This window comes from Symphodus melops (genome assembly GCF_947650265.1).
Source record: "Symphodus melops genome assembly, chromosome: 9".
Taxonomy (NCBI): domain Eukaryota; kingdom Metazoa; phylum Chordata; class Actinopteri; order Labriformes; family Labridae; genus Symphodus; species Symphodus melops.
Window position 1 is genome coordinate 2,029,032 of NC_136699.1, and position 67,348 is coordinate 2,096,379.

Consider the following 67,348-nt stretch of genomic DNA (forward strand, 5'->3'; position numbering starts at 1 on the left):
CCTACATCAGTTGTAGAAGAGCCTACATCGGTTGTAGAAGAGCCTACATCTGTCGCATAAGAGCCTACATCGGTTGTCGAAGAGTCTGCATCGGATGTCGAAGAGCCTACATCAGTTGTAGAAGTGCCTACATCAGCTGTAGAAGAGCCTACATCGGTTGTCGAAGAGCCTACATCGGTTGTAGAAGTGCCTACATCGGTTTTAGACGAGCTTACATCGGTTGTGGATGAGCCTACATCGGTTGTGGAAGAGCCTACATCGGTTGTAGAAGTGCCTACATCAGTTGTAGAAGAGCCTACATCGGTTGTCGAAGAGCCTACATCAGTTGTAGAAGTGCTTACATCGGTTGTAGAAGAGCTTACTTCGGTTGTAGAAGTGCCTACATCGGTTGTAGAAGAGCCTACATCGGTTGTGGAAGAGCCTACATCAGTTGTAGAAGTGCCTACATCAGTTGTAGAAGAGCCTACATCGGTTGTAGAAGAGCCTACATCTGTCGCATAAGAGCCTACATCGGTTGTCGAAGAGTCTACATCGGATGTCGAAGAGCCTACATCGGTTGTAGAAGAGCCTACATCGGTTGTAGAAGAGCCTACATCGGTTGTAGAAGTGCCTACATCAGTTGTAGAAGAGCCTACATCAGTTGTAGAAGTGCCTACATCGGTTGTAGAAGTGCCTACATTGGTTGTAGAAGAGCCTACATCGGTTGTAGAAGTGCCTACATCGGTTTTAGACGAGCTTACATCGGTTGTGGATAAGCCTACATCGGTTGTGGAAGAGCCTACATCGGTTGTAGAAGTGCCTACATCAGTTGTAGAAGTGCTTACATCGGTTGTAGAAGAGCTTACTTCGGTTGTAGAAGTGCCTACATCGGTTGTAGAAGAGCCTACATCGGTTGTGGAAGAGCCTACATCAGTTGTAGAAGTGCCTACATCAGTTGTAGAAGAGCCTACATCGGTTGTAGAAGAGCCTACATCTGTCGCATAAGAGCCTACATCGGTTGTCGAAGAGTCTACATCGGATGTAGAAGTGCCTACATCAGTTGTAGAAGAGCCTACATCTGTCACAGAAGAGCCTACTTCGGTTGTCGAAGAGCCTACATCGGTTGTAGAAGATCCTACATCGGTTGTAGAAGTGCCTACATCGGTTGTAGAAGAGCCTACATCGGTTGTAGAAGAGCCGACATCGGTCGTCGAAGAGCCGACATCTGTCGTAGAAGAGCCTACATCGGTTGTAGAAGAGCCTACATCAGTTGTAGAAGTGCCTACATCGGTTGTAGAAGTGCCTACATTGGTTGTAGAAGAGCCTACATCGGTTGTAGAAGTGCCTACATCGGTTTTAGACGAGCTTACATCGGTTGTGGATAAGCCTACATCGGTTGTGGAAGAGCCTACATCGGTTGTAGAAGTGCCTACATCAGTTGTAGAAGTGCTTACATCGGTTGTAGAAGAGCTTACTTCGGTTGTAGAAGTGCCTACATCGGTTGTAGAAGAGCCTACATCGGTTGTGGAAGAGCCTACATCAGTTGTAGAAGTGCCTACATCAGTTGTAGAAGAGCCTACATCGGTTGTAGAAGAGCCTACATCTGTCGCATAAGAGCCTACATCGGTTGTCGAAGAGTCTACATCGGATGTAGAAGTGCCTACATCAGTTGTAGAAGAGCCTACATCTGTCACAGAAGAGCCTACTTCGGTTGTCGAAGAGCCTACATCGGTTGTAGAAGATCCTACATCGGTTGTAGAAGTGCCTACATCGGTTGTAGAAGAGCCTACATCGGTTGTAGAAGAGCCGACATCGGTCGTCGAAGAGCCGACATCTGTCGTAGAAGAGCCTACATCGGTTGTTGAAGAGTTTACATCGGATGTCGAAGAGCCTACATCGGTTGTAGAAGTGCCTACATCAGTTGTCGAAGACTTTACATCAGATGTCGAAGAGCTTACATCGGTTGTAGAAGTGCCTACATCAGTTGTAGAAGAGCCTACATCGGTTGTGGAAGAGCCTACATCGGTTGTAGAAGTGCCTACATCAGTTGTAGAAGAGCCTACATCGGTTGTCGAAGAGCCTACATCAGTTGTAGAAGTGCTTACATCGGTTGTAGAAGAGCTTACTTCGGTTGTAGAAGTGCCTACATCGGTTGTAGAAGAGCCTACATCGGTTGTGGAAGAGCCTACATCAGTTGTAGAAGTGCCTACATCAGTTGTAGAAGAGCCTACATCGGTTGTAGAAGAGCCTACATCTGTCGCATAAGAGCCTACATCGGTTGTCGAAGAGTCTACATCGGATGTCGAAGAGCCTACATCGGTTGTAGAAGAGCCTACATCGGTTGTAGAAGTGCCTACATCAGTTGTAGAAGAGCCTAAATCAGTTGTAGAAGTGCCTACATCAGTTGTAGAAGAGCCTACATCTGTCGCAGAAGAGCCTACATCGGTTGTCGAAGAGTTTACATCGGATGTCGAAGAGCCTACATCGGTTGTAGAAGTGCCTACATCAGTTGTAGAAGAGCCTACATCGGTTGTGGAAGAGCCTACATCGGTTGTAGAAGTGCCTACATCAGTTGTAGAAGAGCCTACATCGGTTGTGGAAGAGCCTACATCAGTTGTAGAAGTGCCTACATCAGTTGTAGAAGAGCCTACATCGGTTGTAGAAGAGCCTACATCTGTCGCATAAGAGGCTACATCGGTTGTCGAAGAGTCTACGTCGGATGTCGAAGAGCCTACATCGGTTGTAGAAGAGCCTACATCGGTTGTAGAAGTGCCTACATCAGTTGTAGAAGAGCCTACATCAGTTGTAGAAGTGCCTACATCAGTTGTAGAAGAGCCTACATCTGTCGCAGAAGAGCCTACATCGGTTGTCGAAGAGTTTACATCGGTTGTAGAAGTGCCTACATCAGTTGTCGAAGACTTTACATCAGATGTCGAAGAGCTTACATCGGTTGTAGAAGTGCCTACATCAGTTGTAGAAGAGCCTACATCGGTTGTGGAAGAGCCTACATCGGTTGTAGAAGTGCCTACATCAGTTGTAGAAGAGCCTACATCGGTTGTCGAAGAGCCTACATCAGTTGTAGAAGTGCCTACATCGGTTGTAGAAGAGCTTACTTCGGTTGTAGAAGTGCCTAAATCGGTTGTAGAAGAGCCTACATCGGTTGTGGAAGAGCCTACATCGGTTGTAGAAGAGCCTACATCGGTTGTGGAAGAGCCTACATCAGTTGTAGAAGTGCCTACATCAGTTGTAGAAGAGCCTACATCGGTTGTAGAAGAGCCTACATCTGTCGCATAAGAGCCTACATCGGTTGTCGAAGAGTCTGCATCGGATGTCGAAGAGCCTACATCAGTTGTAGAAGTGCCTACATCAGCTGTAGAAGAGCCTACATCGGTTGTCGAAGAGCCTACATCGGTTGTAGAAGTGCCTACATTGGTTGTAGAAGAGCCTACATCGGTTGTAGAAGTGCCTACATCGGTTTTAGACGAGCTTACATCGGTTGTGGATAAGCCTACATCGGTTGTGGAAGAGCCTACATCGGTTGTAGAAGTGCCTACATCAGTTGTAGAAGAGCCTACATCGGTTGTCGAAGAGCCTACATCAGTTGTAGAAGTGCTTACATCGGTTGTAGAAGAGCTTACTTCGGTTGTAGAAGTGCCTACATCGGTTGTAGAAGAGCCTACATCAGTTGTAGAAGTGCTTACATCGGTTGTAGAAGAGCTTACTTCGGTTGTAGAAGTGCCTACATCGGTTGTAGAAGAGCCTACATCGGTTGTGGAAGAGCCTACATCAGTTGTAGAAGTGCCTACATCAGTTGTAGAAGAGCCTACATCGGTTGTAGAAGAGCCTACATCTGTCGCATAAGAGCCTACATCGGTTGTCGAAGAGTCTACATCGGATGTCGAAGAGCCTACATCGGTTGTAGAAGAGCCTACATCGGTTGTAGAAGTGCCTACATCAGTTGTAGAAGAGCCTACATCAGTTGTAGAAGTGCCTACATCAGTTGTAGAAGAGCCTACATCTGTCGCAGAAGAGCCTACATCGGTTGTCGAAGAGTCTACATCGGATGTCGAAGAGCCTACATCGGTTGTAGAAGTGCCTACATCAGCTGTAGAAGAGCCTACATCGGTTGTCGAAGAGCCTACATCGGTTGTAGAAGTGCCTACATTGGTTGTAGAAGAGCCTACATCGGTTGTAGAAGTGCCTACATCGGTTTTAGACGAGCTTACATCGGTTGTGGATAAGCCTACATCGGTTGTGGAAGAGCCTACATCGGTTGTAGAAGTGCCTACATCAGTTGTAGAAGAGCCTACATCGGTTGTCGAAGAGCCTACATCAGTTGTAGAAGTGCTTACATCGGTTGTAGAAGAGCTTACTTCGGTTGTAGAAGTGCCTACATCGGTTGTAGAAGAGCCTACATCGGTTGTGGAAGAGCCTACATCAGTTGTAGAAGTGCCTACATCAGTTGTAGAAGAGCCTACATCGGTTGTAGAAGAGCCTACATCTGTCGCATAAGAGCCTACATCGGTTGTCGAAGAGTCTACATCGGATGTAGAAGTGCCTACATCAGTTGTAGAAGAGCCTACATCTGTCACAGAAGAGCCTACTTCGGTTGTCGAAGAGCCTACATCGGTTGTAGAAGATCCTACATCGGTTGTAGAAGTGCCTACATCGGTTGTAGAAGAGCCTACATCGGTTGTAGAAGAGCCGACATCGGTCGTCGAAGAGCCGACATCTGTCGTAGAAGAGCCTACATCGGTTGTTGAAGAGTTTACATCGGATGTCGAAGAGCCTACATCGGTTGTAGAAGTGCCTACATCAGTTGTCGAAGACTTTACATCAGATGTCGAAGAGCTTACATCGGTTGTAGAAGTGCCTACATCAGTTGTAGAAGAGCCTACATCGGTTGTGGAAGAGCCTACATCGGTTGTAGAAGTGCCTACATCAGTTGTAGAAGAGTCTACATCGGATGTCGAAGAGCCTACATCGGTTGTAGAAGTGCCTACATCAGTTGTAGAAGAGCCTACATCGGTTGTGGAAGAGCCTACATCGGTTGTAGAAGTGCCTACATCAGTTGTAGAAGAGCCTACATCGGTTGTGGAAGAGCCTACATCAGTTGTAGAAGTGCCCACATCAGTTGTAGAAGAGCCTACATCGGTTGTAGAAGAGCCTACATCTGTCGCATAAGAGCCTACATCGGTTGTCGAAGAGTCTACGTCGGATGTCGAAGAGCCTACATCGGTTGTAGAAGAGCCTACATCGGTTGTAGAAGTGCCTACATCAGTTGTAGAAGAGCCTACATCAGTTGTAGAAGTGCCTACATCAGTTGTAGAAGAGCCTACATCTGTCGCAGAAGAGCCTACATCGGTTGTCGAAGAGTTTACATCGGTTGTAGAAGTGCCTACATCAGTTGTCGAAGACTTTACATCAGATGTCGAAGAGCTTACATCGGTTGTAGAAGTGCCTACATCAGTTGTAGAAGAGCCTACATCGGTTGTGGAAGAGCCTACATCGGTTGTAGAAGTGCCTACATCAGTTGTAGAAGAGCCTACATCGGTTGTCGAAGAGCCTACATCAGTTGTAGAAGTGCCTACATCGGTTGTAGAAGAGCCTACATCGGTTGTAGAAGAGCCTACATCTGTCGCATAAGAGCCTACATCGGTTGTCGAAGAGTCTACATCGGATGTAGAAGTGCCTACATCAGTTGTAGAAGAGCCTACATCTGTCACAGAAGAGCCTACTTCGGTTGTCGAAGAGCCTACATCGGTTGTAGAAGATCCTACATCGGTTGTAGAAGTGCCTACATCGGTTGTAGAAGAGCCTACATCGGTTGTAGAAGAGCCGACATCGGTCGTCGAAGAGCCGACATCTGTCGTAGAAGAGCCTACATCGGTTGTTGAAGAGTTTACATCGGATGTCGAAGAGCCTACATCAGTTGTCGAAGACTTTACATCAGATGTCGAAGAGCTTACATCGGTTGTAGAAGTGCCTACATCAGTTGTAGAAGAGCCTACATCGGTTGTGGAAGAGCCTACATCGGTTGTAGAAGAGTCTACATCGGATGTCGAAGAGCCTACATCGGTTGTAGAAGAGCCTACATCGGTTGTAGAAGTGCCTACATCATTTGTAGAAGAGCCTACATCAGTTGTAGAAGTGCCTACATCTGTCGCAGAAGAGCCTACATCGGTTGTGGAAGAGCCTACATCAGTTGTAGAAGTGCCTACATCAGTTGTAGAAGAGCCTACATCGGTTGTAGAAGAGCCTACATCTGTCGCATAAGAGCCTACATCGGTTGTCGAAGAGTCTACATCGGATGTCGAAGAGCCTACATCGGTTGTAGAAGAGCCTACATCGGTTGTAGAAGTGCCTACATCAGTTGTAGAAGAGCCTACATCAGTTGTAGAAGTGCCTACATCAGTTGTAGAAGAGCCTACATCTGTCGCAGAAGAGCCTACATCGGTTGTCGAAGAGTTTACATCGGATGTCGAAGAGCCTACATCGGTTGTAGAAGTGCCTACATCAGTTGTCGAAGACTTTACATCAGATGTCGAAGACTTTACATCAGATGTCGAAGAGCTTACATCGGTTGTAGAAGTGCCTACATCAGTTGTAGAAGAGCCTACATCGGTTGTGGAAGAGCCTACATCAGTTGTAGAAGAGCCTACATCTGTCGCAGAAGAGCCTACATCGGTTGTCGAAGAGTTTACATCGGTTGTCGAAGACTTTACATCAGATGTCGAAGAGCTTACATCGGTTGTAGAAGTGCCTACATCAGTTGTAGAAGAGCCTACATCGGTTGTGGAAGAGCCTACATCGGTTGTAGAAGTGCCTACATCAGTTGTAGAAGAGCCTACATCGGTTGTCGAAGAGCCTACATCAGTTGTAGAAGTGCCTACATCGGTTGTAGAAGAGCTTACTTCGGTTGTAGAAGTGCCTACATCGGTTGTAGAAGAGCCTACATCGGTTGTGGAAGAGCCTACATCAGTTGTAGAAGTGCCTACATCAGTTGTAGAAGAGCCTACATCGGTTGTAGAAGAGCCTACATCTGTCGCATAAGAGCCTACATCGGTTGTCGAAGAGTCTGCATCGGATGTCGAAGAGCCTACATCAGTTGTAGAAGTGCCTACATCAGCTGTAGAAGAGCCTACATCGGTTGTCGAAGAGCCTACATCAGTTGTAGAAGTGCTTACATCGGTTGTAGAAGAGCTTACTTCGGTTGTAGAAGTGCCTACATCGGTTGTAGAAGAGCCTACATCAGTTGTAGAAGTGCTTACATCGGTTGTAGAAGAGCTTACTTCGGTTGTAGAAGTGCCTACATCGGTTGTAGAAGAGCCTACATCGGTTGTGGAAGAGCCTACATCAGTTGTAGAAGTGCCTACATCAGTTGTAGAAGAGCCTACATCGGTTGTAGAAGAGCCTACATCTGTCGCATAAGAGCCTACATCGGTTGTCGAAGAGTCAACATCGGATGTCGAAGAGCCTACATCGGTTGTAGAAGAGCCTACATCGGTTGTAGAAGTGCCTACATCAGTTGTAGAAGAGCCTACATCAGTTGTAGAAGTGCCTACATCAGTTGTAGAAGAGCCTACATCTGTCGCAGAAGAGCCTACATCGGTTGTCGAAGAGTCTACATCGGATGTCGAAGAGCCTACATCGGTTGTAGAAGTGCCTACATCAGCTGTAGAAGAGCCTACATCGGTTGTCGAAGAGCCTACATCGGTTGTAGAAGTGCCTACATTGGTTGTAGAAGAGCCTACATCGGTTGTAGAAGTGCCTACATCGGTTTTAGACGAGCTTACATCGGTTGTGGATAAGCCTACATCGGTTGTGGAAGAGCCTACATCGGTTGTAGAAGTGCCTACATCAGTTGTAGAAGAGCCTACATCGGTTGTCGAAGAGCCTACATCAGTTGTAGAAGTGCTTACATCGGTTGTAGAAGAGCTTACTTCGGTTGTAGAAGTGCCTACATCGGTTGTAGAAGAGCCTACATCGGTTGTGGAAGAGCCTACATCAGTTGTAGAAGTGCCTACATCAGTTGTAGAAGAGCCTACATCGGTTGTAGAAGAGCCTACATCTGTCGCATAAGAGCCTACATCGGTTGTCGAAGAGTCTACATCGGATGTAGAAGTGCCTACATCAGTTGTAGAAGAGCCTACATCTGTCACAGAAGAGCCTACTTCGGTTGTCGAAGAGCCTACATCGGTTGTAGAAGATCCTACATCGGTTGTAGAAGTGCCTACATCGGTTGTAGAAGAGCCTACATCGGTTGTAGAAGAGCCGACATCGGTCGTCGAAGAGCCGACATCTGTCGTAGAAGAGCCTACATCGGTTGTTGAAGAGTTTACATCGGATGTCGAAGAGCCTACATCGGTTGTAGAAGTGCCTACATCAGTTGTCGAAGACTTTACATCAGATGTCGAAGAGCTTACATCGGTTGTAGAAGTGCCTACATCAGTTGTAGAAGAGCCTACATCGGTTGTGGAAGAGCCTACATCGGTTGTAGAAGTGCCTACATCAGTTGTAGAAGAGCCTACATCGGTTGTCGAAGAGCCTACATCAGTTGTAGAAGTGCTTACATCGGTTGTAGAAGAGCTTACTTCGGTTGTAGAAGTGCCTACATCGGCTGTAGAAGAGCCTACATCGGTTGTGGAAGAGCCTACATCAGTTGTAGAAGTGCCTACATCAGTTGTAGAAGAGCCTACATCGGTTGTAGAAGAGCCTACATCTGTCGCATAAGAGCCTACATCGGTTGTCGAAGAGTCTACATCGGATGTCGAAGAGCCTACATCGGTTGTAGAAGAGCCTACATCGGTTGTAGAAGTGCCTACATCAGTTGTAGAAGAGCCTACATCAGTTGTAGAAGTGCCTACATCAGTTGTAGAAGAGCCTACATCTGTCGCAGAAGAGCCTACATCGGTTGTCGAAGAGTTTACATCGGATGTCGAAGAGCCTACATCGGTTGTAGAAGTGCCTACATCAGTTGTAGAAGAGCCTACATCGGTTGTGGAAGAGCCTACATCGGTTGTAGAAGTGCCTACATCAGTTGTAGAAGAGCCTACATCGGTTGTGGAAGAGCCTACATCAGTTGTAGAAGTGCCCACATCAGTTGTAGAAGAGCCTACATCGGTTGTAGAAGAGCCTACATCTGTCGCATAAGAGCCTACATCGGTTGTCGAAGAGTCTACGTCGGATGTCGAAGAGCCTACATCGGTTGTAGAAGAGCCTACATCGGTTGTAGAAGTGCCTACATCAGTTGTAGAAGAGCCTACATCAGTTGTAGAAGTGCCTACATCAGTTGTAGAAGAGCCTACATCTGTCGCAGAAGAGCCTACATCGGTTGTCGAAGAGTTTACATCGGTTGTAGAAGTGCCTACATCAGTTGTCGAAGACTTTACATCAGATGTCGAAGAGCTTACATCGGTTGTAGAAGTGCCTACATCAGTTGTAGAAGAGCCTACATCGGTTGTGGAAGAGCCTACATCGGTTGTAGAAGTGCCTACATCAGTTGTAGAAGAGCCTACATCGGTTGTCGAAGAGCCTACATCAGTTGTAGAAGTGCCTACATCGGTTGTAGAAGAGCCTACATCGGTTGTAGAAGAGCCTACATCTGTCGCATAAGAGCCTACATCGGTTGTCGAAGAGTCTACATCGGATGTAGAAGTGCCTACATCAGTTGTAGAAGAGCCTACATCTGTCACAGAAGAGCCTACTTCGGTTGTCGAAGAGCCTACATCGGTTGTAGAAGATCCTACATCGGTTGTAGAAGTGCCTACATCGGTTGTAGAAGAGCCTACATCGGTTGTAGAAGAGCCGACATCGGTCGTCGAAGAGCCGACATCTGTCGTAGAAGAGCCTACATCGGTTGTTGAAGAGTTTACATCGGATGTCGAAGAGCCTACATCAGTTGTCGAAGACTTTACATCAGATGTCGAAGAGCTTACATCGGTTGTAGAAGTGCCTACATCAGTTGTAGAAGAGCCTACATCGGTTGTGGAAGAGCCTACATCGGTTGTAGAAGAGTCTACATCGGATGTCGAAGAGCCTACATCGGTTGTAGAAGAGCCTACATCGGTTGTAGAAGTGCCTACATCATTTGTAGAAGAGCCTACATCAGTTGTAGAAGTGCCTACATCTGTCGCAGAAGAGCCTACATCGGTTGTGGAAGAGCCTACATCAGTTGTAGAAGTGCCTACATCAGTTGTAGAAGAGCCTACATCGGTTGTAGAAGAGCCTACATCTGTCGCATAAGAGCCTACATCGGTTGTCGAAGAGTCTACATCGGATGTCGAAGAGCCTACATCGGTTGTAGAAGAGCCTACATCGGTTGTAGAAGTGCCTACATCAGTTGTAGAAGAGCCTACATCAGTTGTAGAAGTGCCTACATCAGTTGTAGAAGAGCCTACATCTGTCGCAGAAGAGCCTACATCGGTTGTCGAAGAGTTTACATCGGATGTCGAAGAGCCTACATCGGTTGTAGAAGTGCCTACATCAGTTGTCGAAGACTTTACATCAGATGTCGAAGACTTTACATCAGATGTCGAAGAGCTTACATCGGTTGTAGAAGTGCCTACATCAGTTGTAGAAGAGCCTACATCGGTTGTGGAAGAGCCTACATCAGTTGTAGAAGAGCCTACATCTGTCGCAGAAGAGCCTACATCGGTTGTCGAAGAGTTTACATCGGTTGTCGAAGACTTTACATCAGATGTCGAAGAGCTTACATCGGTTGTAGAAGTGCCTACATCAGTTGTAGAAGAGCCTACATCGGTTGTGGAAGAGCCTACATCGGTTGTAGAAGTGCCTACATCAGTTGTAGAAGAGCCTACATCGGTTGTCGAAGAGCCTACATCAGTTGTAGAAGTGCCTACATCGGTTGTAGAAGAGCTTACTTCGGTTGTAGAAGTGCCTACATCGGTTGTAGAAGAGCCTACATCGGTTGTGGAAGAGCCTACATCAGTTGTAGAAGTGCCTACATCAGTTGTAGAAGAGCCTACATCGGTTGTAGAAGAGCCTACATCTGTCGCATAAGAGCCTACATCGGTTGTCGAAGAGTCTGCATCGGATGTCGAAGAGCCTACATCAGTTGTAGAAGTGCCTACATCAGCTGTAGAAGAGCCTACATCGGTTGTCGAAGAGCCTACATCGGTTGTAGAAGTGCCTACATTGGTTGTAGAAGAGCCTACATCGGTTGTAGAAGTGCCTACATCGGTTTTAGACGAGCTTACATCGGTTGTGGATGAGCCTACATCGGTTGTGGAAGAGCCTACATCGGTTGTAGAAGTGCCTACATCAGTTGTAGAAGAGCCTACATCGGTTGTCGAAGAGCCTACATCAGTTGTAGAAGTGCTTACATCGGTTGTAGAAGAGCTTACTTCGGTTGTAGAAGTGCCTACATCGGTTGTAGAAGAGCCTACATCAGTTGTAGAAGAGCCTACATCGGTTGTAGAAGAGCCTACATCTGTCGCATAAGAGCCTACATCGGTTGTCGAAGAGTCTACATCGGATGTCGAAGAGCCTACATCGGTTGTAGAAGAGCCTACATCGGTTGTAGAAGAGCCTACATCGGTTGTAGAAGTGCCTACATCAGTTGTAGAAGAGCCTACATCAGTTGTAGAAGTGCCTACATCGGTTGTAGAAGTGCCTACATTGGTTGTAGAAGAGCCTACATCGGTTGTAGAAGTGCCTACATCGGTTTTAGACGAGCTTACATCGGTTGTGGATAAGCCTACATCGGTTGTGGAAGAGCCTACATCGGTTGTAGAAGTGCCTACATCAGTTGTAGAAGTGCTTACATCGGTTGTAGAAGAGCTTACTTCGGTTGTAGAAGTGCCTACATCGGTTGTAGAAGAGCCTACATCGGTTGTGGAAGAGCCTACATCAGTTGTAGAAGTGCCTACATCAGTTGTAGAAGAGCCTACATCGGTTGTAGAAGAGCCTACATCTGTCGCATAAGAGCCTACATCGGTTGTCGAAGAGTCTACATCGGATGTAGAAGTGCCTACATCAGTTGTAGAAGAGCCTACATCTGTCACAGAAGAGCCTACTTCGGTTGTCGAAGAGCCTACATCGGTTGTAGAAGATCCTACATCGGTTGTAGAAGTGCCTACATCGGTTGTAGAAGAGCCTACATCGGTTGTAGAAGAGCCGACATCGGTCGTCGAAGAGCCGACATCTGTCGTAGAAGAGCCTACATCGGTTGTTGAAGAGTTTACATCGGATGTCGAAGAGCCTACATCGGTTGTAGAAGTGCCTACATCAGTTGTCGAAGACTTTACATCAGATGTCGAAGAGCTTACATCGGTTGTAGAAGTGCCTACATCAGTTGTAGAAGAGCCTACATCGGTTGTGGAAGAGCCTACATCGGTTGTAGAAGAGCTTACTTCGGTTGTAGAAGTGCCTACATCGGTTGTAGAAGAGCCTACATCGGTTGTGGAAGAGCCTACATCAGTTGTAGAAGTGCCTACATCAGTTGTAGAAGAGCCTACATCGGTTGTAGAAGAGCCTACATCTGTCGCATAAGAGCCTACATCGGTTGTCGAAGAGTCTACATCGGATGTAGAAGTGCCTACATCAGTTGTAGAAGAGCCTACATCTGTCACAGAAGAGCCTACTTCGGTTGTCGAAGAGCCTACATCGGTTGTAGAAGATCCTACATCGGTTGTAGAAGTGCCTACATCGGTTGTAGAAGAGCCTACATCGGTTGTAGAAGAGCCGACATCGGTCGTCGAAGAGCCGACATCTGTCGTAGAAGAGCCTACATCGGTTGTTGAAGAGTTTACATCGGATGTCGAAGAGCCTACATCGGTTGTAGAAGTGCCTACATCAGTTGTCGAAGACTTTACATCAGATGTCGAAGAGCTTACATCGGTTGTAGAAGTGCCTACATCAGTTGTAGATGAGCCTACATCGGTTGTGGAAGAGCCTACATCGGTTGTAGAAGTGCCTACATCAGTTGTAGAAGAGCCTACATCGGTTGTCGAAGAGCCTACATCAGTTGTAGAAGTGCTTACATCGGTTGTAGAAGAGCTTACTTCGGTTGTAGAAGTGCCTACATCGGCTGTAGAAGAGCCTACATCGGTTGTGGAAGAGCCTACATCAGTTGTAGAAGTGCCTACATCAGTTGTAGAAGAGCCTACATCGGTTGTAGAAGAGCCTACATCTGTCGCATAAGAGCCTACATCGGTTGTCGAAGAGTCTACATCGGATGTCGAAGAGCCTACATCGGTTGTAGAAGAGCCTACATCGGTTGTAGAAGTGCCTACATCAGTTGTAGAAGAGCCTACATCAGTTGTAGAAGTGCCTACATCAGTTGTAGAAGAGCCTACATCTGTCGCAGAAGAGCCTACATCGGTTGTCGAAGAGTTTACATCGGATGTCGAAGAGCCTACATCGGTTGTAGAAGTGCCTACATCAGTTGTAGAAGAGCCTACATCGGTTGTGGAAGAGCCTACATCGGTTGTAGAAGTGCCTACATCAGTTGTAGAAGAGCCTACATCGGTTGTGGAAGAGCCTACATCAGTTGTAGAAGTGCCCACATCAGTTGTAGAAGAGCCTACATCGGTTGTAGAAGAGCCTACATCTGTCGCATAAGAGCCTACATCGGTTGTCGAAGAGTCTACGTCGGATGTCGAAGAGCCTACATCGGTTGTAGAAGAGCCTACATCGGTTGTAGAAGTGCCTACATCAGTTGTAGAAGAGCCTACATCAGTTGTAGAAGTGCCTACATCAGTTGTAGAAGAGCCTACATCTGTCGCAGAAGAGCCTACATCGGTTGTCGAAGAGTTTACATCGGTTGTAGAAGTGCCTACATCAGTTGTCGAAGACTTTACATCAGATGTCGAAGAGCTTACATCGGTTGTAGAAGTGCCTACATCAGTTGTAGAAGAGCCTACATCGGTTGTGGAAGAGCCTACATCGGTTGTAGAAGTGCCTACATCAGTTGTAGAAGAGCCTACATCGGTTGTCGAAGAGCCTACATCAGTTGTAGAAGTGCCTACATCGGTTGTAGAAGAGCCTACATCGGTTGTAGAAGAGCCTACATCTGTCGCATAAGAGCCTACATCGGTTGTCGAAGAGTCTACATCGGATGTAGAAGTGCCTACATCAGTTGTAGAAGAGCCTACATCTGTCACAGAAGAGCCTACTTCGGTTGTCGAAGAGCCTACATCGGTTGTAGAAGATCCTACATCGGTTGTAGAAGTGCCTACATCGGTTGTAGAAGAGCCTACATCGGTTGTAGAAGAGCCGACATCGGTCGTCGAAGAGCCGACATCTGTCGTAGAAGAGCCTACATCGGTTGTTGAAGAGTTTACATCGGATGTCGAAGAGCCTACATCAGTTGTCGAAGACTTTACATCAGATGTCGAAGAGCTTACATCGGTTGTAGAAGTGCCTACATCAGTTGTAGAAGAGCCTACATCGGTTGTGGAAGAGCCTACATCGGTTGTAGAAGAGTCTACATCGGATGTCGAAGAGCCTACATCGGTTGTAGAAGAGCCTACATCGGTTGTAGAAGTGCCTACATCATTTGTAGAAGAGCCTACATCAGTTGTAGAAGTGCCTACATCTGTCGCAGAAGAGCCTACATCGGTTGTGGAAGAGCCTACATCAGTTGTAGAAGTGCCTACATCAGTTGTAGAAGAGCCTACATCGGTTGTAGAAGAGCCTACATCTGTCGCATAAGAGCCTACATCGGTTGTCGAAGAGTCTACATCGGATGTCGAAGAGCCTACATCGGTTGTAGAAGAGCCTACATCGGTTGTAGAAGTGCCTACATCAGTTGTAGAAGAGCCTACATCAGTTGTAGAAGTGCCTACATCAGTTGTAGAAGAGCCTACATCTGTCGCAGAAGAGCCTACATCGGTTGTCGAAGAGTTTACATCGGATGTCGAAGAGCCTACATCGGTTGTAGAAGTGCCTACATCAGTTGTCGAAGACTTTACATCAGATGTCGAAGACTTTACATCAGATGTCGAAGAGCTTACATCGGTTGTAGAAGTGCCTACATCAGTTGTAGAAGAGCCTACATCGGTTGTGGAAGAGCCTACATCAGTTGTAGAAGAGCCTACATCTGTCGCAGAAGAGCCTACATCGGTTGTCGAAGAGTTTACATCGGTTGTCGAAGACTTTACATCAGATGTCGAAGAGCTTACATCGGTTGTAGAAGTGCCTACATCAGTTGTAGAAGAGCCTACATCGGTTGTGGAAGAGCCTACATCGGTTGTAGAAGTGCCTACATCAGTTGTAGAAGAGCCTACATCGGTTGTCGAAGAGCCTACATCAGTTGTAGAAGTGCCTACATCGGTTGTAGAAGAGCTTACTTCGGTTGTAGAAGTGCCTACATCGGTTGTAGAAGAGCCTACATCGGTTGTGGAAGAGCCTACATCAGTTGTAGAAGTGCCTACATCAGTTGTAGAAGAGCCTACATCGGTTGTAGAAGAGCCTACATCTGTCGCATAAGAGCCTACATCGGTTGTCGAAGAGTCTGCATCGGATGTCGAAGAGCCTACATCAGTTGTAGAAGTGCCTACATCAGCTGTAGAAGAGCCTACATCGGTTGTCGAAGAGCCTACATCGGTTGTAGAAGTGCCTACATTGGTTGTAGAAGAGCCTACATCGGTTGTAGAAGTGCCTACATCGGTTTTAGACGAGCTTACATCGGTTGTGGATGAGCCTACATCGGTTGTGGAAGAGCCTACATCGGTTGTAGAAGTGCCTACATCAGTTGTAGAAGAGCCTACATCGGTTGTCGAAGAGCCTACATCAGTTGTAGAAGTGCTTACATCGGTTGTAGAAGAGCTTACTTCGGTTGTAGAAGTGCCTACATCGGTTGTAGAAGAGCCTACATCAGTTGTAGAAGAGCCTACATCGGTTGTAGAAGAGCCTACATCTGTCGCATAAGAGCCTACATCGGTTGTCGAAGAGTCTACATCGGATGTAGAAGTGCCTACATCAGTTGTAGAAGAGCCTACATCGGTTGTCGAAGAGCCTACATCAGTTGTAGAAGTGCTTACATCGGTTGTAGAAGAGCTTACTTCGGTTGTAGAAGTGCCTACATCGGTTGTAGAAGAGCCTACATCAGTTGTAGAAGTGCCTACATCGGTTGTAGAAGAGCCTACATCGGTTGTAGAAGAGCCTACATCGGTTGTAGAAGAGCCTACATCGGTTGTAGAAGTGCCTACATCAGTTGTAGAAGAGCCTACATCAGTTGTAGAAGTGCCTACATCGGTTGTAGAAGTGCCTACATTGGTTGTAGAAGAGCCTACATCGGTTGTAGAAGTGCCTACATCGGTTTTAGACGAGCTTACATCGGTTGTGGATAAGCCTACATCGGTTGTGGAAGAGCCTACATCGGTTGTAGAAGTGCCTACATCAGTTGTAGAAGTGCTTACATCGGTTGTAGAAGAGCTTACTTCGGTTGTAGAAGTGCCTACATCGGTTGTAGAAGAGCCTACATCGGTTGTGGAAGAGCCTACATCAGTTGTAGAAGTGCCTACATCAGTTGTAGAAGAGCCTACATCGGTTGTAGAAGAGCCTACATCTGTCGCATAAGAGCCTACATCGGTTGTCGAAGAGTCTACATCGGATGTAGAAGTGCCTACATCAGTTGTAGAAGAGCCTACATCTGTCACAGAAGAGCCTACTTCGGTTGTCGAAGAGCCTACATCGGTTGTAGAAGATCCTACATCGGTTGTAGAAGTGCCTACATCGGTTGTAGAAGAGCCTACATCGGTTGTAGAAGAGCCGACATCGGTCGTCGAAGAGCCGACATCTGTCGTAGAAGAGCCTACATCGGTTGTTGAAGAGTTTACATCGGATGTCGAAGAGCCTACATCGGTTGTAGAAGTGCCTACATCAGTTGTCGAAGACTTTACATCAGATGTCGAAGAGCTTACATCGGTTGTAGAAGTGCCTACATCAGTTGTAGAAGAGCCTACATCGGTTGTGGAAGAGCCTACATCGGTTGTAGAAGTGCCTACATCAGTTGTAGAAGAGCCTACATCGGTTGTCGAAGAGCCTACATCGGTTGTAGAAGTGCCTACATCAGTTGTAGAAGAGCCTACATCGGTTGTCGAAGAGTCTACATCGGATGTCGAAGAGCCTACATCGGTTGTAGAAGAGCCTACATCGGTTGTAGAAGTGCCTACATCAGTTGTAGAAGAGCCTACATCAGTTGTAGAAGTGCCTACATCAGTTGTAGAAGAGCCTACATCTGTCGCAGAAGAGCCTACATCGGTTGTCGAAGAGTTTACATCGGTTGTAGAAGTGCCTACATCGGTTGTAGAAGTGCCTACATCAGTTGTAGAAGTGCCTACATCAGTTGTAGAAGAGCCTACATCGGTTGTGGAAGAGCCTACATCGGTTGTAGAAGAGTCTACATCGGATGTCGAAGAGCCTACATCGGTTGTAGAAGAGCCTACATCGGTTGTAGAAGTGCCTACATCATTTGTAGAAGAGCCTACATCAGTTGTAGAAGTGCCTACATCTGTCGCAGAAGAGCCTACATCGGTTGTGGAAGAGCCTACATCAGTTGTAGAAGTGCCTACATCAGTTGTAGAAGAGCCTACATCGGTTGTAGAAGAGCCTACATCTGTCGCATAAGAGCCTACATCGGTTGTCGAAGAGTCTACATCGGATGTCGAAGAGCCTACATCGGTTGTAGAAGAGCCTACATCGGTTGTAGAAGTGCCTACATCAGTTGTAGAAGAGCCTACATCAGTTGTAGAAGTGCCTACATCAGTTGTAGAAGAGCCTACATCTGTCGCAGAAGAGCCTACATCGGTTGTCGAAGAGTTTACATCGGATGTCGAAGAGCCTACATCGGTTGTAGAAGTGCCTACATCAGTTGTCGAAGACTTTACATCAGATGTCGAAGACTTTACATCAGATGTCGAAGAGCTTACATCGGTTGTAGAAGTGCCTACATCAGTTGTAGAAGAGCCTACATCGGTTGTGGAAGAGCCTACATCAGTTGTAGAAGAGCCTACATCTGTCGCAGAAGAGCCTACATCGGTTGTCGAAGAGTTTACATCGGTTGTCGAAGACTTTACATCAGATGTCGAAGAGCTTACATCGGTTGTAGAAGTGCCTACATCAGTTGTAGAAGAGCCTACATCGGTTGTGGAAGAGCCTACATCGGTTGTAGAAGTGCCTACATCAGTTGTAGAAGAGCCTACATCGGTTGTCGAAGAGCCTACATCAGTTGTAGAAGTGCCTACATCGGTTGTAGAAGAGCTTACTTCGGTTGTAGAAGTGCCTACATCGGTTGTAGAAGAGCCTACATCGGTTGTGGAAGAGCCTACATCAGTTGTAGAAGTGCCTACATCAGTTGTAGAAGAGCCTACATCGGTTGTAGAAGAGCCTACATCTGTCGCATAAGAGCCTACATCGGTTGTCGAAGAGTCTGCATCGGATGTCGAAGAGCCTACATCAGTTGTAGAAGTGCCTACATCAGCTGTAGAAGAGCCTACATCGGTTGTCGAAGAGCCTACATCGGTTGTAGAAGTGCCTACATTGGTTGTAGAAGAGCCTACATCGGTTGTAGAAGTGCCTACATCGGTTTTAGACGAGCTTACATCGGTTGTGGATGAGCCTACATCGGTTGTGGAAGAGCCTACATCGGTTGTAGAAGTGCCTACATCAGTTGTAGAAGAGCCTACATCGGTTGTCGAAGAGCCTACATCAGTTGTAGAAGTGCTTACATCGGTTGTAGAAGAGCTTACTTCGGTTGTAGAAGTGCCTACATCGGTTGTAGAAGAGCCTACATCAGTTGTAGAAGAGCCTACATCGGTTGTAGAAGAGCCTACATCTGTCGCATAAGAGCCTACATCGGTTGTCGAAGAGTCTACATCGGATGTCGAAGAGCCTACATCGGTTGTAGAAGAGCCTACATCGGTTGTAGAAGAGCCTACATCGGTTGTAGAAGTGCCTACATCAGTTGTAGAAGAGCCTACATCAGTTGTAGAAGTGCCTACATCGGTTGTAGAAGTGCCTACATTGGTTGTAGAAGAGCCTACATCGGTTGTAGAAGTGCCTACATCGGTTTTAGACGAGCTTACATCGGTTGTGGATAAGCCTACATCGGTTGTGGAAGAGCCTACATCGGTTGTAGAAGTGCCTACATCAGTTGTAGAAGTGCTTACATCGGTTGTAGAAGAGCTTACTTCGGTTGTAGAAGTGCCTACATCGGTTGTAGAAGAGCCTACATCGGTTGTGGAAGAGCCTACATCAGTTGTAGAAGTGCCTACATCAGTTGTAGAAGAGCCTACATCGGTTGTAGAAGAGCCTACATCTGTCGCATAAGAGCCTACATCGGTTGTCGAAGAGTCTACATCGGATGTAGAAGTGCCTACATCAGTTGTAGAAGAGCCTACATCTGTCACAGAAGAGCCTACTTCGGTTGTCGAAGAGCCTACATCGGTTGTAGAAGATCCTACATCGGTTGTAGAAGTGCCTACATCGGTTGTAGAAGAGCCTACATCGGTTGTAGAAGAGCCGACATCGGTCGTCGAAGAGCCGACATCTGTCGTAGAAGAGCCTACATCGGTTGTTGAAGAGTTTACATCGGATGTCGAAGAGCCTACATCGGTTGTAGAAGTGCCTACATCAGTTGTCGAAGACTTTACATCAGATGTCGAAGAGCTTACATCGGTTGTAGAAGTGCCTACATCAGTTGTAGAAGAGCCTACATCGGTTGTGGAAGAGCCTACATCGGTTGTAGAAGTGCCTACATCAGTTGTAGAAGAGCCTACATCGGTTGTCGAAGAGCCTACATCGGTTGTAGAAGTGCCTACATCAGTTGTAGAAGAGCCTACATCGGTTGTCGAAGAGTCTACATCGGATGTCGAAGAGCCTACATCGGTTGTAGAAGAGCCTACATCGGTTGTAGAAGTGCCTACATCAGTTGTAGAAGAGCCTACATCAGTTGTAGAAGTGCCTACATCAGTTGTAGAAGAGCCTACATCTGTCGCAGAAGAGCCTACATCGGTTGTCGAAGAGTTTACATCGGATGTCGAAGAGCCTACATCGGTTGTAGAAGTGCCTACATCAGTTGTAGAAGAGCCTACATCGGTTGTGGAAGAGCCTACATCGGTTGTAGAAGTGCCTACATCAGTTGTAGAAGAGCCTACATCGGTTGTGGAAGAGCCTACATCAGTTGTAGAAGTGCCTACATCAGTTGTAGAAGAGCCTACATCGGTTGTAGAAGAGCCTACATCTGTCGCATAAGAGGCTACATCGGTTGTCGAAGAGTCTACGTCGGATGTCGAAGAGCCTACATCGGTTGTAGAAGAGCCTACATCGGTTGTAGAAGTGCCTACATCAGTTGTAGAAGAGCCTACATCAGTTGTAGAAGTGCCTACATCAGTTGTAGAAGAGCCTACATCTGTCGCAGAAGAGCCTACATCGGTTGTCGAAGAGTTTACATCGGTTGTAGAAGTGCCTACATCAGTTGTCGAAGACTTTACATCAGATGTCGAAGAGCTTACATCGGTTGTAGAAGTGCCTACATCAGTTGTAGAAGAGCCTACATCGGTTGTGGAAGAGCCTACATCGGTTGTAGAAGTGCCTACATCAGTTGTAGAAGAGCCTACATCGGTTGTCGAAGAGCCTACATCAGTTGTAGAAGTGCCTACATCGGTTGTAGAAGAGCTTACTTCGGTTGTAGAAGTGCCTACATCGGTTGTAGAAGAGCCTACATCGGTTGTGGAAGAGCCTACATCGGTTGTAGAAGTGCCTACATCAGTTGTAGAAGAGCTTACATCGGTTGTAGAAGTGCCTACATCAGTTGTAGAAGAGCCTACATCGGTTGTCGAAGAGCCTACATCAGTTGTAGAAGTGCCTACATCGGTTGTAGAAGAGCTTACTTCGGTTGTAGAAGTGCCTACATCGGTTGTAGAAGAGCCTACATCGGTTGTGGAAGAGCCTACATCAGTTGTAGAAGTGCCTACATCAGTTGTAGAAGAGCCTACATCGGTTGTAGAAGAGCCTACATCTGTCGCATAAGAGCCTACATCGGTTGTCGAAGAGTCTGCATCGGATGTCGAAGAGCCTACATCAGTTGTAGAAGTGCCTACATCAGCTGTAGAAGAGCCTACATCGGTTGTCGAAGAGCCTACATCGGTTGTAGAAGTGCCTACATTGGTTGTAGAAGAGCCTACATCGGTTGTAGAAGTGCCTACATCGGTTTTAGACGAGCTTACATCGGTTGTGGATAAGCCTACATCGGTTGTGGAAGAGCCTACATCGGTTGTAGAAGTGCCTACATCGGTTGTAGAAGAGCCTACATCGGTTGTGGAAGAGCCTACATCAGTTGTAGAAGTGCCTACATCAGTTGTAGAAGAGCCTACATCGGTTGTAGAAGAGCCTACATCTGTCGCATAAGAGCCTACATCGGTTGTCGAAGAGTCTACATCGGATGTAGAAGTGCCTACATCAGTTGTAGAAGAGCCTACATCTGTCACAGAAGAGCCTACTTCGGTTGTCGAAGAGCCTACATCGGTTGTAGAAGATCCTACATCGGTTGTAGAAGTGCCTACATCGGTTGTAGAAGAGCCTACATCGGTTGTAGAAGAGCCGACATCGGTCGTCGAAGAGCCGACATCTGTCGTAGAAGAGCCTACATCGGTTGTTGAAGAGTTTACATCGGATGTCGAAGAGCCTACATCGGTTGTAGAAGTGCCTACATCAGTTGTCGAAGACTTTACATCAGATGTCGAAGAGCTTACATCGGTTGTAGAAGTGCCTACATCAGTTGTAGAAGAGCCTACATCGGTTGTGGAAGAGCCTACATCGGTTGTAGAAGTGCCTACATCAGTTGTAGAAGAGCCTACATCGGTTGTCGAAGAGCCTACATCGGTTGTAGAAGTGCCTACATCAGTTGTAGAAGAGCCTACATCGGTTGTCGAAGAGTCTACATCGGATGTCGAAGAGCCTACATCGGTTGTAGAAGAGCCTACATCGGTTGTAGAAGTGCCTACATCAGTTGTAGAAGAGCCTACATCAGTTGTAGAAGTGCCTACATCAGTTGTAGAAGAGCCTACATCTGTCGCAGAAGAGCCTACATCGGTTGTCGAAGAGTTTACATCGGATGTCGAAGAGCCTACATCGGTTGTAGAAGTGCCTACATCAGTTGTAGAAGAGCCTACATCGGTTGTGGAAGAGCCTACATCGGTTGTAGAAGTGCCTACATCAGTTGTAGAAGAGCCTACATCGGTTGTGGAAGAGCCTACATCAGTTGTAGAAGTGCCTACATCAGTTGTAGAAGAGCCTACATCGGTTGTAGAAGAGCCTACATCTGTCGCATAAGAGGCTACATCGGTTGTCGAAGAGTCTACGTCGGATGTCGAAGAGCCTACATCGGTTGTAGAAGAGCCTACATCGGTTGTAGAAGTGCCTACATCAGTTGTAGAAGAGCCTACATCAGTTGTAGAAGTGCCTACATCAGTTGTAGAAGAGCCTACATCTGTCGCAGAAGAGCCTACATCGGTTGTCGAAGAGTTTACATCGGTTGTAGAAGTGCCTACATCAGTTGTCGAAGACTTTACATCAGATGTCGAAGAGCTTACATCGGTTGTAGAAGTGCCTACATCAGTTGTAGAAGAGCCTACATCGGTTGTGGAAGAGCCTACATCGGTTGTAGAAGTGCCTACATCAGTTGTAGAAGAGCCTACATCGGTTGTCGAAGAGCCTACATCAGTTGTAGAAGTGCCTACATCGGTTGTAGAAGAGCTTACTTCGGTTGTAGAAGTGCCTACATCGGTTGTAGAAGAGCCTACATCGGTTGTGGAAGAGCCTACATCGGTTGTAGAAGTGCCTACATCAGTTGTAGAAGAGCTTACATCGGTTGTAGAAGTGCCTACATCAGTTGTAGAAGAGCCTACATCGGTTGTCGAAGAGCCTACATCAGTTGTAGAAGTGCCTACATCGGTTGTAGAAGAGCTTACTTCGGTTGTAGAAGTGCCTACATCGGTTGTAGAAGAGCCTACATCGGTTGTGGAAGAGCCTACATCAGTTGTAGAAGTGCCTACATCAGTTGTAGAAGAGCCTACATCGGTTGTAGAAGAGCCTACATCTGTCGCATAAGAGCCTACATCGGTTGTCGAAGAGTCTGCATCGGATGTCGAAGAGCCTACATCAGTTGTAGAAGTGCCTACATCAGCTGTAGAAGAGCCTACATCGGTTGTCGAAGAGCCTACATCGGTTGTAGAAGTGCCTACATTGGTTGTAGAAGAGCCTACATCGGTTGTAGAAGTGCCTACATCGGTTTTAGACGAGCTTACATCGGTTGTGGATAAGCCTACATCGGTTGTGGAAGAGCCTACATCGGTTGTAGAAGTGCCTACATCAGTTGTAGAAGAGCCTACATCGGTTGTCGAAGAGCCTACATCAGTTGTAGAAGTGCCTACATCGGTTGTAGAAGAGCTTACTTCGGTTGTAGAAGTGCCTACATCGGTTGTAGAAGAGCTTACTTCGGTTGTAGAAGTGCCTACATCGGTTGTAGAAGTGCTTACATCGGTTGTAGAAGAGCTTACTTCGGTTGTAGAAGTGCCTACATCGGTTGTAGAAGAGCCTACATCGGTTGTGGAAGAGCCTACATCAGTTGTAGAAGTGCCTACATCAGTTGTAGAAGAGCCTACATCGGTTGTAGAAGAGCCTACATCTGTCGCATAAGAGCCTACATCGGTTGTCGAAGAGTCTACATCGGATGTCGAAGAGCCTACATCGGTTGTAGAAGAGCCTACATCGGTTGTAGAAGTGCCTACATCAGTTGTAGAAGAGCCTACATCAGTTGTAGAAGTGCCTACATCAGTTGTAGAAGAGCCTACATCTGTCGCAGAAGAGCCTACATCGGTTGTCGAAGAGTTTACATCGGATGTCGAAGAGCCTACATCGGTTGTAGAAGTGCCTACATCAGCTGTAGAAGAGCCTACATCGGTTGTCGAAGAGCCTACATCGGTTGTAGAAGTGCCTACATTGGTTGTAGAAGAGCCTACATCGGTTGTAGAAGTGCCTACATCGGTTTTAGACGAGCTTACATCGGTTGTGGATAAGCCTACATCGGTTGTGGAAGAGCCTACATCGGTTGTAGAAGTGCCTACATCAGTTGTAGAAGAGCCTACATCGGTTGTCGAAGAGCCTACATCAGTTGTAGAAGTGCTTACATCGGTTGTAGAAGAGCCTACATCTGTCGCATAAGAGCCTACATCGGGTGTCGAAGAGTCTACATCGGATGTCGAAGAGCCTACATCGGTTGTAAAAGAGCCTACATCAGTTGTAGAAGTGCCTACATCGGTTGTAGAAGAGCCTACATCGGTTGTGGAAGAGCCTACATCAGTTGTAGAAGTGCCTACATCAGTTGTAGAAGTGCCTACATCAGTTGTAGAAGTGCCTACATCAGTTGTAGAAGTGCCTACATCAGTTGTAGAAGAGCCTACATCGGTTGTAGAAGAGCCTACATCTGTCGCATAAGAGCCTACATCGGTTGTCGAAGAGTCTGCATCGGATGTCGAAGAGCCTACATCAGTTGTAGAAGTGCCTACATCAGCTGTAGAAGAGCCTACATCGGTTGTCGAAGAGCCTACATCGGTTGTAGAAGTGCCTACATTGGTTGTAGAAGAGCCTACATCGGTTGTAGAAGTGCCTACATCGGTTTTAGACGAGCTTACATCGGTTGTGGATGAGCCTACATCGGTTGTGGAAGAGCCTACATCGGTTGTAGAAGTGCCTACATCAGTTGTAGAAGAGCCTACATCGGTTGTAGAAGAGCCTACATCTGTCGCATAAGAGCCTACATCGGTTGTAGAAGTGCCTACATCAGTTGTAGAAGAGCCTACATCAGTTGTAGAAGTGCCTACATCAGTTGTAGAAGAGCCTACATCTGTCGCAGAAGAGCCTACATCGGTTGTCGAAGAGTTTACATCGGATGTCGAAGAGCCTACATCGGTTGTAGAAGTGCCTACATCAGTTGTAGAAGAGCCTACATCGGTTGTGGAAGAGCCTACATCGGTTGTAGAAGTGCCTACATCAGTTGTAGAAGAGCCTACATCGGTTGTGGAAGAGCCTACATCAGTTGTAGAAGTGCCTACATCAGTTGTAGAAGAGCCTACATCGGTTGTAGAAGAGCCTACATCTGTCGCATAAGAGGCTACATCGGTTGTCGAAGAGTCTACGTCGGATGTCGAAGAGCCTACATCGGTTGTAGAAGAGCCTACATCGGTTGTAGAAGTGCCTACATCAGTTGTAGAAGAGCCTACATCAGTTGTAGAAGTGCCTACATCAGTTGTAGAAGAGCCTACATCTGTCGCAGAAGAGCCTACATCGGTTGTCGAAGAGTTTACATCGGTTGTAGAAGTGCCTACATCAGTTGTCGAAGACTTTACATCAGATGTCGAAGAGCTTACATCGGTTGTAGAAGTGCCTACATCAGTTGTAGAAGAGCCTACATCGGTTGTGGAAGAGCCTACATCGGTTGTAGAAGTGCCTACATCAGTTGTAGAAGAGCCTACATCGGTTGTCGAAGAGCCTACATCAGTTGTAGAAGTGCCTACATCGGTTGTAGAAGAGCTTACTTCGGTTGTAGAAGTGCCTACATCGGTTGTAGAAGAGCCTACATCGGTTGTGGAAGAGCCTACATCGGTTGTAGAAGTGCCTACATCAGTTGTAGAAGAGCTTACATCGGTTGTAGAAGTGCCTACATCAGTTGTAGAAGAGCCTACATCGGTTGTCGAAGAGCCTACATCAGTTGTAGAAGTGCCTACATCGGTTGTAGAAGAGCTTACTTCGGTTGTAGAAGTGCCTACATCGGTTGTAGAAGAGCCTACATCGGTTGTGGAAGAGCCTACATCAGTTGTAGAAGTGCCTACATCAGTTGTAGAAGAGCCTACATCGGTTGTAGAAGAGCCTACATCTGTCGCATAAGAGCCTACATCGGTTGTCGAAGAGTCTGCATCGGATGTCGAAGAGCCTACATCAGTTGTAGAAGTGCCTACATCAGCTGTAGAAGAGCCTACATCGGTTGTCGAAGAGCCTACATCGGTTGTAGAAGTGCCTACATTGGTTGTAGAAGAGCCTACATCGGTTGTAGAAGTGCCTACATCGGTTTTAGACGAGCTTACATCGGTTGTGGATAAGCCTACATCGGTTGTGGAAGAGCCTACATCGGTTGTAGAAGTGCCTACATCGGTTGTAGAAGAGCCTACATCGGTTGTGGAAGAGCCTACATCAGTTGTAGAAGTGCCTACATCAGTTGTAGAAGAGCCTACATCGGTTGTAGAAGAGCCTACATCTGTCGCATAAGAGCCTACATCGGTTGTCGAAGAGTCTACATCGGATGTAGAAGTGCCTACATCAGTTGTAGAAGAGCCTACATCTGTCACAGAAGAGCCTACTTCGGTTGTCGAAGAGCCTACATCGGTTGTAGAAGATCCTACATCGGTTGTAGAAGTGCCTACATCGGTTGTAGAAGAGCCTACATCGGTTGTAGAAGAGCCGACATCGGTCGTCGAAGAGCCGACATCTGTCGTAGAAGAGCCTACATCGGTTGTTGAAGAGTTTACATCGGATGTCGAAGAGCCTACATCGGTTGTAGAAGTGCCTACATCAGTTGTCGAAGACTTTACATCAGATGTCGAAGAGCTTACATCGGTTGTAGAAGTGCCTACATCAGTTGTAGAAGAGCCTACATCGGTTGTGGAAGAGCCTACATCGGTTGTAGAAGTGCCTACATCAGTTGTAGAAGAGCCTACATCGGTTGTCGAAGAGCCTACATCGGTTGTAGAAGTGCCTACATCAGTTGTAGAAGAGCCTACATCGGTTGTCGAAGAGTCTACATCGGATGTCGAAGAGCCTACATCGGTTGTAGAAGAGCCTACATCGGTTGTAGAAGTGCCTACATCAGTTGTAGAAGAGCCTACATCAGTTGTAGAAGTGCCTACATCAGTTGTAGAAGAGCCTACATCTGTCGCAGAAGAGCCTACATCGGTTGTCGAAGAGTTTACATCGGATGTCGAAGAGCCTACATCGGTTGTAGAAGTGCCTACATCAGTTGTAGAAGAGCCTACATCGGTTGTGGAAGAGCCTACATCGGTTGTAGAAGTGCCTACATCAGTTGTAGAAGAGCCTACATCGGTTGTGGAAGAGCCTACATCAGTTGTAGAAGTGCCTACATCAGTTGTAGAAGAGCCTACATCGGTTGTAGAAGAGCCTACATCTGTCGCATAAGAGGCTACATCGGTTGTCGAAGAGTCTACGTCGGATGTCGAAGAGCCTACATCGGTTGTAGAAGAGCCTACATCGGTTGTAGAAGTGCCTACATCAGTTGTAGAAGAGCCTACATCAGTTGTAGAAGTGCCTACATCAGTTGTAGAAGAGCCTACATCTGTCGCAGAAGAGCCTACATCGGTTGTCGAAGAGTTTACATCGGTTGTAGAAGTGCCTACATCAGTTGTCGAAGACTTTACATCAGATGTCGAAGAGCTTACATCGGTTGTAGAAGTGCCTACATCAGTTGTAGAAGAGCCTACATCGGTTGTGGAAGAGCCTACATCGGTTGTAGAAGTGCCTACATCAGTTGTAGAAGAGCCTACATCGGTTGTCGAAGAGCCTACATCAGTTGTAGAAGTGCCTACATCGGTTGTAGAAGAGCTTACTTCGGTTGTAGAAGTGCCTACATCGGTTGTAGAAGAGCCTACATCGGTTGTGGAAGAGCCTACATCGGTTGTAGAAGTGCCTACATCAGTTGTAGAAGAGCTTACATCGGTTGTAGAAGTGCCTACATCAGTTGTAGAAGAGCCTACATCGGTTGTCGAAGAGCCTACATCAGTTGTAGAAGTGCCTACATCGGTTGTAGAAGAGCTTACTTCGGTTGTAGAAGTGCCTACATCGGTTGTAGAAGAGCCTACATCGGTTGTGGAAGAGCCTACATCAGTTGTAGAAGTGCCTACATCAGTTGTAGAAGAGCCTACATCGGTTGTAGAAGAGCCTACATCTGTCGCATAAGAGCCTACATCGGTTGTCGAAGAGTCTGCATCGGATGTCGAAGAGCCTACATCAGTTGTAGAAGTGCCTACATCAGCTGTAGAAGAGCCTACATCGGTTGTCGAAGAGCCTACATCGGTTGTAGAAGTGCCTACATCAGTTGTAGAAGAGCCTACATCAGTTGTAGAAGTGCCTACATCAGTTGTAGAAGAGCCTACATCTGTCGCAGAAGAGCCTACATCGGTTGTCGAAGAGTTTACATCGGATGTCGAAGAGCCTACATCGGTTGTAGAAGTGCCTACATTGGTTGTAGAAGAGCCTACATCGGTTGTAGAAGTGCCTACATCGGTTTTAGACGAGCTTACATCGGTTGTGGATAAGCCTACATCGGTTGTGGAAGAGCCTACATCGGTTGTAGAAGTGCCTACATCAGTTGTAGAAGAGCCTACATCGGTTGTCGAAGAGCCTACATCAGTTGTAGAAGTGCTTACATCGGTTGTAGAAGAGCCTACATCTGTCGCATAAGAGCCTACATCGGGTGTCGAAGAGTCTACATCGGATGTCGAAGAGCCTACATCGGTTGTAAAAGAGCCTACATCAGTTGTAGAAGTGCCTACATCGGTTGTAGAAGAGCCTACATCGGTTGTGGAAGAGCCTACATCAGTTGTAGAAGTGCCTACATCAGTTGTAGAAGTGCCTACATCAGTTGTAGAAGTGCCTACATCAGTTGTAGAAGTGCCTACATCAGTTGTAGAAGAGCCTACATTGGTCATAGAAGAGCCTACATCAGTCGTAGAAGAGCCTACATCGGTTGTAGAAGAGCCTACATCGGTTGTAGAAGTGCCTACATCAGTTGTAGAAGAGCCTACATTGGTCATAGAAGAGCCTACATCAGTTGTAGAAGAGCCTACATCGGTTGTAGAAGTGCCTACATCAGTTGTAGAAGAGCCTACATTGGTCATAGAAGAGCCTACATCAGTTGTAGAAGAGCCTACATCGGTTGTAGAAAAGCTTACTTCGGTTTTAGAAGAGCCTACATCGGTTGTGGAAGAGCCTACATCGGTTGTAGAAGTGCCTACATCAGTTGTAGAAGAGCCTACATCGGTTGTCGAAGAGCCTACATCAGTTGTAGAAGTGCCTACATCGGTTTTGGAAGAGCCTACATCAGTTGTAGAAGTGCCTACATCGGTTGTCGAAGAGTCCGCATCGGATGTCGAAGAGCCTACATCGGTTGTAGAAGTGCCTACATCGGTTGTAGAAGAGCCTACATCGGTTGTAGAAGAGCCTACATCGGTTTTAGAAGAGCTTACATCGGTTGTGGAAGAGCCTACATCAGTTGTAGAAGTGCCTACATCGGTTGTGGAACAGCCTACATCAGCTGTAGAAGAGCCTACATTGGTTGTAGAAGAGCCGACATTGGTCGTAGAAGAGCCGACATCTGTCGTAGAAGAGCCTACATCGGTTGTAGAAGAGCCTACATAGGTTGTGGAAGAGCCTACATTAGTTTTAGAAGTGCCTACATCAGTTGGAGAAGAGCCTACATCGGTTGTGGAAGAGCCTACATCAGCTGTAGAAGAGCCTACATCGGTTGTAGAAGAGCCTACATCAGTCGTAGAAGAGCCTACATCGGTTGTAGAAGAGCCTACATCAGTCGTAGAAGAGCCTACATCGGTTGTAGAAGAGCCTACATCAGTCGTAGAAGAGCCTACATCGGTTGTAGAAGAGCCTACATTGGTTGTAGAAGAGCCTACATCAGTCGTAGAAGAGTCAACATCGGTTGTAGAAGTGCCTACATCGGTTGTAGAAGTGCCTACATCAGTCATAGAAGAGCCTACATCGATCATAGAAGGGCCTACATCAGTCGTAGAAGAGCCTACATCGGTTGTAGAAGAGCCTACATTGGTCGTAGAAGAGCCTACATCTGTTGTAGACGGTTGCATGGTCTCTTGCAACTGTCCTGCACCAGTGAAAGCTCATTCAACAGAACCTTTGAACTGTGAAGCCACCTTAGCATATATGAACTTCTCACCCCGTGAATATCTTTTGACCCTGCATATTGTCAGAATTCTGAGAAGGACGTACCGGAAAGCCCCACGGAAAGGCTGGTCCGAGTCAATGCTCATCATCAGGCTTCTGACTGAAAGGGTGCTTGCTGAGTGTGACGTTTCTGATATCTGCAAAATCACTGACGTCGAGGGATTCTGCAAGTCTGTTTGTAAAGACATCAACGCGGAGTTTGCCTCCAAAGAAATGACGTTGAGTGCCCTTGATGATGCTATCTTTAAGCATTTGGAAATACATCTAAAGGCCCTCAGGAATCCAAGGAAACCAAGGCTGGGAAGGGCTTTTTCCAGACCCTTTTCATGCTGCTTTGGTAGCCCAACTGAGGACTAAATAACCCTCTTCCCAATCAGGATTCCCAGCCTTGATCTCTGCAGCATGGCTTTTCCCTTCTACCCATCCGGGCACCAAAAAAATCAGTGCACACATGCAGAAAATAAGGATGCATGCTATTTGTTTAGAGTTCTTAGAGAGGAGACATTTTGACTGCTGATGCCCTCCATTTAGGTGTGTCAGTAAAAGCCTCATGTAAATTGAAAGCACACAAGTCTGCTGTCAGGAACATCCTCAGTGTTTACCATTGTGCACAGCTGCTCAGGGGTTAACACTGTGGCTTCACAGCAATGGTGACAGCGTCCATCAGTTTTCATCATTGTACTTGAGGGTTTTACTCTGGGTACTCCAGTTACCCCAATCACTTTAAAAAATAAATTAAAATTGGAAAATCTAAATAATACAATTTCAGGCTTTTATTTTACAGCTGTTTTTTTTTTATCTTATGAAATGAGTTAGCAAAGGTGAAAATGCCAAACACAAGTGCTGACAAAAAGGTTCAGGATGTCTCCACTAATGAAAACCTTACCGTGTGTGTGTGAGGTTGTGTTGATTCGTGACGTGAAGGGCGTGGACCTGAAGGGTGTGACTCTGTATCACACCGTTCAGGTGAGACGGTGTTCATAAAGCAGCTGCCAGACAGCCACACACACACAGTTACTCAGATAACAGAGCTGATAGGATCACACACTTCCAGGTGAGTCACCCGGCTCGGATTGTACCCGACTCTTTTTCTGATTGTCTATTTTTTTTCTGATCTTTTCAGCAGAGGAACACAACATGAGAATACTTTTACTCCTTGCTGGTGAAGATTCACTTCTTTATCTTTTACTCGTGCTCTAAACGGAGCCATAGACAAACTTCCCACACCCTAAATCATACAGAGTGTAAAGTATGCAGCTTTATGATCACTGCTGAGAAGAGAAACTAAGCACTCTGGGCTTTTGTGGTCGTACACGTTTTGACAACCTTGAAAGGAGTTACTCATTTCACAACATTCCTACCCTGCGTGGTTTGCTTCTGTGTGGATTAACGGTGAACGCTATAATTTTTTAAACAAAAGAAACCAAGAAGTGCAAAGCAGCCGAGCTTTTAAGTGTCAGTCTTTTCACTACCAAATGATCCCTCCATCACTGCTCCTCTCTGTGGAGCCTAATATATCCTCACCACGCGTTTAGATACCTCGACCACGCGCCTGTAGCGTCGCTTCACGCCACAGCTACGTCAGCTGAACGTCATCATCTGTAGTGTGAGGATGAAGTGATCCTCTTCAGGACGAGCTGCTTCAGAATCACTCTGCCTTTATTAACAGAACTGAGCAGGATATGAGTCCATTTTAAAAAGGTGCTCTGCTGCCCTCTGCTGGATGAATGAGGGAAATGATACTGATAGAAGTATAAAACACTGATATAGATAATTACAACAGTCGTATTTCCTTTATATTTTTCTATATATATTCTTAAAATCTTTCTACTGTTAGTTTACACCCTGGCTCAGAGAGAAACATTTTTTTGTGTGTCCAGCAAAAGTTGAAAAATTGACAATAAAGATGATTTTGACTTTAAATGTGACACGTGGTGAACAGGAAACGCCCTTTGAGCGGTCAGAAGACAATGCTAACAACAGATAAATGCTAAAGCTTCATGTTTTCAACCATCATATTATTGTGACGTGCGCTAGCATGATCGTCACATTGACATAATAAAGTCTACAAATAATAACAATAAATGTTTTTTTGGAGGCCAGACTCACACGATGCAAATTCAGACTGTTTCCACCTCAAATTTTGGAGGCACATGCACACTAGAGTTAGACAGCAGAGAGAAAGAGAGAGAGAGGGATCAATCAAACACTCCTTTTCCTGTCAGTGGCAGCCGAGGACGCTTCTGCATCTGTCAGTCTTTCTCAGATCAGATGAAACTGGTCTGAAACATTTCACTTCCCTCTGTTCACGCGGTAGCCGTTCAACAGACCATGACAACACACACGTTTCAGTACTTAAAACTACTTTTCTATTTTCTTCTAAAGTCTTTGCACGTGTCGTCTCCACTTTCAGAAATTTTTTCTCGTGAAAAACATCTAAAATCTTTGAGACACAAAATCTCAAGCGACACAAAAAAGCGTTTTCAGAATAGTTGAAATAGCTTTTTTTTTTACGTGTATTTGTACAAACTGAAATTTGTGTAAAAAGACTTTAAGGTTTTAAACGACTGAAATCCTTTTTAGAAAACGTTTAAAATATTAAAAGACTAATCGTCAGATCAGCTCATTAACTGACTGAAACTTCTAATTTCCATAGAGAGCCACTTTGCATGAGCGGCAGCACGCTCCAGTGCTCGTGGAGAGTTTAAAGTCCTGAGAGTTGAACACTGGAGGACTGACAGCTGTCCTTCATCACAACAGAAGACACAGAAATCCTCCTCGTCCTCCTCGTCAAAAACATGGCTCAGCTCTGCGTCCTCATCTGGACTCTCCTCCTCTGCTGCTGCTGCTTCACAGGTAAAGTCCAGAGAATCAAACTCCTCTCCTCTATGAACCTCCGTCTCTCTCTGAAATGAAGCCCACTAAACCCTGACGCTGCTTCATGTTTTTGTCTCTGTCTCCTCAGAGTCCAGAGGACAGGTCACAGTGACTCAGCCTGCAGCAGTGAGCTCTGCTCCGGGAGCCTCCGTCTCTATCTCATGTACAACCAATCAGAATGTAGATACTACGAACAGCAAACCCTACTTAGCCTGGTACCAACAGAGAGATGGAGGAACTCCTAAACTCCTCATTTACTATGCTAGCACTCGAGCATCAGGGACTCAAGGTCGTTTTACAGGCAGTGGATCACACCGGGCTTTCACTCTGACCATCAGTGGAGTCCAGACTGGAGATGCAGCAGTTTACTACTGTCAGAGTTATCACAGCGGAGGTGTGTTCACACAGTGAAAAAGCATCGTACAAAAACCTCCCTCAGTCAGACTGAACAGAAACCAGACTGACACACTTCACTGAGGACACACCAACACTACACTGTGACTGGTTTCCATCACCTCTATGTGCTGTATTACAAACAGCTGCACACAATAACTTATTCAATTTTAATAACGTCTTTTGTCATTATACATATCAAAAATGAACATTTGGCAGATATTTATTCATTTTAGTGTCAGATATTTTTGTTATTTTACTTTTATCTTACGGTATATATATTTTGATATTAGGTTTGTATTTATATCAAATTTGTTTTCCCCTCTAAATTAATTTGAATGAACCGTTGACCCTCTGGTTCCCAAGATAAGTCCCTTATAGACTGAGCTACTTCCACCACAAATATATATATAATAAAGCAGCTGCAAGGGATCTAAATCTGCGTCCTGCAGAGGAAAAGAACGACGTGTTGCATCAGGCTCTTTCACTCTTCTTAAAGCCAACTTAAGTCTTTGATCGTTTTGGGTTTTTTTTAAACATCCCAACAGAACATGCAGAACAGGTTTGTTCTCACCAAGAGAGCTTTGCATGAACTTTCCATCATGTGTGTTTTTAATGAACCACAGAGCAGGCGCTGAACAAACGGTCAGATTCAACGTTTTAACATCAGTTATCAGATTCAACTTCTAACTTCTTCAACAACAGATTGTGATGATTTGTGATTACTTGGAGGTTTTTCCATTGCTGTACTTTTTTTTCTCATATTTTAGATGTTCTTACCAAAGTCCTTTCAAAGACGGTCAACATGAGAAGACTGTGAACACTCTTACCCACTTATGACAGTATTAAGGAATGAAAGATATGCACACACAAAAAACACAGTTTGATTAAATGTTTATTCTTTTGCTCATTTTAAGAAAAAAATACGACAAAACAAAAGACGAGAAAGGTTCATGTTGAAACATAAAATTGGAGAGGGGGGAAAGAAACGGAGGGCAGTTTTAGAAGTGAAACAACGGCAAGGGGAAAACCAGCAGCAGAGTCCTGGTGAGACAGCTCAGGAACACTGGTCCCTCCTCAGCGTCTCTGAGACCAGCGTCTGGGAGCCCCCGGTGGCCTCACAGGTCACAGAGTCCAGCTTCCTCCACTGGTCTGCAGAGAGGCTCAGGGTGCTGCTCCAGCTGTAGAGAGCGTCCTGCTCCAGCACCGCAGGGCTCCTGCTCTGCTCCCAGCTGCTGCTGCTGCTGCTGCTGCCGTCCACCTTCCAGGCCAGACTCCAGTCCGAGGGGAAGCCCTTGTTGGCCAGGCACATGAGCGTGGCCTTCCCCTGCTGCAGCTCCTCACTGGAAGGGGGCAGAACCTTCAAGGTGGGAGGGGCTTCAACTGGGAGACACCAATCAGAACAGAGGACAGGAACCACACAGGTGTCAGTCAGACATGTCACACTTGGACACCTTTGCTGTTCAAAGTAGAGTTTCTCCTGCGAGGAGTTTCTGTCAGGTTTTTGTTTTTCATGCTTCAGCAGTCAGTCACACAGAGTTTCACTTCCCTCGGAAAAATCTGTCATGCAAATCAAACACTGAGACAATCATCATCGCAATGAGAGAGACCAGAAGATCATCAAATATATTCGCTGAAAAATCATCAAATCATTCCGACCTTCGAAATACACGTTTTTCTGACTCTCGTGTGGAAACAGAAACCGACTCTTCAGTGACGTCATCATCGGCCGAAGGAGATTTTCTACATTTTCATTCGACATTCTCACAACTTCATTTTGATCAATTTATTCAACGCGACAAAAATGAAATTACAGCCTTTTTCAGAGTGATCGTTGTGATGTATTATTTAAAATCAGAGAATCGTCTTGAACACACGTGAAGCTGGTGAACTGAATGTAAACGACCTGTTGAGTAAACCGGTCCTGAGATGGTTCAACGAGGACAAACACAAACAGGAAAACAAATATATAGTTTAAAAGGAATAAATGCTTCTTTGGATTGATCATAAAAAATAAATGATTACATTACACAGTTTAGAATTGAACAGAAACTTACCTCCAACATCCAGTCTGGTTCCTCCACCAAAAGTCCACCACAGTGATACAAACAGACTGAGCCGCCGTACAAAAACCTCTCACTGTTTCAGACACGCTCTCTGACTTCAACAGACTCAAACTACCCGCCCTCATGATGCAACTTCACCTTTATAATCACAACACTCATTTATTCTCTAACAAATAATTACTCTGGCTTCATTTATTGAAGATGCAGTTTTGTGTTTCTTTGAAAAACGTCAATCTTTTAAATTCATTTTAGTCTAAACACACAGAAAAAACATGAAAAAAAAAAGTAAGGGTCATTTTTTAGTGTTGCATGAAAAAAGTAAAGACACTCCTGACATGCAGGCGATTCATATTTGACTGACCTACAACATGCAGTCTGCATCCGACACCAATAATCCACCACAGTGAAACAAACAGGCTCACTGTAGAGACACGCTCTCTGACTTCAACACAAAGAATAAAGAAACAAAATCTGTTGTCTGCAAAACCTTTAAACTGTGGTTCAATATGCTTTTTTTCAATATGATCACTGTAAACAAATAAAATATAATAAATAACTAACTAGATAACTCTATACTGCCACCAAAGTCTGAACACACCAAATCTACAGGAATTAAACAACAAGGCCATCACACATATCGCACATGCAATATCCCTGGACATTAACCACCCATGAAAAAAATTTAAAAAATAAATAAATAAATCCAGAAGGAGACAACAAATAAACTAAACTAACTGAAAACTATACAAAGATTTAAAGACCATTCATTTTCAAAATGCCAGATTCTTCTTGAATATCTTCAATAATGATAAAAAATTAAGACATTTCGTTCTCCAGCAGCGTGAACCTGAGTTCATCTTCAAACAGTCATATTGAAAAACGTTGAAAATATTAAAAGACTAATCGTCAGATCAGCTCATTAACTGATTGAAACTTCTAATTTCCATAGAGAGCCTCTTTGCATGAGCGGCAGCACGCTCCAGTGCTCGTGGAGAGTTTAAAGTCCTGAGAGTTGAACACTGGAGGACTGACAGCTGTCCTTCATCACAACAGAAGACACAGAAATCCTCCTCGTCCTCCTCGTCAAAAACATGGCTCAGCTCTGCGTCCTCATCTGGACTCTCCTCCTCTGCTGCTGCTGCTTCACAGGTAAAGTCCAGAGAATCAAACTCCTCTCCTCTATGAACCTCCGTCTCTCTCTGAAATGAAGCCCACTAAACCCTGACGCTGCTTCATGTTTTTGTCTCTGTCTCCTCAGAGTCCAGAGGACAGGTCACAGTGACTCAGCCTGCAGCAGTGAGCTCTGCTCCGGGAGCCTCCGTCTCTATCTCATGTACAACCAATCAGAATGTAGATACTACGAACAGCAAACCTGACTTAGCCTGGTACCAACAGAGAGATGGAGGAACTCCTAAACTCCTCATTTACTATGCTAGCACTCGAGCATCAGGGACTCAAGGTCGTTTTACAGGCAGTGGATCACACCGGGCTTTCACTCTGACCATCAGTGGAGTCCAGACTGGAGATGCAGCAGTTTACTACTGTCAGAGTTATCACAGCGGAGGTGTGTTCACACAGTGAAAAAGCATCGTACAAAAACCTCCCTCAGTCAGACTGAACAGAAACCAGACTGACACACTTCACTGAGGACACACCAACACTACACTGTGACTGGTTTCCATCACCTCTATGTGCTGTATTACAAACAGCTGCACACAATAACTTATTCAATTTTAATAACGTCTTTTGTCATTATACATATCAAAAATGAACATTTGGCAGATATTTATTCATTTTAGTGTCAGATATTTTTGTTATTTTACTTTTATCTTACGGTATATATATTTTAATATTAGGTTTGTATTTATATCAAATTTGTTTTCCCCTCTAAATTAATTTGAATGAACCGTTGACCCTCTGGTTCCCAAGATAAGTCCCTTATAGACTGAGCTACTTCCACCACAAATATATATATAATAAAGCAGCTGCAAGGGATCTAAATCTGCGTCCTGCAGAGGAAAAGAACGACGTGTTGCATCAGGCTCTTTCACTCTTCTTAAAGCCAACTTAAGTCTTTGATCGTTTTTTGTTTTTTTTTAAACATCCCAACAGAACATGCAGAACAGGTTTGTTCTCACCAAGAGAGCTTTGCATGAACTTTCCATCATGTGTGTTTTAATGAACCACAGAGCAGGCGCTGAACAAACGGTCAGATTCAACGTTTTAACATCAGTTATCAGATTCAACTTCTAACTTCTTCAACAACAGATTGTGATGATTTGTGATTACTTGGAGGTTTTTCCATTGCTGTACTTTTTTTCTCATATTTTAGATGTTCTTACCAAAGTCCTTTCAAAGACGGTCAACATGAGAAGACTGTGAACACTCTTACCCACTTATGACAGTATTAAGGAATGAAAGATATGCACACACAAAAAACACAGTTTGATTAAATGTTTATTCTTTTGCTCATTTTAAGAAAAAAAAACGACAAAACGAAAGACGAGAAAGGTTCACGTTGAAACATAAAATTGGAGAGGAGGGAAAGAAACGGAGGGCAGTTTTAGAAGTGAAACAACGGCAAGGGGAAAACCAGCAGCAGAGTCCTGGTGAGACAGCTCAGGAACACTGGTCCCTCCTCAGCGTCTCTGAGACCAGCGTCTGGGAGCCCCCGGTGGCCTCACAGGTCACAGAGTCCAGCTTCCTCCACTGGTCTGCAGAGAGGCTCAGGGTGCTGCTCCAGCTGTAGAGAGCGTCCTGCTCCAGCACCGCAGGGCTCCTGCTCTGCTCCCAGCTGCTGCTGCTGCTGCTGCTGCCGTCCACCTTCCAGGCCAGACTCCAGTCCGAGGGGAAGCCCTTGTTGGCCAGGCACATGAGCGTGGCCTTCCCCTGCTGCAGCTCCTCACTGGAAGGGGGCAGAACCTTCAAGGTGGGAGGGGCTTCAACTGGGAGACACCAATCAGAACAGAGGACAGGAACCACACAGGTGTCAGTCAGACATATCACACTTGGACACCTTTGCTGTTCAAAGTAGAGTTTCTCCTGCGAGGAGTTTCTGTCAGGTTTTTGTTTTTCATGCTTCAGCAGTCAGTCACACAGAGTTTCACTTCCCTCGGAAAAATCTGTCATGCAAATCAACACTGAGACAATCATCATCGCAATGAGAGAGACCAGAAGATCATCAAATATATTCGCTGAAAAATCATCAAATCATTCCGACCTTCGAAATACACGTTTTTCTGACTCTCGTGTGGAAACAGAAACCGACTCTTCAGTGACGTCATCATCGGTCGAAGGAGATTTTCTACATTTTCATTCGACATTCTCACAACTTCATTTTGATCAATTTATTCAACGCGACAAAAATGAAATTACAGCCTTTTTCAGAGTTATCGTTGTGATGTGTTATTTAAAATCAGAGAATCGTCTTGAACACACGTGAAGCTGGTGAACTGAATGTAAACGACCTGTTGAGTAAACCGGTCCTGAGATGGTTCAACGAGGACAAACACAAACAGGAAAACAAATATATAGTTTAAAATGAATAAATGTTTCTTTGGATTGAGCATAAAAATGAAAAAAAAAAAAACATCATGATTACATTACACAGTTTAGAATTGAACAGAAACTTACCTCCAACATCCAGTCTGGTTCCTCCACCAAAAGTCCACCACAGTGATACAAACAGACTGAGCCGCCGTACAAAAACCTCTCACTGTTTCAGACACGCTCTCTGACTTCAACAGACTCAAACTACCCGCCCTCATGATGCAGCTTCACCTTTATAATCACAACACTCATTTATTCTCCAACAAATAATTACTCTGGCTTCATTTATTGAAGATGCAGTTTTGTGTTTCTTTGAAAAACGTCAATCTTTTAAATTCATTTTAGTCTAAACAAAAAAAAAAAAAGTAAGGGTCATTTTTTAGTGTTGCATGAAAAAAGAAAAGACACTCCTGACATGCAGGCGATTCATATTTGACTGACCTACAACATGCAGTCTGCATCCGACACCAATAATCCACCACAGTGAAACAAACAGGCTCACTGTAGAGACACGCTCTCTGACTTCAACACAAAGAATAAAGAAACAAAATCTGTTGTCTGCAAAACCTTTAAACTGTGGTTCAATATGCTTTTTTCAATATGATCACTGTAAACAAATAAAATATAATAAATAACTAACTAGATAACTCTATACTGCCACCAAAGTCTGAACACACCAAATCTACAGGAATTAAACAACAAGGCCATCACACATATCGCACATGCAATATCCCTGGACATTAACCACCCATGAAAAAAATTTAAAAAATAAATAAATAAATCCAGAAGGAGACAACAAATAAACTAAACTAACTGAAAACTATACAAAGATTTAAAGACCATTCATTTTCAAAATGCCAGATTCTTCTTGAATATCTTCAATAATGATAAAAAATTAAGACATTTCGTTCTCCAGCAGCGTGAACCTGAGTTCATCTTCAAACAGTCATATTGAAAAACGTTGAAAATATTAAAAGACTAATCGTCAGATCAGCTCATTAACTGATTGAAACTTCTAATTTCCATAGAGAGCCACTTTGCATGAGCGGCAGCACGCTCCAGTGCTCGTGGAGAGTTTAAAGTCCTGAGAGTTGAACACTGGAGGACTGACAGCTGTCCTTCATCACAACAGAAGACACAGAAGTCCTCCTCGTCCTCCTCCTCGTCAAAAACATGGCTCTGATCTGCGTCCTCATCTGGACTCTCCTCCTCTGCTGCTGCTGCTTCACAGGTAAAGTCCAGAGAATCAAACTCCTCTCCTCTATGAACCTCCGTCTCTCTCTGAAATGAAGCCCACTAAACCCTGACGCTGCTTCATGTTTTTGTCTCTGTCTCCTCAGAGTCCAGAGGACAGGTCACAGTGACTCAGCCTGCAGCAGTGAGCTCTGCTCCGGGAGCCTCCGTCTCCATCTCATGTACAACCAATCAGAATGTAGATACTACGAACAGCAAACCTGACTTAGCCTGGTACCAACAGAGAGATGGAGGAACTCCTAAACTGCTGATTTACTCTGGTAGCACTCGAGCATCAGGGACTCCAGGTCGTTTTACAGGCAGTGGATCACACCGGGCTTTCACTCTGACCATCAGTGGAGTCCAGACTGGAGATGCAGCAGTTTACTACTGTCAGAGTTATCACAGCGGAGGTGTGTTCACACAGTGAAAAAGCATCGTACAAAAACCTCCCTCAGTCAGACTGAACAGAAACCAGACTGACACACTTCACTGAGGACACACGCTCACAGATGTTAACAGCCACTGTTTAAAGAAGGATGAAATCCAAACATAGTAATACTAACTGTATATAAGGCAGGATGCAAAAAGTATACAAGAGCCACCCTGCACTTCCTGTGTTTTTATTTGCTTCTATAAAGAGTTCACAACAGGGCCCAAAAGTCCCGGTCTGGTTTGGTTCAGTCCAGCTTGTTAGGGTTTGATGCAGTAAACCCTGATGGCGTTTGCATTTCAACAGCCAATCGTACATCACTAAATCACAGCCAACACATGTGAGACAGTAAAGATAAAATAACATCTGTGAAGGTCTGCATCGTCGAGGTCGTCCAAAAAAACCCCAAAACAACCCTTTCCAAGTTTTGTGTTGTGTCCTTTATTACAGCTGTTGGACAGGAAGTGAAGATGTTTCTTTCCACCAATCAACAGCCTGCAGTGTTGTGGCGTCACAACAAAAGTAGGACGGTCCAGATTAGTTATTTTGTTACCGTTCAGAACTTTTGACAGTAGAAACACCATTAAATTCGCTTGGTGGTCGCCCCCCTCTCTTACTCTCTTACTCCTCTGTCGCCCCCCAGTGGTGAAAAATAAATCCAAACTCCATTCGATCCACAGAGCCCATTTGCACCTTTAAGAAAAAGCGAAAGACCCAGATCCTTCTGAACACCACCAACCTTAAAAAGTAGACAGACTCCTTTCTGGATCCCTAAAAGATGACAGTCTGTGGCGTCTGTGGTGTTATAAAAGGTGCTTTGCTGCCCTCCGCTGGCCGAATGAGGGAAATGATACTGATAGAATTACAAAACACTGATTGCCAATTATAATTTCTATTCATCAAATGTAAGATCAAACGCTTTAAAGCAAGATGAATGAAACATACAGGAAGACGTATCGTTTGAAAGATCGTAAGAACTCATTCAAGACAGGATCCTGCTTCATGTTTAATCTGTGCTGCTTAAAGGGAAACAGTCAGGGGGATGCAGACTAGATCATAGCTCCCTCTCTCTCTGAATATGAGGTGTAGTACAGGTGTTCTCCACGCTTGACTTGAATCATGAGAAGGAGTCAGGACGTAAGAAAAGACTGCAGGTTTATTTAATCTTAGAACAGTACAGTTTCTTTGTTAGGACCTTCCTTTGGTAGTTAATAACGGCGCATGAAGGAGAAGCAGTGTTCGGGATAGCCATCCAACAAACGAACACGTAGACGAGGACAAGACGGTCTTCGGACTTCCTGTTGCAATCACGCCACAAAAAAGTACCTGCAGATCAATCACTTCCATTTCACAAGCATTAGCAATGATTCATCATCGGGATATTCAATCAATAAATCAAGACCCACAGTACAGTTTCAGATAATTCAGTCTTGGTCCATAAAAAGGAAAAAACACTGCGCACAAAGAAGGTCACTAAATGAGATCAAAATGGAAGTTTGTAGATTCAGAAAGCGAGTGGAGTCAAGCTGGAGCGGAGGAGCGGCCGCGTCCCCGTGCGCTGCTCTGCTGCCCGTGTGTGAAGAAGAAGAAGAAGCAGGGGGGAGCGTGTTCGGCTCGGGTTAGCGCATGGTCACAAACTCCTCAGACGAGGTGGGGTGGATGGCGACAGTCTTGTCAAAGTCCGCTTTGGTGGCGCCCATTTTGATGGCCACGGAGAAGCCCTGCAGCATCTCGTCGCAGCCCAAGCCCTGCATGTGGAGGCCGACCACCTGAAGAGAAGAGCTCACGTTTAGAAAAAACCACATCAGGCGTTTGTGAGCGTCCTCGGCGGGAGCGCTCGTACGAATAACGGCGAGCAGCACGTGAGAGACGACTCCTACCTTCTCCTCTTTGCCCACACACACCAGCTTCATGACGCACTGACTCTTCCTGCTGGTGATGGCGTGGTACATGGGAGTGAAAGAAGTCCTGTAGACCTTCACGTTCTCCTTCCCTCGAGATTTGATGGCCTCCTCTGTGACGAAAAGGTCAAGCAAACACATTGCAAAAGGGCAAAAAAAAAAAAAAAGGGAAAAAGTGACTGAGTGGAAGGTTCTGGATGAAGAAGAGCATTACCAACCCTCTGTGAGACCCACTGTTCCGATGGGTGGGTGGCTGAACACCACTGTGGGGATACAGGAGTAGTCCAGCTTGGAGTCCTTCTTGCCCTCAAACAGTCTGTGGGCCAGCTTCCTGCCTGCTGCTATGGCAACTAACCACACAAACAACATCATTATAGTGTGCACATCTTCAGCTTCCTCACGTCTCACTAAAAACACGAATTGTATTTTCAGTGCGATTGTTTAAGGTAACTCTGCCACCTAGTGTTTAAAACAGGTACTGCAGGTCAGAACATCTCAAAAAAGGTGTCTTCCTCCGTGGAGCACTTGTGAAGGTGCGACTCGTACCAGGCGTGAGAAGAGCTCTGCCACAAACGTCCCCGACGGCGTAGATCCCTGGTCGGCTCGTGTTCTGAAACTCATCCACCACGATGTGGCCTTTCTCATCCGTGTCCAAACCCTGCAGAGAACAGAGAGACACACGTGACCTTCATGATCCTGTGGCCTGCTTCTTTTCTGGTTTGGATTCTGTCAATTTCAGTTAGAAAAATTATTGTTGGACATCTGAGTTATTGTTTCAAACAACAACTTTACCATCTCCCCGATGTTCAGCCCGGAGGTGTTGGGCTGCCTGCCGATGGCCCACAGGAGACAGTCCACCTCCTGGATGGTTCTGACCTTCTCCTCTTCGTTCTTCTTCTCCGGATCCTTGGTGACGAGCGTCACCTGCAGCCCTCTGTCCGTTTTACACACAGACTTCACCTGAGAGTTCTTCCACAGGTCCACGCCCGAGTTCTGCAGCTCTTTGGTGCAGTTTGTGCTGATGAGGCTGTCGAAGTTCCTCAAGACCTGCAGAGAGGGGAGAACACTGACACGTCACTCGTCTTTAAAAGCCGTCATGCAGCAGGTGCTGAGGTTCTGTGTGTGGTCTCACTCCTGTCTGCCGGATGATGAGGGACGTTTTGGACCCCAGGGTGGATAGGATGCCCGCCAACTCCACCGCAATATACCCCGCCCCCACGATCACGCTGCGCCTGTTTGGAGACTCAACACTTTAATCACAGGACAAACCCGTCCACGTGCTCCACGAGTTTTTATTATCTGCTCACTTTGGGAGAGTTTCAAGCTCGAAGAAGCCATCGCTGGTCACGCCGAGATTCGCCCCTGAATGATGAAATGAGGAGACGTGACCGTCAGACTTTATTTGATTCAGTAAAAACAAGCTGCGTGTGACGTGACTAACCTGGAACTTCAGCTTCACTCAGGACAGAAGGCTGCCCTCCGGTGGCGATGAGGATGTGCGGCGCCGTGTACTTCCTTCCGTTGACCTCCACGGTGGGCTCGGGGTCGTTCGTAAAGCGGGCGTGGCCTTGAATGGTCTGGATTTTAGCCTGAGACGGAGCACATGTTGCTTTGTCAGGTCACGTTAGAGAATCAAAGAATCAAAAGAGGCGCTCTGACGTCAGAGACGAGGTCGACGTGAACTCACTTTGTCGAGATTGTTGCGATAAATGCGATTGAGGTGCCCGACGTAGGCGTCTCTTTTGGCCTTCAGCGCTCTGCAGAAAGAAGAATATGGGACCTTTAAAACCGACACACGTCCAGAGAAAGTCCAGCAGGACTTTTGGACCAACATGATAACCTTCTTCTTCGCTGGTTTTTTAATCAGCGTCGGCACATTGTTTCCACAGCTCAGACAGAGGCCGTCGTTCATGCGTGCACTTCCTCCTGACGCTCATCACAACGTAGCACAAAGCTGCAGCCAGACTACAAACCACCTCCTCCAACACACCCACTGGATTCACATGAACATGTGTGTGTGATCTCTACCCGCAGCTCGGTCCAGAACCAGAAGGCGGGTTCTGCTTTAGTCTGGAGGTTATTTCGAGGGATGAGTTAGTGATGAGCTCGTAGGGGGGTCAGGACCCTCAAAAAGCTTTCAAAGTGATCACCAGAGTTTAAAAACCAAACCTAAAAGGGACTGGGAGGCAGGGAAGGCTGGACCTGGATGAGTCGGGCTGCTGGACTTTGATTGGTTCGTGTCATGTGAGACAGAATGAATCAGCGGTTCTCAACACCTTCCAAAACTAAAGAGCTGATCGTGGACTTCAGGGAACGAAGACGACTTGAAGACGGTCCAACACGTCTCTCGGGACCGCTGCTCGGCTGACGAAGGAACAGCACGCGGCTCTACTTCTTAAACACTCTTTAGTTTTTCACCACGGAGACACGGACAGCTCTCCGTTAGTGATGTCATCACTGAGTGCGTGCAGCTGCAGGAGACGGCAGGACTTTGTTTGTCACATAGACTTCTTGTTCCAGGAAGTCTTTATCAGTCCGGTCTGGAATAAAATGTAAATAAAATCCCGCTAACAGCTGATTGGTCGGCGATATAAACACTCAATGAGTTCCATTCATGCCGCCGCACCTCGATCTCTCTGCCCTGATGCAGCTCAGTGATTAATGGACTTCCTCCTGTTGCACACAGACACTCCTTCCTGGCTTATCTTTAACGTTCACCTTCAACGACCTACAAACGGGGGACAAAGACGCCGACCGAAGTGTCGGCTTCGTGTTTCCGTTCACGCAGAAGAAGCGTGCTGAAGGTGGGAGGGGGGAACAAAAAGACGAGGCAGACTGGAGAAGAAGTGACACGGATCAGTTTTCAGGAAGTCACACACAAACAGGTTTCAACACGGAGCGCTGCAGTTGCACAAACAGGCGTAGGTGATACTCACTCCCAACTGAAGCGTACACTCTCCACGTCGTAGCCGTAATCACCGTGATCGTGCAGATACTCGGCGTGCACTGCAGCATTCCACATGACCTGCGAGGAGAGACACGAGGACGGTTCACACACGGACTGAGTGTCTCTCAGAAACGTAAACAACAGAAAGCGGCGGTACCTTCTTGGGGACGCAGCCGACATTGACCTGAGAGAAACACACAAACAGAGCAGATTAGCTAACGGGCAAGATCAACCAATAAGATTCAAGCACATGTCAAGTTTGAAAGAAAAACCTGAGAGGACTGAACGAACACTAACTGCAGAGTGACTCAAGAACAAAGTTTGTTTGTTTGTTCTTGAGTCAGTCCGGCGCCGCAGCCTTCAACAGACCCACGCTGTGTTTGTGCAAGCTAACCAGGAAGTGACAACTCTGATACTTCCTTCTACTCTGGATTTCATATTATACTGTGTGTTTCAATTTCCCAGTTCGGGAACAATATCGTAAATCAATCCATCAATCTACCCGACCACATGGACCCTTCTGAGCTTCACCGTGTAGCCTGATGGATATCAGCAGGGTCAACTCGACCCGCCTCGGGACCCCACCACGATAACTCACAACCCAAATATTTATCAACCAATCGGATTCATTTAACAATAAAGAAACAATTGTTTATTTTGGACCTCAGACAGTAAAAAAACATGTGCCAGAAACTGAAGAAAAAAATAAAACTAAACCACTCTTTAGGGTCCCGACCCACCTCTTGAGAACCAGCGCCATCCAACATAAAGTCAATGTAAGAGAAAATGAACTCACTATCACAGCTGTGCTGAATAAAGACAGCTGACCCAGTCTTTCGAGGTAAATAAATCTAAAGTTACATTTTCTTACTTCCTCATATCTCACAACATTTGTGTAATTTTATCTTCCTCTCTGTGGTATCAAAAGCTTTATACCATTCAGTCAAAGATGTAAACATCAAACTCAACATAGGTGTGTTTCAGCTGTGCACAGGCGCTCTACATTTCCAATGTTTGTTGGAAACGCACAAAAAAAACTTCCACAAAAGGAGTCCGGAGGTTTCGCAGTGAACCTGGACACCGACATGTGTGCTGAAGCTGCAGAGAGGACAGAGGAGAGGATAACAGTGGAGGAGGGGGAGGGAGAGGGGGGGTTGGTTTGTCTTTTTACTCACGCAGGTACCTCCGAGTTTGTGACTCTCGATGACAGCGGTGGATGCACCGAGCTCCGACGCCCTCCGAGCCCCGGCCAGACCTCCAGACCCTCCGCCGATCACCAGGAAGTCGAACCGGGTTGTGTCTGTGGAAGTCGGACCCGAAGCCATGCTCCTGCGGATTACTGCGTGTCTGCGAAAAGACGAGAAAAGTTGCTTTCTACGGATCAGGCAGCAGGAGGCTTGGCTTAATATTGCCATAACCAGGAAGCTCGCAGGCAGGCGTGTGTCCGACAGAACGGCAAATGGGAGGGTCAAGTGAAAGCCAATGCTGTGTCATTGTGAATTGCAACAATGGTGTGCAAATCCCAGAAAGTGTTTTCACAATAGTGGTGATCATGGTGATCCTCACATAGTATGGCAGTTACAATAACAGGTTAATGAGAGCAAATACAGAGACAAAAATTAAACTGGATTAAATTTAAAAAAAAAGTAACATATTAAATGTAAACATTATGACAGTGGAGTGTATTACCCACCTGGATGAAGCATGTGAGCCTGCAGCATGAAGCAGCCTGCAGACCCGGATGTACAGCATGTTTTCACTCCTGTCAGCCTGTGGACTCCTGTGGTTTGTTTTTGTTGGGTTAAAAAACAAAATCTGTTTTGGTTTTGGGTTAAACTTCAAAATCCCATGTAAACACTTCCTGTGTCACTGGATGAACTCACAACCCACCAACACCTGCATGAGTGTGTGCTCTGACTTTATCCCGATAATATGCACGGATAATGGAGTTTATTTAAAGCAAGCTAATTGCTACAAAACCACTTTAAAAGGGATATCCCATTACAATATCATTCACATATTAATTTCTATACGATACGGATAATCACGTGACCTATTAAGCGTGTTCTTGCTCATCGTAGTTACCCCCGTTCAATTTATCTATAGCGGATTTCATTTTTAGCTATGGTGTCGTAACCATCTAAAAGAGACTGACCACGAGCTACGTGAGTGTGAAAAGACTACATATGCTCATGTGGAAGACACAAGTTGGTGAGATATCAAGAAATATTAAGAAAAACACGGTTTATTCGCGATTCCGGGTCAAACGACTGTATTACCCATAATCCTAGAGTGTTACAGTGACGTCCCTGATTGGTGGAGCTCCCTGTTACCATGGAAATGTTAACTGCCCCCCCGGCGACCCACCTGTCGGCTTCTACAACTGAAGATAAAAAAAGTTCAACATACTTGAAAAAAAAAAAACACAATTTAAATATATAGCGACATTATTATTAACATTATAAACACTAACATAAAGATAGATGTAAAACATAAGTTTCATGTACGTTAGCTCACTAAACTAAACCGTTAGTTAGAATCGCAGTGGATTGTGGGATGCGTAGTTCCTTCCCGTGAATAAAAAAAAAAAAAAAAGATGTATACATTGTCTTGTACCTTTGCTTTTTTTCTCAGTTTTTGTCCCGAATCAAATATTTCATGGTTATGAGTATCTTGTTAGTTAGTGGGTGGGTTTGTTTCCAGGATTAAAAATATTGATTAAAGGACTTTCTGAACGGAGAAATGTACTTCCGGTAAAGTGGGCGGACACGGTTTAGCTTTAGCTGCTTCTTCTTCAAAATTTGTTGGCGGTTGGCAAACAAGGAATTGGCGCATTTCTGCCACCTACTGGTAAAGACAATATCTAACGTTAACAAAACTGAAATAACAAAATAAATAATATTCTAAAGAAAAATGAAATAAAACTTTTTTTCAATCAATTTAGTTTTTCTAAGGTCCTGAAATAAAATCCTACAGTCTTAATTTTCTGAAACTTTTTTTTTAGAATAGGCCTATCTATTGAATCCAAACGTACTTTATTTTCTTGACATGTTCCACTGTTTACTCTTATGTTTTCCTATTTTGAACAATGTGTTATTTAATCCAGTGTCTCCAAATTTTCATTTCTAAATGTCATTTTTAATCTCTCCTATTTGTATCTTGCACTTCTCATTTCACCAGTCTACGTTTGGATTCTGTAAAACCGTTGAAGTGTATTATAACACAGTGGGATATGAACAATTGTGTGAATTGTAACTGTGCTGCTAAAATGTGTTCTCAAGGAAGAGCCTGGAGTAAACAAGTGTTGACCCTTAGGGCACACAGGAAGAGATAACAAAAGTCAACCCTGCATGGAATTGTAAATCCTAAGGCCATAAGCCCAGAATATCCACAAAGAGGGTAATATTTGTTGACCTAAGTCCGAATAAGGTTGTAAATTTTCTTTTGTTGCTTTGACCAATGCTGTATAAATATAGTGTCTTTCTTTGTTCATGAGGGATCACAACTGGCTGGCACCTCCCAGGTACCATGGCTAACCTGGATTGATGCTGTTTGTTGACTTTGCCAATAAATTTCTTATATTACAAGCAAGTCAGTGTCAGCGGATATTTCTTCTTCATCTACACATCATCATCATCATCATCAAGGACTTGAGAAAATACACCACCCCTTCCTTTCTTCCTCCCACATGCTTCTTTTGTCACCTTTCCTTCAGTCTCTGTTTGATGATACTTTCTTACTTCTGTTTCACTGATGCTCATCGTGAAATCCATTTAAATATTTTGTGGCACCTCATTTGGCAACTTGTCTGCTAATTTATTTTCTTTTATGCCTATATGTGCAGGTTCCCATAATGAACGTCACTTCAATTCTGGATGGTGTTTGTTAGATTTCTGAATGTCTGCTGTCTGAATGAGTGCTGAACTTGAATCTTAACAAAAGACTGATCTCAGTGCTGTTGTATCCTCTCTCCTATGTACTGCTGATAACACCAAACTTTGGAATCAGCTTTGTTGGCCAAGTCACACAAACACACACACAGACACACACCAGTTTAAAACCAATCTTAATAATCCTGTATGTGCGGCTTTCAAAGCAGTTCTGTCTGCCGCCCACTCACCTCAAATTAAACCCCTCCCAACATTAAAAACTTTCTTTTATGTATTCATAGTTTTCTGAAAATGCAGCTTGTGTAATCCTCTCATCAAACCCCAAAAACCCTTAGTGATTTTCCACTTTAAGATGAAACAGTTTAATTTGACATCACTCCCAACTATTTTCTTTGTAAAAAACATTGTTTTAGTTTTCTCTACTGAAAACCTAAAACCCCATTTATAGGACCTCTCCTCTACTTTTCTAATTTATAATGAATTCAAAATGTCCTCCCCCTGTCAAAATCACAACATCGTCTACAAAAAGTGAAAACCCTGTCTGCTCTCTATTTCTTTAAATATATTATTTATAATTATGTATTATATATTATAATATTATAAAGGGTTTATAAGTTCTTTTCTATTTTTACCTGTATTAATCTATCTTGTAAAAAAGTTCTTCTCTATCTATAAATCCTTCTTTTGACTCCTAATTTATAAAGTTTGATTAACAATTATATTATACTTCTCAGGTGTATATGTGTTTCAATGTGCTGCTGACAAAATCAAACTGAATAAGAGAAATTCGAGTTTCCGATTAAGACTTTCAGATTAAGACCTAACTCTTGAACAGAAAAGAAAAAAACACGAGTATTTTCTGTAGCTTCCACTAACAACACAAGACCAGTGTGATACGTAATTAATGCATTCACAATAAACATGCGTAGATAAAGTCTACGGGGGAAAACGAACAAACACGAATCGTTGATTTGATTTGGGACTCTTATTTTGAAGGCGAGATCAGTCCGTTCACCGGAAGTTCCAGCTAGCTGAATATTGCTAATGCCTAGCTTGAGGGTGAAAAAGCGGGTCGGATGAGCGTGTAAACAAGAAAGGATTTATTGACACTAAAACATGCAACGGACTAACACGCCGCCACACAGCTCCTGAGTACGGTACGTGTGCTGGTTCTGACCGGGTTTTTAGGATACACCGCGGTCTCTGGACCCCCTCCCGTTATTGCTGTTTTCTTGTGTTTTGGACACGAACCGGGTACAGGAACAAAAACCGACGACTGCATGTCAATTAAATAACCGAGTGGGGTATTTTTCTAGTGTTGAAATCCGTTTTAAAGGGTAGTAGGATCTTTATGGGCCCTTGATGAATATCGGCTCTCACACCAGGGGCGAGTCCAGAGTCTTGGGGGGTCCTGGGGGGCCTCTCATGTACAAAACACACACACACACACACACAAACACACAAACACACACACACATGCTGCAGCTCTGCAAGCCGACCTGATGTTAAACATTGAAGATCAACCAGGTGTCTCCCTCATAGAAAAGGCCTCTGAAATCCTCCTGACCCGGGTCTCATTTAGAACCAGGTCTCACTTAGAACCAGGGCTTTCAATAAACTCACCAGCCGACATGGCTAGTAGATTTTTGAAGCTACCAGCCAGCCAGAACTTTATTTTGGACCTCAGACACAAAGCATGTACTGAGGCTATCCTAACAATATATTAAACATTCATACATGTGAGTGTTATTCTTTGTCCATGACAGTCTGACAAACATCTCACACACTCTTTCCTATGATGGGAATTATTCTGATTACAAACAAGCTCATGTTATCGAATTGTTGGAGTCTTTGTGTTGCTGGTGTGATAATTTAGTTCGACTCCCAAGCAATGCGATTCTCGCCAGCCAATAGGAAGGTGGCCCCGCCCCCCATGACACAATTTTCGCAGCGAGAGCAAAAAAGAAAAACGTTTCGAGAGGAATTTTTTTTTTCTTCTTTAGAGAACATATTTTTACACTGATAGCAAAAAATATAGATTTGAGAGTAAAACATATTACAAAATATTGTTATTTTTTGCTATTGGCATAACACTTTTTTTATCTCTCAGGTCATTTAATTTCTCGCTTGTAATAAAGAAATAATAAACAAATCTAACGCCATACATTTAAAAAATAATTTAAAGTGTTTATTTTTGTCTCATGTTTTCCGCAGGAAGACGTCACCCGCTCTCACGTCACACCCCAGCAGCTCTGAGGGGACGAACCCCGGACGCCAGCTTGTAATGAACGCTGAATCCGATGTGTAACTGCAGCTTTTAAACGTTGTGGACCGACTGGCTTGTGACCAGCAGACGACGACGACGACGCCGCCCGACGCCATGAAGCCTGCCAGCTATCAAAGCGCGCCGCCGCCTGTGAAAGTCGGACTCTCCAGTTTGCCTTTAACGACTTCAGATGTCATGTGTTGTGACAAGTGCGAGTTCGCCACCACAGATCCTGCTGTTTTCAAGAAGCACCGGATGGAGCACGTGGGGATGAGGTTTTACTGTTTTTACTGCAACAAGGTGTCGTTCAGCGAGGCCGAGTTAACCGCTCACGTGAAGCTGCACACCACGAGGTATCAGTTCCAGTGTCCTCACTGCGGACAGGGCTACATGAGGAGGCTGTGCCTGGTCAAGCACATCGAGCGTCTGCACAGTGACAGTATTAGTCAAGGAGCTGCTAAACCTGGCGCAACAAAAAACTCACATGTTCCCGTCTCCAGTGCGGGCGTGCCATCTGCTGTGACATCATCCCTGCGACCTGCTGTCAGGGTCACGGTGCCCAAACCGAGCGCGCCCGCTGTCAGGCCGGACCAACAAAAGTGGAAAACACTGGAACACAAAACATCGAACGTCATGAACAGTAAGACGGAAATGCCGCCGCCTTTGAATGGACTCATTCAGCAGAGCAGGGCGCTGACGGTTCCCCTCCCAGAGGAAGTCAACATCCCCGCCGGCTGTTTGGTCGAGCTCGTGGAGGTCAGGACCGTCAACGGAACCAAGGAGCTCAAACTGAGGCTCGTCTCTCAGCAAGAAAACGAGTCGGTAATAAAAGACGCGAGGTCGACGGCGTGTGCGAACACCGCGCCTGGGAAGCCTTTATCCACTTCGTGTAATCCTCCAAACACGGGGAAGTGCGTGAATTTGGCGAAGGTCAACAGGAAACATTACGATATGAAGGACGCGAGCGCGGAGCCTCCTGCCGTCGCCTCGGTTAACGTTTACAACAATCTGCAGAAAATCAAAGAAAAAAATGGACTCAAGAGAGGATCGGAAGAAATCATCGACCTGGACGGTAACAACGCCACGCCGAAGAAGGTTTCAAAAGGAGTCTTTAGTTTTGTGAGAGAGGGCAACAGTGGGGTCAGAGTTACACAGAGAGAACCTGTGAAGCTAAGTGTAGCTCCGCCCACTCTCACCAACACCTGGACTCCCAACACGTTACCCGGCAACCTGCAGACTGAAAACACGGCAGCCAATCAGAGAACGAGTCAGCAGTCCAAGAGCTGCCAGCAACAGAGGGCGAGGGACTTAAAAAGTGTTCCTCGTGACGTGCCGTCGGGGGTCAAGCTGGAACCCGGAGTCCGCCTCAACAACATCGCGGCCTCGATCATGAAGAAAGAGGCAGGGGGGTCAAACCAGCCGGATCCAAAGTCCTCTCCTCCATCCTCGCGTGCGTCCTCACTGTCAGTTCTCAAACTGAAACCTCCGGGGATTTCAGTTAGTACGGTAAAAGTTTCAAGACTCAAGGCCAAAAGTGGGCCCTCACAGGTGAACTCACCTGAGCCGTCTAAAGGAAAATACCCGAAACTGTCAGCGTGGACGCACGTAGCGAGAGAAAGAAACGATAAAAACAGCAAGAGGGAGGAGCCGGAAGCGGAGAGCTTTCCGGTCATCTCGTCCGTGTTCTCGTTGAGTCAACAGCCGGAGGACGTGCAAGGCTCCATTCAGCCGCTGGTGATGGCTGCTCTGCGCGGCATCGCCATCAACAACAGTTCTGGCACCGCAACCCGAGACGACGACAACATGGCGACAAACGGCGCAGAGCTGGTGAAGGAGCTGCCAACGCCGGGCCGCTCTGAGGCTCAGGCGCCCGAACGGAAAGGATCCTTAACCTGCGTGGAATCCGTTAAAGAAGAGAAGCTCGATAAGGGAATTCAGCCCCCTCCCGCGTTCAACCCCGTCCACGTCAAGGAGGAAGAAAACGACTGCAAGCCGCCGCGCAACGACAAAGAAAGCCAAGCTCCTGATGTCAAAACTCCCGTAGATCAGAAGCCCGTTTCTAAAGTAGACGTGGAAGCGTCGGCGAGCGCAAGGGCGAGCGCAGAGTCGAGTGCAGAGGCGAGGGCAGAGACGAGTGGAGAGGCGAGCGCAAAGACGAGTGCAAAGGCGAGCGCAAAGGCGAGCGCAGAGGCGAGGGCAGAGACGAGTGGAGAGGCGAGCGCAAAGACGAGTGCAAAGGCGAGCGCAGAGGCGAGCGCAGAGTCGAGTGGAGAGGCGAGGGCAAAGGCGAGCGCAGAGGCTTCGCGGCAGCCTGTGGAAAGAACGGAGCACGACGTCTACTCAAAGTTCCTCACGGTGTCTCTGGAAAGGCTCCAAGTGGGCGCGTGGAAGAAGAACAGGAAGGGGCTGAAACTGCGATTATCAAAATGCAAGACTCGGGGACCTCTAGGCAGTCTGACTGCCTGCACGGTTATTTACCCGATGCCGCTGAAGGACGACCAGCCGGTGAAACGACCAGCACCCAACCAGCCTGTGGTGGTGCTGAATCATCCCAGGCCCCGGGCTCCCGTCCTGGCGGCCCGGGCGGACGCTTTATCAGACACGGGCGCCTCCACGGTGGCCCCTAAGTGCCAAATCTTAAAAATGAGACTGAGTAAAGTGATGGGGCAGAAGTACGAGGTGATGGGCTGCACGGTTGGAGTCTTTTCATGAATGTACCGACGTGATAAAGACTCGTATTACAAACGGGACACGTTGACTTTAAATACACTCAATATTAATGCTGATATTTTTCCTTAAAAGAGCGTCTAAAAGTCCCAAGAAATGGACGTCTGAGTGTGACTGACTTTAAATGTGTGTGTTATTTATATGAGCGTGGGATGCAGAGTATTCAGGCGGGGGACGTCTGCTGTGTGAGACCGCCGCCGTTAACGTAGTGTTGCAGGGAGGACCAAGTCGACGCGTCATGCATGCGAACAGTATTTATTTAATTGTGCATCAGTGAGGCGGCACGCTTCCTCCAGACCCTCGAAAGACACGAGAGGAAGTCAAGATAAACACAACACTGACTCAGCTGCTTTTCTCACCTTTCTTCTGATTAATTCGATGAACGGTCGAGTGGGAAGGGAAGGAGAACACGAGGACCAGAACGATGTGAGATTTTAAATATCAGGATCATCTCGCCCGTTGTCTTTGTACGTCGTTTCATCAGCGGCGAAACGATTTAGAGAAACGTTAGTTGTGTCGATCCCTCCGATGCAAAAACGTGAGGGAAAGACGAGATGACGTCAACGCTTGTAGTCTGTATAGCGCCCTCTGCTGGTGTCAAATTAAATGCTTTTTCATTGGTGAATAAATCGAGTAAAAGTAAAGATAAAATTAGCAGATAATCGGACACTGATAGTTTCTGGATTTGCTTAAATTAGCTGATTAATCGGGCGAGCTCCAGAAAACACATTTCCAAAGAGTTCCATTTCTCGTTACACACAACGCTCACGAGTCTTTGAATGTCCCCGCTGTTAGGAGACGTGAGTCAGACGCCGCGTCCTAAAAGTCAGGACAGTTTCTCGTCCCTGGAACCCGCTCGGCACATCTTCAGTCAGAAGCTCCCCGGAGAACTGGCTGTTCTCTAATGACGTGCGTGTCAGCGGTGTGGCGGCGCGGCGGCGCTCTCTAACCTGTTCTCTAATGACGTGCGTGTCAGCGGTGTGGCGGCGCTCTCTAACCTGTTCTTTTAATGATGTGTGTGTAAGCGGTGTGGCGGTGCGTTCAGGTACAGGACACACGCAGAGAGAGGTGAGAGACAATCAGTGAGTGGATCAGTCTGAGTGTGTACCGAGTGCCTCTGTGTCCCTCATCAGTATTGATTGCTCTGCTGACCAACTCGACGGATTCGACCTCGGCAGCTCTCGTCGCACCGCTCGCCAGTTTTTGATTCTGTGGGGCAACGACTCGAAGATGGCGAGAGTATTTTATGTAGAGCTGTTAGCACGAATGAGTTGTTATCCTATTAACTGTTATATTGAACGAAGGTGAATGCTTTCATTTGTTTTCAATCGTAGTTGTTAGTTTGTCCCTTCAGGCTGCCCGTAGATCGTGGTCCTCAGTGTCTCAGCTGAGTCTTTGAATGTCTCATTTCACTTTAACAAACTGTCAGCTGACGAGTGCAGAGTCAGATCCACCTGATGACATCACACGTTGACCTTCAGTACGGTTCGTGATTCCCAATCCTGTCTCTGGGCTGAACTTCGTTTCCTAACCTTAGAAGGACCATACTTTATTTCAAAATAAAAGCACACGGTGAACTAAAGACAATACAAACATTCAAAAGAAAAGGCTGAGAATTTGGATTTTTTCAAACGCGTGATTAAAACGCGAATCATCGTAATTAACTATCTAGATTTAGCGATTAATTGTGATTTTAAAAAAAAAATGTTTTTTTTTTCACAGTGACTTTTTAGTTCAGTCTCCTGTAAATCTCGTGTTGAGGATGATCTATGAGTTCTATTTATTATTGTTTGTTCACCACAGTTTGTGTTTCCATGTCTTAACACTTCTGCTGACACTAACTCCAGCGCGTGCCATACAGTTTCCTCTCTGTGATGTCACACCTTTAGCGTTTATCCTGTTAGCGGGAGAAGCTAACGCTCCCTAAACAACGATGCACTTTGGACGGGTCGAAGGATAAAGTGACGAGTGCCACACTCCTCTGCAGACGACCTGACGACGCCTGTGCAGTCTTTGTTGATCATGTAGTCATGATGTATATGACTCTAGACCCGTGACGATGATAGTAGGACTTTTATTGTGTAAATACGTTGACTGTATATAAGTGTGTTCAGAGCAGCTGCTGACAGCTGCTGCCGTGCGCTCTCTGTTGTAAAAGATCTTTAAAAATGTTTAAAGGCGTGAGCGCTCGTCCTGCTCCGTGTCCCGCTTTGCCTCTTGTTTAATATGTTACTGTTCAGAGTGGTTTTTTTTGTTGTCTCTGTTGTAATCCATGTGCTCCATGCTTTTATAAAACTATAGTATTGTATACTATTGTGCAACAAAACTCTTTTTTTTTTTTTTTTATTAAAACAAAGTAAACTTACCAGCAGCTGTTCGTCATTTACTGTTCATCATGACTCGTCTCTGGAAGTGCCTGGGTGTCTGTAGCTTTAAATATGTAAATGAGCTGTGTCTGACCACGCCCCCTCTCTGAAAGGTGAACTCGGGTGTACTCGCTGCTTTCTGGCTCCATGTCCTATTGTTTACGGTGAGAAGGCAGACTCAGAGGGCAGAACAAACACCTAGCTGTGGGAGGGTCACCCACCTGGGGGAGGGGCTACTGCCCTTTGTGATGTCACAAAGGGAGAATCTCCAAACGGCCTGTTTGAGCACACATTTTCTGTAAAGTGGAGCAGGCAGAAGACGGAGAGGATGGACTTTTCTCATCATGGGGGGTTTGTAGACAGATGTTAGAGTGAGAGGAACATGGGGAAGGAGGATTTTACAGAATATGGGACGTTCAAAGTTCCCGATTATCGTATTCTGCCAAGTGATGCTGCGGCAATCGATCTTTTACATGTTAGAGCGTCAGACATGACGGAGGGTAATAATGCCCCCTCCCCCCCATTTACAATCCGACTAACAAACAGCCGTAGAGGAGCAAAGTGCAACTGTGGGTCAGCGGTAAAGTCAATCGTCTCAACCTGAAGGTCCGGGGCTCGAACCCCAGCTCTTGCAGCAGCGTGTGATGTCAATCAATCAATCAATCAATCAATCTTTATTTGTATAGCGTCAATTCATAACAGGCGTTATCTCGAGACACTTTACAAAAGCAGGTAAAGGGCAGTAATAAGATGTGAAAGCTGGGAGAGAAAGAGGGAGAGAGAGATAAGAGATCCTGGTGCCAGTTCCCCCGGTAGTCTAGGCCTGTAGCAGCATAACTATGAGCTGGTCCTAAGCCAGCCCTAACTATAAGATTTATCAAAAAGAAAAGTTTTAAGTCTATTCTTAAAAGTACCTAGTGTGTCTGCCTCCCGGACCCCGACTGGTAGACGATTCCAAAGGAGCGGTGCCTGATAACTAAAGGCTCTACCTCCCATAGTACTTTAAGAGACTATAGGCACCACAAGCAGGACTGCATTCTGGGAACGTAATGTTCTTGTCGGATAGTACGGTACAATTAACTCTTTAATTTACCCATGTGATGTGATGGGTATATAAACATTTACCAAATTACTTTACTGTTAAAGCCATTTTCTTAGGCCCATGTACAGTACCTCTCCTTGCAGCACAGACTGCATTGTGTGCAACACTTTCTTTATCAGGAACTAACACATGAGCGTCACCCAATTTCTGCTGACACAGCACACACACGTTAGAGCAGGAACCTTACTGTAACTATGTGATCCTGTGACTTTTGACATTCGTTGTCTGTCCTCCCTTCTCTGAGAAAGACAAACAGCACGGCCTAAAAAACAGGGGAGCGGTTGTCATGGAGATTCTCCTTTGTGAGGTCAGAAGAACTTCAGACTTGAGCGTTTGAATCAGATCTCTTTAATGACACGCAGCGTGTCGAGACGTCCGTGGCGTTCTCTGTCGAACTCTTACATTTCAAAACCTTACAGAGGGGAAGTTACCTTCAGTGACAAATGGTAGTAACACATTCTTTGATGTTGGTGCATCCTGTCCTTCTGGAGACAAGAAGAGACCCTCCTGTGGCTCTCTGACACCTCTGTTTCTCACACAGTAAACCTTTTGTTCTCAAACAGAATTACTGCAATTGGACAATAACTATTTATTTGTCTGAAGGTATGAATCTCACCAGCTATGGTTAATTTGATAAATTGGAGTCAGTTGTTTTTTTTTTTAAATGTCCCAGACACGGGTTTCTGGTTTATGTTTAAAGTGTGGGAGGTGCTGAAAAGACAACAGGAAGATTAAAAGCATGGTTTGAAAAAGTGGGTTAAAAGTCAGACAAAGACAGGAGTTGATTTTGAACAAACGGCTGAAACATGACTCAGTGAAGGAGTGGCTCAGCCGAGCACAGAAGCATGTTGATGATAAGATTCAACAAGAAAGGTCAAGTTCACTGGGGAGACCGGTTAGAGATGACAAGGGTTTGAAGAAAGCTTATGACTGGAGGGCGAGTGCACACCCACAATTGATCCTCCACCAACAGGGCCAAACACTGCGCGCACGGTTAAATGCTGATCAGGAAGCTGAAACTTGATCACTCAGGCTCCAAGAAAAAAGGTCAGAAACACAGACTAAGGGGACGTTCCACTTTCCTTATTTGCATCGAGTGTCCTTCAAGTTGTCTCCTCCACTTGCTCCAGGCACCAGGCCCTCTCCCTAGTGGTAGCAACTCATTTTAGGGGTGGTCTCTGGAACCAAGACCAGCCGACCCAGCAGACCTGGAACCTATCGTAAATGATACTGTAGGCAACCACCAGCTCCCTTCTACCCCTCTTCCTGTCTCCTCTTTCACTGCGTCTGTTCTGGGTTTTTCAGGTAAACCAACGACCCGTCATTTCTCAACACCACAGTCATGTGTCTCATTCTTTTCTGTGAGCTCCTGATTGCCCTTTAAATCTGTATGCACGAGACGTGTTGCTACAACTCAGACTGGAGGTGTTACTCTGGCAGAGACACGTTCTGGTGCGGATGCCCTGAGGAAAGGTTGTTACCTGTGACAGTGTGAATGAAGGACAGAGACAGTGTGTTGTTGTGCTGGATGGATCACAGCTGGAGGTCGCTGAGACTGAAGACACTGCTGTTGTTTACTGGGGCCAGGTGCTCCCCCGCATTGATGAATCAAGTACTTCAGTGGAAGACTGTTTCCTGCATTGCCCAAATACATTCTCCATGTCACCTTTAATTACACCCTGACTCTCAATATGACTTTGCATTTTTGGGACACAGCTGGGAACGCAAACCTTTGTTCTGCTGCAAACATTCATGCCGGTTCGGAAGGTGTGGCCGCTGCAGTCATGCTGCCAGAGGAACTTTTTTGAACCTTGGTTTTTCCTCCACTCCCCCACGTCAAACCTCATGGTCCGTAACCAAGACAACCACCAGGCGTTGGGACCCAGGCTACAGATCGGAAGCAAACTCAAAATGCAGATCTTTTCTATTCTCCCCCCCCTCTTTATGGTCTGCTGGCCCCCACTGATGTAGGCCTGATTGATACAGAACCCCTTGAAATCCCTCTTAAACCAGATGTACAGCCCATTTATCAATCCCAATACCCACTCTCCTTAAATAGGTTCGATAACATCTCTGTCACTCTTAAAGGTTTACTGGTAAGTAAGGTTGTCGTCCCCACCTCCAGCCCTCCGTCTTTCCTGTGCTGAAACCTGCTAAAAAAAGAAGCTCGGATGGTCCATGACCTCCGTCCAATCAATCGTGTGGTACGCCCCTGCTCGTACTCAACACCCAATCCTGACACCATGCTCTCATCTGTGTCTCCACAACATACCCAATCCCAATCTCTCCTGAGACTGCTTTTACTCTTCAAGGCCAGCAGTACACTTCCACTCGCCTCCCTCAAGCTTTCATTCACTCCCCTGGATTTTTCAATGCTGCCCTTTATGAAAAACTTATTGTCACACTCCCAGATGGTGTAGTTCTTCTCCGGTATGTGGATGATTTACTGATAGCTGCCCCCTCACCTGCTACATGTTTGAAGGTCACTCATGATGTTCTTTCCCTCCTTTCACAAACAGGCTATAAAGTCTCTCCTTCTAAATTACTATGTTGCCGTTCCTCTGTTGTCTTTCAAGGACGCCAGGTTGGAAACGTTGGTGATATGATGTCCTTTCTTGGTCTAACTGGTGACACTAGACTAGTAGACTGTAGACTAACTTACAGACTACTCTTGACTGGACGACTGACGCTGAACAGGCCTTTATCATAACATACCCATAACATACTGCTGGACAGACTTGAAAACTGGCTGGGAGTTTCTGGAACTGCCTTAAATTGGTTTAAATCTTACTTGCAGGACAGGGTCTACAGGGACAGGGTCTACAGGGACAGGGTCTACACTGTGTCTGTTGGTAATTATGAATCTGAGCATGTGAAGATCACCTGTGGAGTTCCTCAAGGTTCCATCCTTGGGCCGCTTTTATTTAACATCTACATGCTCCCTCTCGTTCAGATCATGGACTATTACAACGTTTCCTATCATAATTATGCAGATGACACACAGCTCTATATATCAGTGTCAACGAATGACGACAGTGCCTTATACTCACTGAGCAAGTGCATCAACGAAATCACTGAGTGGATGTGTCAGAACTTTTTACAACTGAACCCAGAAAAGACTGAGGTGATTGTTTTTGGCCCTAAAGAGGAAAGGTCAGAGGTCAGCACTTGTCTTGAATCCATGTCCTTAAGAACAACAAATCAAGCCAGAAATCTTGGCGTGATTATGGACTCAGACCTCAAATTCAACAACCACATTAAGATGGTAACAAAATCAGCTGAAAAATATTGCAAGAATCAAATGTTTTCTGAGCAAACAAGATTCAGAGAAACTTGTTCATGCTTTTATTTTCAGCAGGCTGGATTATTGTAACGGTGTGTTTACAGGCCTTAGTAAAAAATCTGTCCGACAGCTGCAGCTGATCCAGAGTCCTCACCAACACAAAGAGGGTGGAGCACATTACACCTGTGCTTCAATCACTGCACTGGCTGCCTGTGTGTCAGAGGATCCACTTTAAGATCTTACTACTGGTCTATAAAGCATTAAATTGTCTTGGCCCTAAGTACATGTCAGATCTACTTGTAGAATATAAAACATCCAGACCCGCTCAGGTCCTCAGGAAGAAGTTTACTCAGTGTTCCCAGAGTCAGAACCAAACAAGGTGAAGCAGCGTTTAGTCACTACGCTCCCCAACTGTGGAACAAACTCCCTGAACACCTGAGGACTGCTGACACACTCAACTCCTTTAAATCAGGCCTTAAAACTTTGTTATTCACTCAGGCTTTCAATTAGAAATATACTGTCTGCCTTACTGAAACACATTCTTCCTTTTTTGATAGTTTTAACAGTTGTTCCTTTATCGAGTATTTTCACTTTCATCCCCGTCTTTTAATGATGTATTTTGCATTCTTTCCTTAAACTCTGTTTGAATGTTTTTATGTTTTTATGTCTGTAAAGCACTGTGTGAATTGCCTTGTGTCTGAACAGTGCTATATAAATAAACTTGCCTTGCCTTGCCTTATCTCTAACCTCTGCATCCACTCTCCACTCCCCTGATTACTCGTAACCTTTTTACTTGGACGTTTCGGAAAAGCACAACTTTGTAAATGCTGTGCTATTTCAAAAAGGGGGGAGGGAGGAGTCAGGAACATCCTCATAGCTCAAAACTTGACCAACTAGAGATAGAACAACCAGAGCATGCAAAACATGCTCTTACAGCAGCTTAGTAATATTGCACACAGTGTCTCCAAACAGGTCACAATAATCCTGACAAAAGATCCCAGCCAGCCAAGAACAGAAGTGGAGGGATGGAGCTGGGTGTGGCAGAAAGCCACAAGGTTGGACTGGGCAAAATCAAGGTGGAAGGGACCTTATGAGGTGCCAAAGGTTTACTCAAGTCGGACACTTTGGAAGGGAGAAAAAAGTCACCTGTTTGTTCTTACTCTGATCTGACTCCTTAATTTAGTTCCCTTTGATTTTTCCACATACTCGTTGTTGAGAAGATGACAGGAAGACGTTTCAGGTCTCAGGTTAACGCAGTTTATTAACCCGATGAATCAAGAATACAAAGTTACAGAGTCTCTGGGTTCAAACACTACGTGTCCCTGAAGACAGACAGATACTGGGTCAGTTCACTAAGTCTGAACCCTTTCATACACTAGACAGAGAATATCTAACCAAATTATGCATTCGAGGACGTGCAGGTTTCCTTCCTCCGACTGGCACATCTTTCCAAATTATGCGTCTCCTGATGTTTGGTTCCCATTCTCCATCAAACTCCTGAATCCTTTCTCCAATCTGTAGGGAAGGGAACTTCCTACCTGTTTCTTATCACAACCTGACATCTAGTCTAGTAACCAATTCCTATTAAGGAAAAGACCATTTCAGTGATTAACTATCAAGGCTCATTGAACCTATATAAAAGTGGGTGAGTGATTAACTGTTCAGGGCCTTAAACTAAACTTATGTTTGAATCAGTGACTGATTAACTGTGAGCTGATCCCCCATGTTGGAATGTGTAACCACTCCTGCAAGCTCCTCTTCACACAAACACATTGATAGCACGTATTTTCATGTATTCATTCATCTTGATACATTTGTGGATATATCTTTTAATTGTGTCAACCATGTGAGAGTAATTCATTTTAGGTTTGTGAAGATGTACTACATACATGTGTCAGAGATCATATTACAGTAGCAGCAGAGTTATATTTGGTTTGGAGCCAAGTGTCTGTTGTCGTCTGAGAGATTTAGCTTAACATAGATGTTTGACATTTGAGTCAAGGAGATGAGTTCTTCATGCCGTATGCAGAGTCAAGTATTTATGGGCTGTCTGTCTAACAGAATATAAGGAACACTGTGAAGAAGAATACTTGGCCAGTGATCGTGAGATTCTGGTCAAGCACGGGTCCAGTGATCGTGAGATCCTGGTCAGCACGGGTCCAGTGACTGTGGAGTCCTGGTTCACTAGCATGTGAGATTGTGAGCAGCGTGCCAGTAACTGCAAGGTTCTGGTCATGAAGCATGTCTGAGCTATTGTTTGTTATGATATTATGTTATTTGACCATGGATAAATAAATCTAAGATGATCCACAAGTCTGTTTGATAATGTCCTAATTATTCATTTAACACAGATACAGAAACCCCTACCGTTACTAACACACATTTAACCTTTAACTAAAAAGTCACACAAACTTAGAATAAAACACGATAAAATAAAAGTCATCCAGACTGTGGATATCAAACCCTTCCTATCTGATTGACCCAACGATATATTATTGCAGTGAACACATTGAGTATAAGCAGAAAGAGGCACACTGGAACACTTCCTGTATGTTTTCATCTCATTTATGCTCAGAGACGATTAACGCTAACAATGAGTGTAGTGAACCTGTGCAGATTTATTCTTCTCTTTATTCCCTGAGGCAAACCCTCCCTCCTGATTGGACTGGTGTTTGTTCCCTGGAGACCCTGATCCTGCCTGTGACCATGATGGGAACCCATGATAATGTTTCTATCTCTCACAAATCTTCCAGGCGTAGGAGATCAGCAGTCGGCGTCTCCACGGACTTCACCGACTATTTTGACCTGTCTAAGGGCCCGACGGATATTGATGCTATCGGGGTCCCTCGTGGAGTGCCTGATAAGTATAAACTTACTGACCAAAATGCTTTGAACTTATTTTTGATTTTGATTGTCACCAAGGCTCGTCACGGCCTTCGTTCCCTGTTGACAGATGACTTCTCATGTTGGTAAATGGAAAACTCTCATTTCGTATTGTTATCTCTCTCATTACAGCTGTGGCCCTGCTGGCGTTCTGCGGGGTGTTGCTGCATCCCCTGAGAGACTTGCAGCACAGACTCTGTGTTGTGTTCAACACTTCAAGGACACTGTCTTTATCAGAACCTAACACCCCCACCTTCTGCCGAAACTTCTGCTGACACAGCACATGAACATTTTAGAGGAGGCGCCTCACTGTAACTATACAATCCTGTGACTTTCCACATTCGTGGTCGACTCGCTGGTTTTTGTATCTGACCTGCGAGTCAGCGAGGTCGACCCCCAGCTGGGACAACGCCCTCGGTATCTGCATTGTATTTCCCTGCTTTATTAAACCTTCTGGTTTGTTCATGTTCAGTCTTTTCTCTCCCTTCTCTAAAAAAACCCAACACGCACAAGGTGACTGAAAAAACCGTCGTCTACCATCAGAGTTAACGCTGACGGACTCTTTTTAGCATTTACTATTAAACAAACCGATTCAGACTCATCTCGTCTGAATCTTCAATAAATGAAAAGAATAAATGTTGGACATACAAAATAATAAAGTGACTTTATTAAAAAACAAAAAACACATCAGTGCTTTAAAGTGTCTCCCCGTGTCATTGCAGCAGCTGGTCGACGTCCCACTTTGTAACGGGACACGTCAGCACACAGTTTTCCGGGTATCTGCACACGGGTAGACTCCTCCCACTGATGAGAGTGATGGGGAAGATGGAGTGGAACTTGATGATGTCCGCCACCGAGTCGAACATCTAAAAGGGGAGACAAGGAGACGCGAGAACACGTTATCACGACGCTGCTCGCCGAAGTTTTAGTGTGTCTTATTTATTTAGAAGAAACGTGGGTTTGTTAGTTTTATCTCTTTATGAAATCCACTCACATCCTTTGATCGCTGGCCGGTTCCCAGTGCGTACTTCCCATCGCTCTCCAGGAAGCGAATCTTCACGTTGTAAACCTTCTTGTCGTGAAACACGGCCAACACCAGCGGTTCACTGTCGCTGTTGACGGAGCAGTCTCGTATCAAAAAGGCCCCGTCCTTTAGGGCGCGACAGAAAAAGGAGACGGGTTAACCTCCGGACACGTTCGCGGGTGATGGCAACCGTCCGATTGTGACCGTAAAAAGAGACCCGGTACCTTGTTGACCAGGTGTAAGGCGTGCTCAGCATCTGCACGGTGACAAGGCCCGACGTACCAGTCCTCTTCACAGTACGTCTGCCACACATCACAGAGATTAGTGCACGAGGAGCAGATTACCGTAACGAGCTAAAGCAGCATGCTAACCGTTACATGCATGCTAACCGTTACAGCATGCTAACGTTACGGTTAGCAGCATGCTAACTAAAGCAGCATGCTAACCTGCTTCATGTCCTGCACACACACCAACATCATTCTGTCTTTGTTGGACAGATCATGGACAGATATGTGTCCTGCGACTTTTTTCTTCTTAAAGACAGAGTCAGCATCGTGTCCCTTTCAAAATAAAACTCAGACTCGTCCTAAAGTGAAGCTGCTCCATCGTCCGTACGTGTGCGCAGGTGTGCAGGTGACTCCGTCCTCAGACTGGATTTTACTGCTCTGCTTTATTTTGGTTGACTCAGGAGATTTCTGGGCGGAGCTTGTGTGTTTCCTCCAGCCAATGACAGCGCAAGTCAGTGATTGGATATGATTCAAAGCGGTGTGAATGACAGACGTGGAGAGAGAATATAATGACAGTGAGAAGAATAAAGGAGATAAAGCTGGTTCTAAAACGAGGGTGAAAATTGTGTTGGCTTTTACCCGTGGACGTGGAGTTGACCTACTTCCTGTTGGACAGGAAGGTCGCTTGTGTTGTAGCTACAAGCAGTAAACGTAGACGCTACGTCCTGGATGGGCCCAGGTTGAATATTGCGTTTACATTTCTACTGACTCCATCTTTAATTTTCACCCAGAAACTTTTCCAACACTAAATGCACAGAGACCTTTATAAGTCCAAACATGGTTAAAGGGTATCTGGAGGACGTGTACCTGTTGAGGCTTTTCCATGGGGACGAAATCGAGATGGTCAAAGTCGTCTTTGGTTTGAGGCCACTCGTGGTTCTGGCGTTTGGACGACCCCCTTTCTTTAAGCAGACGTGAAAGTCGTTTAACTGTCACGATGATGATGATCATCATCTGTAACTTTACTTACCAAGATTGTGTTGTGACCTTAATAAAGAAAAAGAAGAGGACATGTCAATAGAAGCTGACGCAGCACATCTCACACGAACAGCTTTAAGAAACTCGAACCTTTTCTCGAAATCATGAGTCTCCAAATCCAGAGAGTGTCTTTGACTGGAAGCATGCTGAGCAGTCTGCGTGCCTGAGAGGACGAACAACAAACCATGAGAACGTTTTAAAGGCGAATATTCAAAGATGATCTTCAGATGTCTCACCTCTGTGTGCGATGTGCGGACCGACGTCTGCCTGACAGACGCAAGAAACAAACCTCACGTCAACATGGTGTAAACGAGCTTTCAGTTAAATATAATGCACCTAAAGCTGCAGAGCGTGCACGTCATGGCTGGGGCTGTTTTTGTTTCTTTGGGGAGGATTTCAGTTGTTTTGCTGCAGAAGCTGAAACCGTGGATGGATTATAATGACCACAGGACACAAACCGTCCTCCGAGCCCGACCTGCACACGCGCTGCTTGTGCCCTTCCATTGCATACAGAGTTTGTCTGCAAACACAGACCAACGCTCTGGGAACTTGCCCTCCTCGCCCTTGTGGTGATCTGCCTTTTGCTGCTGATATTCTTCCTCTCATGAATCCCCTCCTCGCCCCGGCCTCACCTCACCAGCTCTAGCTTTAGTAATCGTCACATTTATTTTATGACGGCGTACAGAAAGCTCTAAATACGTGTCGTTCATGGATGTTTGCTTACTTACCTCTTGTGTGTCTCTGTGTCCACTGAAATGAAAAACAGGAGACATTAACTTTGAGTTTACTCTGCAGGATTGAACATTTATCTGACTTCCACTTCCATGTATTTGCAGATTAAAATCATATGTAGAGATGTTAATAGAAATTGTAAATTGATTACTGATTCTTCATAATTGAAAAGCCTAAATTAAATTATTCTAAAAATAACATGTTAGTTTCCCTATTTCTGCTTTCTTTGCATTTCTGCTCTTTCTGCACAACTTATTTAAAATGTGTTTATTTTCTTCACCAGCAGATGGAGCTATTGCTACACTGAACACAAAGACGATCTCCTTTGACTTCCCACCATGCACAGAGAGGAAACGATGATCACATTTCAAACATTTCCCCTTCGTTAAACTGATCGTTCATGGTGCGGATCGTCTCACCCACACA

General features: G+C 45.5%; 3 protein-coding genes, 2 long non-coding RNA genes and 1 gene segment (V, D, J or C); 1 reads left to right on the forward strand and 5 right to left on the reverse strand.

Annotated features, from left to right (window-relative positions):
- Positions 1-34,312: 34,312 nt before the first annotated feature.
- Positions 34,313-34,978, reverse strand: LOC306829416 (Ig kappa-b4 chain C region-like). The segment is given in 2 exons: positions 34,915-34,978; positions 34,313-34,638 (listed from the first exon to the last, which is right to left on the reverse strand).
- A 2,782-nt stretch (positions 34,979-37,760) lies between these two features.
- Positions 37,761-39,800, reverse strand: LOC306829181. Its single transcript, XR_013779842.1, has 2 exons — positions 38,955-39,800; positions 37,761-38,266 (listed from the first exon to the last, which is right to left on the reverse strand). It is a non-coding gene; the product is annotated as an uncharacterized lncRNA (long non-coding RNA).
- A 1,874-nt stretch (positions 39,801-41,674) lies between these two features.
- On the reverse strand, positions 41,675-47,209 carry gsr (glutathione reductase). 4 transcript variants are annotated; one of them, XM_079351980.1, is made up of 13 exons: positions 47,078-47,209; positions 46,560-46,731; positions 45,542-45,568; positions 45,374-45,462; positions 44,125-44,194; positions 43,879-44,026; positions 43,745-43,799; positions 43,570-43,669; positions 43,230-43,484; positions 42,984-43,095; positions 42,656-42,787; positions 42,417-42,550; positions 41,675-42,305 (listed from the first exon to the last, which is right to left on the reverse strand). In XM_079351980.1, the coding sequence occupies exons 1-13, from the start codon at positions 47,134-47,136 to the stop codon at positions 42,156-42,158; spliced, it is 1,503 nt and encodes a 500-aa protein (XP_079208106.1). In that variant the 5' UTR covers positions 47,137-47,209; the 3' UTR covers positions 41,675-42,155. The 4 variants fall into 4 exon arrangements, with proteins under 4 accessions (XP_079208106.1, XP_079208105.1, XP_079208107.1 ...); XM_079351979.1 differs by lacking the exon at positions 47,078-47,209 and having other exon boundaries at positions 46,560-46,850; XM_079351981.1 differs by lacking the exon at positions 47,078-47,209 and having other exon boundaries at positions 46,568-46,699.
- Positions 47,210-50,294: 3,085 nt separating this feature from the next.
- Positions 50,295-54,794, forward strand: znf518b (zinc finger protein 518B). Its single transcript, XM_079352329.1, has 3 exons — positions 50,295-50,431; positions 51,489-53,622; positions 53,827-54,794. The coding sequence occupies exons 2-3, from the start codon at positions 51,655-51,657 to the stop codon at positions 54,250-54,252; spliced, it is 2,394 nt and encodes a 797-aa protein (XP_079208455.1). The 5' UTR covers positions 50,295-50,431; positions 51,489-51,654; the 3' UTR covers positions 54,253-54,794.
- A 116-nt stretch (positions 54,795-54,910) lies between these two features.
- Positions 54,911-56,632, reverse strand: LOC306829327. Its single transcript, XR_013779856.1, has 3 exons — positions 55,317-56,632; positions 55,120-55,210; positions 54,911-55,086 (listed from the first exon to the last, which is right to left on the reverse strand). It is a non-coding gene; the product is annotated as an uncharacterized lncRNA (long non-coding RNA).
- Positions 56,633-64,555: 7,923 nt separating this feature from the next.
- The window catches only part of clnk (cytokine dependent hematopoietic cell linker), a gene marked incomplete at its 5' end in the record, with an annotated part of 13,027 nt that continues 10,234 nt past the window's right edge, over positions 64,556-67,348 (reverse strand). Inside the window, 8 exons of the mRNA XM_079352459.1 lie at positions 64,556-64,767; positions 64,896-65,051; positions 65,150-65,227; positions 66,020-66,114; positions 66,183-66,199; positions 66,281-66,353; positions 66,427-66,457; positions 66,919-66,940. Coding sequence (XP_079208585.1) covers positions 64,615-64,767; positions 64,896-65,051; positions 65,150-65,227; positions 66,020-66,114; positions 66,183-66,199; positions 66,281-66,353; positions 66,427-66,457; positions 66,919-66,940 — 625 coding nt within the window. The 3' untranslated portion in view covers positions 64,556-64,614. The remainder of the gene's footprint in view (positions 64,768-64,895; positions 65,052-65,149; positions 65,228-66,019; positions 66,115-66,182; positions 66,200-66,280; positions 66,354-66,426; positions 66,458-66,918; positions 66,941-67,348) is intronic.

What these genes read in the sequence shown, in the direction of transcription:
- gsr (XM_079351979.1), bottom strand. Translation starts at nt 46,799, where the DNA reads ATGGCAATATTAAGCCAAGCCTCCTGCTGCCTGATCCGTAGAAAGCAA. An exon ending in TCGGCTGCGTCCCCAAGAAG is followed by an intron (nt 45,463 to 45,541) that starts GTACCGCCGCTT and finishes CTCTCCTCGCAG; the next exon opens with GTCATGTGGAATGCTGCAGT. An exon ending in GAGTGAAGCTGAAGTTCCAG is followed by an intron (nt 43,800 to 43,878) that starts GTTAGTCACGTC and finishes TTCATCATTCAG; the next exon opens with GGGCGAATCTCGGCGTGACC.
- znf518b (XM_079352329.1), top strand. Translation starts at nt 51,655, where the DNA reads ATGAAGCCTGCCAGCTATCAAAGCGCGCCGCCGCCTGTGAAAGTCGGA. An exon ending in AAGTAGACGTGGAAGCGTCG is followed by an intron (nt 53,623 to 53,826) that starts GCGAGCGCAAGG and finishes GCGAGGGCAAAG; the next exon opens with GCGAGCGCAGAGGCTTCGCG.